This window comes from Pezoporus wallicus, unplaced genomic scaffold (assembly GCF_028554395.1).
Source record: "Pezoporus wallicus isolate ANWC-B61680 ecotype Strahan unplaced genomic scaffold, APGP_CSIRO_Pwel_v1 contig_9101, whole genome shotgun sequence".
Lineage (NCBI taxonomy): Eukaryota > Metazoa > Chordata > Aves > Psittaciformes > Psittacidae > Pezoporus > Pezoporus wallicus.
The window spans coordinates 21,578-82,419 of record NW_026637394.1 but is presented as its reverse complement, the minus strand read 5'-3'; the positions used below and the strand labels follow the sequence as shown (position 1 = coordinate 82,419).

Here is a 60,842-nt window from a genome sequence, read left to right as displayed (position 1 = left end):
GGGAACGGGAGAGCCCTCTTTCTGGAGAGAAAGGGAGGAAAAGGAGGCAAGGCAGGAAGGAAGGGTGGGTTTGACCTCTGCCCAGCCGTGAGCCAAAATGGCAGGCTGCTAAAGTACAGCGTGGGAGGCCTTTGTCCTCACGGATGTCTCCCATCAGCGGCTCTGCCTGGTGTAGTTATGTCGTAAAGCATGTGGTTGTAAGCTACGAGCGATGGGGTTACTCACGGGGCCTTCCTCGCCCCACTCCGTGTGCTCCCCGTCACAGCGGTGTCCCGGAAAGGCAGAGGGGTTCCCTCTGGAATTCCCCCCAACAGAGGGTTGTATCCCTCCTCATTCCCTCGTCCTCCTCCCCAAGAGGGGGGCTGCTCCCGTCATCGCAGTGCCTGCAGCTCCACGTTTCACTGCTGCTCCTTTCCCAAGTCCCGTTGGTACGGACACAAGGATGGGCTTCTCCTCGCTGGGCCTTAAGTCCCCAGTGGGGAGCACTGGGAGCTTGGGGATGGCTTCGTCCCTCATCCTGACGTTAAAACTGCTCCTAGTAGTGACCGGACCACGAAGAGCACATCAGCCAAAGGAGCTAAGTTAATGCCTTAACACAAATCCTCTCTGGGTCAGATCCTTTGGGATTTCCTCCCCATTTTCCTAGGAATAGCATCTGCAGGGATACAGAAACCTTCACTGGACACTGCTGTGTGTTGTCAGCCAAAACAGGGAAGGGGTTGAAACTCTTTTCCCTGCCTGTATCCATTCTACCCTTTGCTGATCCCATTGTTTGCTTTCCAGCCGGCCTTAACTGTACTCAAACACTGGGAGAAGGTGCTCGGAAGGGCACAGTAACACTGGAGAGCATTCCCGGTGTAAATCCCTCCTCCGTTAACCCCCACTGCCATAGAAACCACCAGCTTCCCGCAGGCAGATGCTTTGGGCTGTCTGGAATCGCCTTGACTTGGATTAGTGGAACCTCAGCCTAAGCCCCAAACGCTCTTTAGGAAAGGAGAGGGGAGCTTCCCGCTTCCCAAAGAGCATGAGGAGCGCGAGCCCGCATCCCAAACGGCATGTCCTGGAGCTGTGCATCCACAGCAGCACCTTCTGGACGCACAGAGTGACACGCTCCCTGGCACCGGCTTCCCCTCTCCTGAAGGCCACGTCCCTGTGTCCAAGCTCAAATCATTCCAGCCCCAAGGAGCGCTCAGCAACCCCCCCCATCCATTGGAATTCCAAGGCCGGCATGCATATCGCTGTGGGAGGCTGGGAGCCCTGCCTCTGCTTGGCGTTTCAACACCCTGTTTGGGGTGCAGCTGATGAGCATCCCTCCCTCCCGCTCTGGCTCCAGGGCACTGAATGCCTGCTCCCATTCCAGATGCAAAGTGGCAGCATGGGAGCTATGGAAAAGCTGGGATATGCCCGTGTCCCATTCCCAAGAGGTCTGGAAGCAGAAGGACAGCTTTATCTCTAGGCTAATGCGTTCCTTGGCTTCTAAGCTTGAAGCTGGCGCTGTGCTCAAGGCCAGGTCGGAGCAACCTGGGAGAGCGGAAGGTAGGAGACGAGTCCCTTCCATCCCAACGCAGTCCATGTCTTCCCTCGGGGCTGGAAACCCACATCCAGGCGTGCAGGGCTGGAGAAGAGGGAATGAGCAAGGCAAAGAGGAACGGGAGCTGAAGGGATTCCTTGGAGGAGCTGCAGCCACGGGTGAGTAGGAGGCGAATCAACACGAGGCGGAGGTGGGCGAGAGGTGCACAGAGCCAGGAGATGATCCCGGAGCACGGAACACGCTCCAGAGGCTGTCCCACATTCCCGGCCTCCTGCAAACAGCTCCCTTTGCCAGAGGGAAGCAAAGCCCCTGTTCACAGGGGGGGACAGGGGTGCTTGAAGAAGCACTCACACTGATGGCTGTGAGTCTGAGTGCTGCCACGGGGTCACACTGCACATGGAAGAGCAGGAATGAGCATGGATCATCCCCTTGTCCCTTGTTCCAGGGTCCTGCCACGATCCCACAGGTCTACACACTGAAACCAGCTCTTTAGGAGATAGAATTACCCTTCCCAGACCTGTTTGTGTCCCTGGGAGCAGGGACCTGCACACACCTGAGGACTGGGAACCTGATCTCCAGCTGGAGCAATTCCAGAGGAGGCCACGGAGCTGCTGCGCTGGAGGCAGGCTGAGAGCAGCTCCAGTGCCTAAAGGGGCTCCAAGAGACCTGGAGGGGGGCTTTGGACAAGGGATGTAGGGACAGGACGTTGGGAATGGCTTTAACCTGCCAGAGGGGAGCTGGAGATGGGATATAAGGCAGAAGATCCGGGCCTGCAAAGGCAACCCCCTTTCGATGGGGCTCCAGGAAGCAAAAGGGGCCGTTTCAAACAGCTCCATCACACCCCACTGCTGCACGCACTGATCCCTCTCCTTGCAGCCATTTGGGAATGCTCTGGGACAAGTGAGGACTTTCTTGTTTCATTCCAGGACTGTGCCATTCCGCTTCCAGACCCGGAATGGGAACTGGGGCTCCCTGTGTGAGAGCCTTCTGCTGGCTCAGAAACCAAAGTGATGGATAAACCATCTCCAGCTCCAGCCCTTCCTACTTATCCTGCTGCTGCAGTGTTCCTGCAGGAATTCTTGTTATGGAGGGATAGGAATAAAGCTGAGTCCTCTCACAGGCTCATGAAAGGTGTGGGTGGAAGGGACACTAAAGCTCATGCAGTTCCAAGAGGGACACCTTCCACTGCACCAGGTTGCTCCAAGTCTCGTCCAGCCTGGCCTTGGACACTGCCAGGGATGCAGATGCAGCTTTGATACCTTCCCTTCTCCTGTGGGATCCATTATGGGATGGAATTCCTGCTACAGCTGCCTGGCAGAGTAGTTTCTCCCCCTTTTAGCAGGGTAGCAAATCAGGAGTAGGCTGATACCACCGTACACACGCGGGGCTCATGGTCCTAAGGAACGCAAAGGGCTCGAGTTCTGATCACACGAGTAGCTGCAGGGAAGCACAGCACGGATCCCTTGGGATACAGGAGGTTTTGCTGCTGCTCCAGTCAAGCCAAGGCCAATTCCCTTCTCCCAGGGCGCCTGAAAGCAGCAGCTCAGCCCAAACGTGCCCTTCAGTGCACGCACCCATGCGAGACGAGAGCGAATCCGTCAGAGGCCAACCCTCCCAGCCGGAGATGCCCAGTGGAGCACATGAGGCGTGAGCTGAACCAGAAGGATGCTCCCTTCGGGCAAGAAGCATCCCATCACCAAGGCAGAAAACACGGAATCCCAGAGCGGGTGGCATGGAAGGGACCTTAAAGCTCACCCAGGGGTGCCTTCCCCTAGAGCGGGTTGCTCCAAGCCCCGTCCACGCTGGCCTTGAACAGGGATGAGAAGAGGGCAGGCTTGCAACGCGTTGGAAGGACGGAGTAACCTTGCCTTTAGAGCAGACAGGCTCGGGAAGGAACCCCAGCCACCTCAGAGCCAGCAAGCAAGGCAGTGGGTGCTGCGCGGAGCTGCCGGAGGCCATGCGGTGGTGTGGTTCTCCATCTGTTGGCCGGAGGGAGGAGCAACAGCGGTCCTGAAAGCGGGCGAGCATAGAGGCACGGAGCTCCAGAGCGGGCTGGGTTGGAGGGGACCTTAAACTCCTCCTGTTCCAACAGGGACACCTTCCACTAGAGCAGGTTGCTCCAAGCTGGCCTTGAGCACTGGGGCAGCCCCAGCTTCTCCTTTCAACCCATGCCAGTGTCCCACCACTCTCCCAGGGAAGAACTTCCCAATATCCCATCTCCGTGTCCCCTCTGGCAGGTTAAAGCCATTGCCATCGACGGGCTCCTGATTTGGACCTAACCCTCGTAGTCGTTGCTGTGTAGCAAGAGTTCTGCACAGCACTTCAGCAGTTCTTTAACACGTATTTGTTCCCTTTCCGACCTGAATCATTCAGCAGGAAACAGGGAATCCTGTGGCTCCTCTTCCTGGCCATGTTTTATGCATAACTCTGTGTTTGAATCCCCCTTTCAAGTAGAAGAGCTCTTGGGGGGGGGGGGGGGCTGAGATACCCATCAGGGTATTAACTCCCATCAGGGTATTAAGCCTGCGGTGAAGTTATGCCATCCCAGCGTGTGCTCAGCTTACTTTGGGCTGATGAAACAAAGCCCAACTGTCAGCTTGTGGAATAACAACTATTCCTGTGCCAGACTTGGGGACAGATCCGGTGGCAAGAAATCCAAGGAGAGAAAGATCCAGGAGGAGAACTGGAGGTACCTGAGCACCGTGTGTGCGCAGCGGCAGCTCCTCCATCACACCCTTCACGGAAGAGCTGCATCCCCCTCCAGCATGGACCAGCACTTTGTGTCCAAAGGAATATTTAGGGCGCTTACTATGGCAAATCCTCACTGTTAAAGGCTTCTTTACCCCTAATAATCCTCATCCTGAAAGGTGACAAGTGATGGAGCAAAGCCCTGGCCAGAACTGGGCCTGAAGCGAAGGAAGTTGCTGCTTTGTAAGCCCAAGCGTTTCATTATCCCGCGTGAGGAAGTGAGGCAGGCAGGGAAAGAGGCAGGAGCTGAAAGGCGCCAAGTCCAGCGCTGCATTTAGGTGTAGGGATAGAAAAGGCTGCTGGAGCACGGCTCAAGGAGCACTGCTGCTAGTGCAGGACGCACCGAGGCGTCGCTTCCCTACCCGTGAGGCCCAAACCAAGAGCACTTGGACGCGGAGCAGCAGCCACGAGGGAGCGGGTTCTGGCTCCCCAGTGCTCTCAGCCGGATCAAACACACTTTGATCGGCTCAGCCTGCAGCAAGGGAGCCGGGATCTGACGTGGATTGATTCAAACCCGCACGACGCCACGCAGCTGAGCTGATTTTTAGCCCCTGCTTCCCCTTGCCCCTGCTCAATAATAACGCTTGATTTAGGCCAAACTGAGAGCATCGGGGAAGGCAGAAACTACGTTTCTCGTTTCAGTTGGCATTTTGGGCCAGGAAGAAGCTTTCCCTTCCCATTTGGATTGCTCAATCGGGACAGTTTGAGCTCAGGTGGAGGCTGGTTTCAAGTGATGACAGTGTTGGACAACCCTGCACACCCCAGTCACTGCCTTGCCCCTATTCTGTGTGTATGAAGCGGAGCTGGGCTGCTTCTGGAGGAGAAAGAAACCCTGCAAACAGCAAAAGCAGGACCCCAAAGCCCCCAGACCCCAAAGCCGTGCTCGGGGTGCATTCAGCACCGCACTGTGCGCTGTTCAGCATCCATCCTGCATGGATGGAGGGTGAGGGACCAGCACGATGAGGCTGCTCGTGCTGCACCTGCAGGATGACCCCAGGGCTGCAGACATGGGGTGGGTCCATGTCTGTGTTTGGGTGTCTGCTCACTGGATAAACACTTACAGTTGGAGCTGGTCACATCCGTTCCCATCAGGTCCTTGAGGTCTTCACATGCCTGGAAGAAGAAGAAGAACACAGTGAAAAGGATTGCAAATGGATAGTCATTGGTCTCAATGGCTGAGCATCCCCTTCCCTCAAAGGGCTTGGGAGCCATGAGTCCACTCTGACCCTTTACAAAGGCCAATGGGTTAAAATCCCTCCTAAGGTTAAAGGCTACAAAACCTCACACAGTTTCCTCTGTCACACTGCACAGTAAGCACATTAGGAAGGTGGAATAAAGTAAATAAGATGGGATACAGAAATCCTGTCACTTAAAACACAAGGAGGGTGGTCCTACCTATCCCAAGACATCGATGGTGGTGGCCATTGCCACAACTGCCACTGATGTGGGCTTGGTTTGTGCCACAGCTGGGGTCCCTCAGCACAGGGATGGAGGTGGGGATGGAGCCAGGGACACAGGGATGGAACCGGGAATGGAGCGGGCGATGGAGCCGGGTACACAGGGATGGAGCCGGGGACACAGGGATGGAGCCGAGGACACAGGGATGGAGCTGGGGACACAGGGATGGAACCGGGAATGGAGCCGGTGATGGAGCCGGGTACACAGGGATGGAGCCGGGGACACAGGGATGGAGCCGGGAATGGAGCTGGGGATGGAGCTGGGGACACAGGGATGGAGCCGGGGATGGAGCTGGGGATGGAGCTGGGGACACAGGGATGGAGCCGGGAATGGAGCTGGCGATGGAGCCGGGTACACAGGGATGGAGCTGAGGACACAGGGATGGAGCCGGGGATGGAGCCGGGTACACAGGGATGGAGCCGGGGATGGAGCCGGGGATGGAGCCGGGGATGGAGCCGGGTACACAGGGATGGAGCCGGGGATGGAGCCGGGTACACAGGGATGGAGCCGGGGATGGAGCCGGGGATGGAGCCGGGTACACAGGGATGGAGCCGGGGATGGAGCCGGGGATGGAGCCGGGTACACAGGGATGGAGCCGGGGATGGAGCCGGGATGGAGCCAGGGATGGAGCCGGGGATGGAGCCGGGGATGGAGCCGGGGATGGAGCCGGGGATGGAGCCGGGATGGAGCCGGGGACACAGGGATGGAGCCGGGGATGGAGCGGGCGATGGAGCCGGGTACACAGGGATGGAGCCGGGGATGGAGCCGGGGATGGAGCCGGGGATGGAGCCGGGTACACAGGGATGGAGCCGGGGATGGCGCTGGGGATGGAGCCGGGTACACAGGGATGGAGCCGGGGATGGAGCCGGGGATGGAGCCGGGTACACAGGGATGGAGCCGGGGATGGCGCCGGCCCCGAGGCGCTGCTGAGCCCCGCTCCTCTGGCCCATGGCGGGGCGGTTGCCGAGGCCGGGGCTGTCCCCGCTGCCCCCCCCCCCCCCCGGTAACGGCGGTGCCGAGCCGGGGCAGCCTCCCCTCGGGGGGGGCGGAGGGGGGCGGGGGGGGGTCACCGTGCGTGAGCGGCTCCGCCGCCGCCTCCCCCCGACGGCGCGGCCGTGGCTGTGTCCGGGCCTCTCCCCTGGCCCTGGCGAGCGGGGGAACCCGTTTGTCCGGTCTGACGGCGGCTCCCGCGGGGCGGGCTCGGGGCCGCCGCGGGGATGAGAGGGCCCTGAGCGAGCGGCGGCGGCGGGGCGGGCCCGGAGGGCGCTTCCCCCGCGGGACCTCGGCGGTGCGAGGGCGGCGATGGCGGCGTCCCGGGGGCAGGCGGAGCTCCGGTAGCGGCGGGGAGCGGGCGCGGCGGGCAGGTGAGGCCTTCGCTTGTGCTCTGCTCTGGCGCACGGGGCTCTTGGCGGCGCCGTGCCCAGGAGGCTCCGAGCCCCGGCAGCGATGTGGGGCCCTGCCTCGCCTCTCCCCCCCCACCTCCATGAAGATGGGGCTCAGCTGATCCCCACGCTTAGCCCAGAGCGAGGAGCCGATTCCTCCGAGGCTACCCCAAGGCTGAAACCCTGGGAGAGGGAAGGGGTTCTTGGCTGGGAGGGGGCCGAATGGGGCTGGATGTTGGGCAGTCCTTTGCTTCTGTCGCCTTGGGCTGGTTCTGCTTCTGGCTTCTTCCTCCTCCCCTACCCCCAGATGAGGAAAGCGGCTTGGTGGCTGGGGGCTGCCCGCTCATCAGGCGGTGCTCGTAGAGCGGCGGTAGGGGTCCTGTGGAGGAGCCAGCCGCGTTCTGCACGAGAGGAGGCAGCCGAAAGCTGACTTTGAAACCGGCTCTCCCCCGAGCCGGCCCCCGGTAACTGAGCCGCTTTGCGGACGGAGCCGTAATTGAATGCAGGGAGGGAGCCAGGAGCTCCTGAAAGCTCGGGCAGGCTCCGTGCGTGGCTTAGCCCATGGCCCTGGGCAAAGCACTTAACCTTGGCGTGCTGCTGGGCACCGCGGGGGTGAAGAACATGCTTCGGCTCAGATCCCTGGGGAACGCTGCTCCCTGAGCCGCTCTGCTGCCTGACAGAGCATCCAGCTCAGGGAACTCTTCTGTACGCTGGGTTTTCCCCTTGTGTGCTCTTCTGTACCTCGGAAACCTCTGCTTAATGGCGTTAGAGGTGTTTTATGGACGCTCCCATCAGGGAATCGCTAAGGAAAGCAGCAGAAAGTGACCTTCTGCCTAAGAGCAGGCAGCACGGATGGCTTTGGAGAGCTTCCTACTGCACACACATCATCTCATGAGCCAAAAAAGGGCCCAAACCCCTCTCTCCTATGGCTCACGCGTGCTCCAGGACAGTGATGTTCTCCTATGCCATGAACCTCGCGAGGCAGCGCAGTGCTCGAAGAGGCAGGTAGAAACCCCTCCGAAGTACACCCAAAGCAAAGGTTACCCAGCTTGGTTATCTCCTGCAAGATAACTTCTCTTGCCATGGGCTTCAGCTGCATCTCTGTTAATGGACAATCCCGGGGCAGATAACGGGGGATGTTATCACCCTGCTCCTGCATGCCTCATCCCGGAGTCAGGGAACGGTTCCAGCCCGAACCGCCACCTCCCTTTAAGCAAGCTGGCCTAGAACAGCGTTCGGAGGGGAGCTCCCCCAGAGCCAAGTGTTCCGGGGTCACCCCCTGATGGCGCAGGGCCGTTACGGCACCAAGGTGATTCCTCTGGGGGTAGCCCAAGCTCGGCTGTGTGCGGTGCCACTGAAACCTCCTGGAGCTGGAAGGAACCCAGTTGGGGAAGCTCGTGATCCTCACAGCTCTCAAGGCAGAGCCGAAACCTCTCCCCGAGCGGTCGCGCTCCGAGCATCCCATGAAGCTGTTTCCATTGCAGTTCCCTGAGAGTCTGACCATCACCTTCAGGTCTTCTCCACCTGGCGCGTGGCGGTTCTCCTACCACCAGGTATGAGGTGGATTCTGGTGTCCATGAGTGCTTTACCCATAACCACCTCCCAGTCGCCTGGATCTGAACCTTTCCTGGTGGGAATTCTGAGTCACCTTCACCTGGAGCGTGGGTGGGAGCTTCCTGCAAGGCCGCAGTGCAGTGAGGAAGGAGCGTGGAGCCAGAAGTTCTTCCCTTACTGCTACTGAGCAGTTGTCAAGCCTGGCTTGAGCCTAGACGAGGAACCCCCTGTGCGTCCCCGCTCCGCTGGGGTGCTTTACCCCTGGATCTCCTGCAGCCTGGTTGCTTGGGTGTTTGCCACACGTGGCGTGAGCACTCAGCGCTTGTTTCCACGGAGCACGGAGGACCAGGATGCGCCTCCCAGCTCCTGTTTCACGGCAGCATCACCACTCTCCACCTCCCCCTGAGCTCCTGCCACCGCTTCGAGGCCCCTTCTGCTGCCAAGTAGGTGTCAAGAAACTTAACCCGGAGCCACTTTGTCACCGTGTCACTGGAGGGCTCCTTCTCCTTCCATCGCACCCCATCTCTGCTCTGTCATTGCTCTGGGTGCCTCTCTGTAGCTCCTCCGCTTGGACCAGCATCCCCTCCAGGGCCGGTGGTCCCCAAGGGCAGGGTACGTACAGGGATGCTTCTGGAACAGAGAGTAAATGCCCTGGGGTTCCTCTGGCATTCAGCTGAGCCTCTGCATGATTAATGAGTTCATTAATCATTAACCCGCTCATTAGTAAAGAGTAATAGGCTGAAGGCTGGGTCTGCGTGTGCCTTGGTTTGCTTCTCTTGGAGTGAGGGGCATTCAGAGGTGTGGTGCTGCTTCAAGGACCATGCCTGGGAGGACTTTCAGCTCTTCCCCTCCTGCAGGTCAGGTATTACAGGCTGAATCCTTTTCTGTTTTGTATAGATGATTCCAAGAGGAATTCTGGATCAAGCTGCCGGGGGGGGGGGGGGGGGGGGGGGGGGTGTGGAGATCGAGATGGGATCTTAGTAAGTTCTTCCCTGTGAGGGTGGTGGGACACTGGGATGGGTTGGAAAAGCTGGGGCTGCCCCAGCCCTGGCAGCCCTCAAGGGCTTGGAGCAACCTGCTCTTGCGGAGAGTATCCCTATTGGAACTAGTTTCAATCCTATGGAATACTTATGGACTCATAGGATCACGGAATGGTTTGGCTTGGAAGGGACCTTAAAGCTCACCCAGTTCCACCCCCTTGGAACAGGACCTTGAGCTCCCAGCCAAAGGCCCTGTCATCTGAGCAGCATATTAAGTGCTCATGTAATATTTACATCTCCATTACAAGGGGGATTAAGGACAGTGCAAACCCTGGTGTTGAACCTGCAGGGAGGGCAGAGGGAGCAAGGACTGGCTTGGATGAGCCTGGCATGGAGCATGAGCTGTGTGACCTCAACCCTGCCTGCCAGGCCCCTGCTTCTTGCCCCGCTGCGGCCATGGGGAGCTCCACAGGGAACCACGCAGTGGCCCCTGGGAGTGATGCTCCCTCATTCCTCCATCCCACTGGATGTTCCTCAGCCTCTGGGTGAGCACACAGAGCACTAATGAAGGAGCTGCTGCTGCTGCTGTGGCCAGAGCTGCCCCATGGCTGGAAACCGGTTTCAGACGGGGCTTTTGGTGACCACCACCACCAGACGAGATGCCAGGGACGTGGTTCAGCTCTTGCTGTGTTAACTCCTGCCCTGCCTCCCCTCCCGTGCTCACAGGGTGCTCAGCATGATCTCGGAGAGGGACTCAGAGACCACCTTTGAGGAGTACTCCCAACCCAACGATGAGGTGATGCCCTACAGTGACGATGAAACCGAGGAGGAGCTGGAGCCTCGGCAGCCTGGGCCGAAAACAGGCCAGGCCCAGAGCAACAGAGACACCCGGGAGAGCAGAGACACCCTGAGGAGAGGTAACAGTGGGACTGGGAAGAGGCTGAGCCTCCTGTGGGTCAGGTTGTCAGTAGGGTGGCTTCGCTGGGCCCCTAATGGGTGGCAGAATGAAGCTCGGCCCCATTCCACGCAGAGCTCAGGGCCAGTTGGTTGCATAAAGGGGATGAGCTGCACGGTGACCTTGTCTTTGAGGCAGAGGAGAGCTCAGACGCAGCCCCACATCCTCCCCTTGCCCCTCACCTGGACACCTGAAGCAGCATCCGAGAGAACCTGCTTTGGGTTCTCCCCATGTAAGCACAAGGCTTCGCCGTCCCCACAGCCAATGGCACCCAAGTTAGCACCCAAACCGTGGGCCAATCCCAGCAAACCCCAGGCCCATCCATGAGGGACAATCCCTGTGGCTTGGGGAGAGCGGCCCGTGGCTCAGGAAAGCTGCACTTCCAAACACTGCTCCTCATCCTTCCTGTGGGCTGGCTCCGGAACGGGAACCTCTGATGTGGGCAGGGCTCAGCTGGTGGCTGGCTTAACAGGGCTAGGCTTGAGGGAGCTGGGAGGGACTCCGGACAAGGGGTGTAGGCCCAGGAGGAGGACAAATAGCCTGGAAACCGATGGGAAACCTAACCCTGCTTTAAAAGGTGGCTTTTGAGAGGGAACCTGGCTTGTCCCTTGCCAACCGTGAGGTTCTGACCTTGTCTCTTCAGACTGCAGCTGGCAAGTGAAAGCGAACGACCACCACTTCTACCAGCAGCCCCAGTTCAAGAGAACAATGTTCCTGTGCTTCAAGAGAAGCAAATACAAAGTAAGTCCCCTCTGGCTGAATGAGGGGGAATTACTTCCTTAAGAAGGGCATTCCAGTGCCTAAAGGGGCTGCAAGAAAGCTGGGAGGGAGGGCCAGGGCAAGGGCAATGCCTTGAACCCGACAGAGGAGAGGTGGAGATGGCCTTCACTTCGTTTAGCTGGGCAGAAGCTGTACCCTTTCCACACGGGTGCAGTGCTTTGTGCTCCGTGGTGTAGCTAAAGCTTCAGTCTGAGATTCTTTGGTGGGTTTTAATGGCACGGGAATGGCTCTTTTTGTGCCTGGTTGAGGGGACCCCTACTGGGGAAAGGAACCACTCCGTCAAGGCTGATAGGGAAGCTTGAGAGGAAGTACACATGCGCTGCAAGAAGAAGCTGCTGTGCTCAGTGATGTTTGCTCTCCTTCTGCAGGGCAATGCCATCAAGACCTACAAGTACAACCCAATCACGTTCCTACCCCTGAACCTCCTGGAGCAGTTCAAGAGAGCGGCCAACTTCTACTTCCTTGTTCTCCTCATACTGCAGGTAAGGAAGGCGGAGGGAATGCCAGCCGGGAGGCGAGTGTGAGTTGCTCCTTGCTCACCCGAGTAGTATCTTCCTAACCTTTGTCTGACGTGTTGGCTTCCTTCCTTATAGCCCGATCGCTATGAAATGTCTCTGAACTGACCTGATTTCCTGGGTCTCTTGCAGTCAATTCCCCAGATAAGCACCCTGTCATGGTACACAACACTGGTGCCCTTACTCCTGGTGCTGGGCATAACGGCAGTCAAAGACCTGGTGGATGACATTGTAAGAAACGCTTTATATCGCTTTAAAGGCCAAGGAAATGGCTTATATCTAAAACTGGGATAGAGGGAGAGAACACGGTCTGCTCCTGCTTTCAGGCTCGCCACCGGATGGACAATGAGGTGAATAACAGGAGATGTGAAGTCATCAGGGATGGAAGGTTTGTGCTCATCCTTTCTTGGCTCTAATGTTTGTGGCCTTGGTACTAAGCTCTTAAAGCAGCTCCTTGTTGTCTGTGTGAAAATCTGATTGAAAAAGGAAGGGAACTGCCCCCAGGAGTAACTTCAACTCAGTTCTATGGTGCTAAATCGGGGCTAAAAGCAACTTAAGAAGGACCGCGTGTAGGTGAAGAGGGAAGAGGGAGCTTGGCCTCTGAGCTAGACCCTCAACTAAAAGGCAGTGTTTCCAAAGGGAAAACCACACCTGACCAGGATGCAACGTTACAATATCCATGACAAGAGGTACCGAGTGTTCTAGATTGAAGAATGAGCACTGTTAAACTCTCTTGCTGTTAGGTTCAAGAGCACAAAATGGAAAGATATCAAAGTTGGGGATATCCTTCGCCTGAAGAAGAACACCTTTGTTCCTGTAAGTGCTTTAGACGCTTGGTTTCTGTTCCTCCAGAGCTCCGGGTGAGCCTCCCCGTGGGTTTATGGGGAGAGCGTGGATAACCATCTCCCCCTGGTGCTTATTTCTTCTCCTAGGCTGATATTTTGCTGTTGTCCAGCTCCGAACCGAACAGCCTGTGCTATGTGGAGACAGCCGAGCTAGATGGGTAAGGCTCTGTTTCAGCATTCCTTGCCTTGCTGGGAAAGGGGCTGCAATTCAAACTGGTTAAGCTGGAAAACTGTGCCCAGGTTTTGATTCCCACAATTCAGAGATCATTAGAAACTGGTGGGGGATCAGTCGGTGGGGTCTGTGGGGGAACATCACACATGGGACAAAGGCTTGGATTCGTTCAGCCTGGAGAAGGGTGATTTCATCAGTCTTGTGGCATCGCGGAGTTACAAAGAAGATGCTCCCTCCGCAAAGCAGCTGCAAGCTGGACCTGCTTCCTTTCACCTTTCCTTACGCCCTGCGAGTGGGAAAGCAGCAACGCATCTCTTTATCCCTTCTCCTTAGGGAAACCAACTTGAAGTTCAAGATGGCCCTGGAGGTAACGCACAGACACCTGCAAGAAGAAGGTGCAATGGCAAACTTTGATGGTTGGTGCTGTTCCACCCCTACAACTGGTCCCTTCCACCCCAGACCGTTCCGTGATTCTGTGAACAGTCATTTACTCACAGCCCGACGTAAAACTGGTTCGATCCTGGTACAAATCACTGCTGTAGACTAAAGCTGTTCCCCTCCTCGTTTAGGCCTGGTTGAATGTGAGGAGCCAAACAACAGACTGGATAAGTTTGCAGGCACTTTGTTCTGGAGGAACACCAGTTACTCCCTGGACGCCGATAAGGTCCTGCTGCGCGGATGTAAGATCAGGAATACGGAGTTCTGCCACGGCATGGTCATATTTGCAGGTACTGAGGAACATGTGTAACACTGACTCGCCAAATCATGCCCCGGGGAGTGAAACGGCATCTTCATCTTATAAATCCCCGTTGGGTTTATGTCCCTGGGCTGTAAAACAGCAGGTTTAGCTCTCGGCTGCCCGCTCCATCTTTATTTGTAGGTGCTGACACAAAAATAATGAAGAACAGTGGCAAGACCAGATTTAAGAGGACCAAAATCGACTCCCTGATGAACTACATGGTTTATACTGTAAGTCTGTGTTCCAACTTCCCAGCTTTGGGGTCGTTTCGAAGCGATCAGAGAGGATGGGCACTGAGGAACCCTGGTCCCTCTCTGCACATCACAGATCTTCATTGTCCTCATCCTGCTGTCAGCTGGCCTGGCCATTGGCCACACGTACTGGGAGCAGCAGGTCGGCAACTCCTCCTGGTACCTCTATGATGCTGAAGACTTCAGCCCTCCCTATCGTGGCTTCCTCAACTTCTGGGGCTACATCATCGTCCTCAACACCATGGTCCCCATCTCCCTCTATGTGAGGTAGGTAATGCCCTGGCCTTTAATAGGTGATAGGGTTGAACTAACTTAGGGGCTACTTAATGCTGAACATCCCAGTCTGCTCCTGCAGTCCGTGGAGGAAGCTGCTTGGAAAGCAAACTCAGGTGGAAAACCCCTATTTCCAGACTGTTCCTCAAACACAGCGCCATGAAACAGGAATAGCTTTGACGTCGTAACATACTTGAAGTCCTCCAACCCTCTTCTTGGAGCGGAGTGGGAAGGAGGTTAAAACCCTGGGAATGAGACCGTTCCTTTGGTTTCATTTAGCGTGGAAGTGATCCGTTTTGTCCAAAGCTACTTCATCAACTGGGACCTGCAGATGTACTACCCCGAGAAGGACACTGCTGCCAAGGCCAGAACCACCACCCTCAATGAGCAGCTGGGGCAGATCCACTACATCTTCTCTGACAAGACAGGAACCCTGACCCAGAACATCATGACCTTCAAGAAGTGCTGCATTAATGGCCAGAGATACGGTAAGTCCGTGGTTGTCCAAAGTGGTGCTGGGTCCCGTGCCTCCTAACCACGGTCCTCGCCTTGCAGGAGACTGCCGGGACGGAGCAGGGCAGCCTCAGAGCCACCCCGAGGTAGGTTGGTGTCACCCGGCTGTGTAGAACAGGGCACGTTCCTTCCATCCTGCCGAAGCAGTGGCACCCGAGGTGACCCCAACTCTGTTCTCCAAGCAGCAAGTGGATTTCAGCTGGAACGTGCATGCAGATGGGAAGTTCTCCTTCTACGATCACTACCTGATAGAGCAAATACGAGCTGGAAAGGACCCCGAAATACACAAGTTCTTCTTTCTGCTTGCCATCTGCCACACTGTCATGGTTGACATTTCTGATGGTGAGTACGGTTTGGTTTGCCTGTGGAAGGAGAAACAGTGCCTAATCCACTTGCACAAGGGACGGAGCCAAAAGGAAGATGATCCCCTTAGTACAAACACGGTTTCAGTGCGGAAACCCAAGTGGTTCCATGCTGCTCCTCCTTTACTCACAGCCCTATAGGCTACACAAAGGCATGTGCTGCCAGGACAGACACGCAGCAGCCAAACGAGTAACTAAATGGGATAGAAACGAAATGCAGAGGTGCAGAGCTTTGGAGGGATTCGTGGACGTGAGGAATAAGGTTGGAGGAGTCACATTCATGTACGCATTTCCCTTCTCCCCACAGGTCAGCTCAACTACCAAGCAGCTTCTCCAGACGAAGGAGCCCTGGTGACAGCAGCCAGGAACTTTGGCTACGTGTTCCTGTCCCGCACACAGAACACCATCACTCTGAGCGAGATGGGCGCGGAGAGGACGTACGATGTCCTCGCCATCCTGGACTTCAACAGCGACAGGAAGAGGATGTCTGTCATCGGTAAGCTGCTTGCAAGCAAGCCTGTGTTTCACGGGGGGGGGGGGGGGGAGCACACGTAAGAGAAGTTGGAGTGTGGAGGACTGCGACAGCTCTAAATCCCTGAGAAGGGGAGATGCAGTTGTCCACCCAATGCTTCCCTGAGCATTGTTGGAGGTGACAAAGGAGGAACATCTTGAAGCTGTGGCACTAGACTGAAAGATCTCCCCTGAAACTCTGCCTTTACATAGATGTACTCAAAACCCTTTGCCACTCCTCTCTTGTTTTACTGCACAGTAAGAGAACCAGGTGGAAACATCCGGCTATACTGTAAAGGGGCTGACACAGTCATCTATGAACGCCTGCACCCCAGCAATCCCAAGAGAGAAGCCACAGAGGAAGCACTGGATGTATGTGTGTGGTTTACCTACCCCTTGAAGTTACAGGTGCTTCAGTGCCCACTAGAACCTCACTCCGAAGCTCTTAAATCAGGTGTAACTGTGTATTTGCCACCATCTGTCAGGTATTTGCCAGTGAAACCCTGAGGACCCTCTGCCTGTGCTACAGAGACATCGATCCTGAGGAGTTCGAAGCCTGGAATAAGAAATTCCTGGAGGCCAGTGTGGCCACCACGAGCCGTGAGGAGGCTCTGGACAAAGCCTACGAGGAAATAGAACGGAACCTGATTGTAAGTCAAGTTTGAACCTTTGAACGTGCTTCTAGGGAACCAGACCTCTCCGAGGGGAAGTTATTTGGGGTGAGATCGCCTCAGGCTTTAGAACCACACCAAACGCTTCTGTTTCTGGTGTGCTTCCAGCTGCTTGGAGCAACAGCAATAGAAGACAAGCTCCAGGATGGAGTTCCAGAGACTATTGCCAGGCTTTCCAAAGCAGACATCAAAATCTGGGTGCTCACCGGTGACAAAAAAGGTGGCGTTTCATCCTAAAGGCAGGATAAGTTGGGACAACACAAGAGGGAGCCCAGAGATGCTCTCTGGAGCCAGGCTGAGAGAGCTGGGCTGGTTCAGGCTGAACACTTCCTCCTGACTCAACTCTGGCCTAAATCCTTGCCTCTGACTGCTTTCCATTGCAGAAACTGCTGAAAACATTGGATTTTCCTGTGAGCTCCTAACGGATGAAACCACCATCTGCTACGGAGAAGACACCAGGCAAGTGGGGAGCCCAGGGAAAACCAGTCCCTGGATAACATTATCCCTGCGCTTTGGTCCCCTCGGGACTGCAGGCCTGGGCTGAGCTAAGCAGGTCTCTCCCTAGTGCACAGCTTGAGTAGCAGCCCAGATTTGCTCTCACTGTGTGTCCCTGAATGTCAGTGTTATCCCAGCTATTCCTCCAGCTCATCCCATGTTCCTGCACGCAGCACAGACCTATGCCATAAGCCCAGAAACTCAGCCATACGGAAATGGTTAATCCCAAGGGAAAGCAACGTAGGACTGGGAGAAAGGGAGCTCTGTAACACTGTCACAGCTATTCCTGACTCATTTTCCCAGAGTTTTCCTTATTGGCAAACCTCCTGTAGCACTGCTTAGACCATCACCTAATACATGGCAACAGAAGTCCTTGCAGCATCTGTTTCTTGTAGATTTTGAGGCTGGGACTGATCCAGCTTCAAGTTTATCCCTGTTTTTCCTCTATCCAGTGCTCTTCTTCAAACAAGGCTGGAAAACCAGAGGAACACGGCTGGATCCAGTGCACATTCCTCACTGAGGATGAATGAGCCCTTCTTCCAAGGCAGTGGGGATCGTGCTTTAATAATCACTGGCTCCTGGTTGGTACGTACCAGAGGTGTTCTCCTGCCTGTTTAGGGCAGTGCTGGATGGACCTGAAGCTCTTTTCCAGCCTGGTTGCTCCCACGACTCCCTGATTTCCTTTGCTGTCACAGAACGAAATCCTGCTGGAGAAGAAGAAGAAGAAGAAGAAACTGAAGCTCAAGTTCCCCCGAACAGCAGAAGAGGAGAAGAAGCAAAGGGAGAAGAGGCAAAGGGCCGAGGCCTACAAAGAGCAGCAGCAGCAGAACTTTGTGGAGCTGGCCTGTGAGTGCAAGGCTGTGATCTGCTGCCGGGTGACTCCGAAGCAGAAGGCCATGGTGGTGGAGCTGGTGAAGAAGTACAAGAAAGCCATCACTCTGGCTATTGGGGATGGTGCCAATGACGTCAACATGATCAAAAGTAAGGCAGCTGCAAAGCTTCTCCTGATAGGAGAGAGCTCCTCTGGGCCTTCCTCTGCAGCCTCTTCACTATCGCTCTTTGAGAAGACTCCTCCATCTGTTTCACTTGAGCACTTGGGCTCTGTTTGCTTCCATCTGTGCTTTCCCTCCTTGGGGAAGCCCTTCAGGAAATGGTCAGTGGGGCTTCCCGATGGATTTTGCGGACGTTCCCCGCGGAGGGACTTGAATTCTCTGGGGGTTACAAACAGGGAGCATAAAGAACGAATCCCAGCGGGAAAGCCAATTCCGGGCTCTGGGCTCCGCTGTTGAAGAGCCCAGAACTGGTGGGAGATGTGCTCACGTTGTGGTGTGTGTTTCCTTCACGTAGCTGCTCACATTGGAGTTGGGATCAGTGGCCAGGAAGGGATGCAAGCTGTCATGTCCAGTGACTACTCCTTCGGGCAGTTCCGCTACCTCCAGAGGCTGCTGCTGGTCCACGGGCGCTGGTCCTACATCAGGATGTGCAAGTTCTTGAGATACTTCTTCTACAAGAACTTTGCTTTTACTCTGGTCCACATCTGGTATTCCTTCTTCAATGGCTTCTCTGCCCAGGTGAGGAGGTTTCTTGTGCGGAACAGCAAGAGGGAGCGTGGCACAGCAAAGCTTGAACCTGGGAAGCGATGGCACCCCGAAGCTGCCGTCCATAGCTCCTGCAGGAAAATAGGTGCTTAGTTACACCTTGTGTAGGTGCAGCAGGATTCGGGTTGGAAGGGCCCTCAAAGCTCCTCTGGTTCCAAGAGGAACACCTTCCACCTGCTGGACAGGGTGCTCCCAGGAGGTCCATGTGTGCCGTTCCAGCAGCGTCCCAGGTCAGGTCACACAGCTGGTTTGGAAGGAGTAGGGCACCCTCACACAGAGCCTTGAGCTAAGGTGTCGAGTAAGCACGGGGCAGGTCACGTAAAGCTGGAGGAGAGCCCGCGTGAGCTCTCAGGAGCCACTGAGCTTCCTCCTCTCTCGCAGACAGCCTACGAAGACTGGTTCATCACGCTCTACAACGTCTTGTACTCCAGCCTCCCTGTGCTCCTCGTTGGATTGCTCGAGCAGGTATTGTCCAGGTGCTTGGAGCTGCATGGGCTCCAAGGGCCCTTCCAACCCAACCCAACCCGTCCCTCGAAGCTTACCCCAGGAAGTTGCTACAAGTTCTCTTTCTCTTACTCAGGACGTGAGCGACAAGCTGAGCCTCCGCTTCCCCAGGCTCTACGTGGTGGGCCAGAAGGATTTACTCTTTAACTACAAGAAGTTCTTCCTGAGTTTGCTTCACGGAGCTATCACCTCCTTGATCATCTTCTTCATCCCCTACGGGGCCTACCTGAAAACGATGGGGCAGGATGGAGAAGCGCCATCAGACTATCAGTCCTTTGCTGTCACAGCAGCCTCTTCTCTTATATTTGTGGTCAACTTCCAGGCAAGTCAGCTCAGTTTCCTCAGCTCTGGGCCTGCTTTTGGCTCCTCACGCCATGGCAGCGAGCAAAAAGCTGCTCTTTGAGGCCCTCTCCTCCCTCTCGATGCTCCCTTTGCATCTGGCTGGGAGGTGACTCCGCCGTGCTGAGGAGTTGCTCACGTGGAGCTCTGCTTTGCTTCCAGATTGGCTTGGATACATCCTACTGGACCTTTGTGAACGCCTTCTCCGTGTTTGGGAGTATTGCACTTTACTTTGGCATCACCTTTGACTTCCACAGTGCTGGGATCCACGTTCTCTTCCCTTCTGGCTTTCAGTTCACTGGTGAGTCCTCGTGCTTCGTGGTTCCTGGTCCTGAACTGTGGCCCAAACGATGCTTTATTTGGGAGTACCCAATCAAAATGAGCTGGAATTGGGCATTATCCAGCAGTTGGAGTCCACAAATAGGAACCAAAAGAGCTTGGGCATGAATTTCTTGTAGGAAAAGTGCCTTACAAACTCATTCCTCTTATACTGTCCTCACAGTAGAGTCTGAATCAAAGCCTGATGTTGTGCTACACGACGCAATACCCGTCTGAGGCGTTTCACCCTCAGAAAACAAGCTGTGCCTTTTAGTGCCTTACTCGTGTGTTACACCCAGTCGAACGACCATGTCATACACTCATTTTTGCCTTGTTTATGCCTAGGCACTGCCCCGAACGCTCTGAGACAGCCCTACCTGTGGCTCACCATGGTTTTATCCATCGCTATCTGCTTACTGCCCATAGTGGCCCAGCGTTTCTTAGCCATGACAATCTGGCCTTCGGAAAGCGACAGAGTGAGCAAAGCGGGATCTTGCTTTGGTTAACGGGGCACGGATTCACACACACGAGGGGGAACGGGGGGGTGACATTAATGCAATTAGATTGGTTTGGCTTGAAGGGCCCTTTAAAGCTCACCCAGTTCCACTCGCCCAGGGCGCTCCGACACCGCCAGGCCTGGGGCAGCCCCAGCTTCTCCATTCCCACCATCCACCCCCACAGGGAGGCACCTCCCTCCGTCCCCGTCTCCACCTCCCCCCGCCGCAGCTTAACCCCGTTCCCTCCACCCGCCGCCCCCCCGTGCTGCTCCCACCTGCCTCGCGATCCATCGCGATCCGTGCCTGTGCTCCCCGCAGATCCTGAGGCACCGCCGGCAGCTGGCGGCAGACGAGCAGCTCTGGAAGCGGCGGCCGAGCGCCTTCCGCAGGGGGATATCGGCCCGGCGCTCCGCGTACGCCTTCTCGCACCAGCGCGGCTACGCGGACCTCATCGCCTCCGGGCGCAGCCTCCGGAAGAAGCGGGCTCCTCTGCCTGCCGTGCTGGGCCCCGGCGCCGCCGCGCACTGATCCCCGCCCCGCGGCCGATGCGCTCCGACCGAAGCAGCCGGCGTCGGGCCGGGCCGGCCCACGGGACCTGCTGCTTTCGGCCTCTTACGGAGCCCGTGCGGCCGAGGCCCGGCCCGGCCAGCGGCGCAGCCCCGCGCCGGGGATGGAATCCCAGCCGCCGGTGCCCGGCAGCCGCAGTTCACGTTCGCTCGGGCACAGCGGGCTGCCCTCCCCGCCCATCTCCGCGCCGAGCTCCGGCCGCTCGCCTCCTCGGCCAGGCGGCGGTGCCTATCCCGACTCCCCCGTGCCTCTCCCGAGCGCCGCGCGGCCGGCCGCCGCTACCCCGACATCCGGCATGTACATTTCAGAGAGGTCACCCAATAAAGGTCCGAAAGCTCCCTCAGAGGACGGACGAGGACGAGGAGGAGGACGAGGACGAGGAGGAGGAAGGGCAGGGAACGGCGGGGAACGGCGGCGGCGCCGCTGCCCTCAACCGGCCCCGGGGCGCCCGGGCCGCGGCTCCCTCAGGGCTGCCCGAGGGGCGGGGCTTCCCCTCAGGAGCGCGGGCAGGGGGCGTGGCCTCCCGGGGGGCGTGGCTTCTGTGGTCACGTGACGCTGCTTCCTCTCCCGCCTTGCGCCTGCCGCCGGTGTCCCGCCCCTGCCGGTGGGCGGAAGCGCGGTGACGCACTACCGGCGGGCTCGGGGCCGACATGGCGGGCGAGGTGCTGGGCAGGACGGCGGCGCTGGTGCTCGGTGAGGGCCCGCGGCGGGAGGGAGCCAGCCGGGCTCCCAGGGACCTTCCGGACCGGCTCGGGACCGTTCGGAGCCGCTCGGGTCCTTTCGGAGCCGCTCGGACCGGCTCGGTTCCTTTCGGAGCGCTTCGGGAAGCTTCGGCTCGGCTCGGCTCGGTTGGGCAGCGCGCTCCTCGGCCCGGGGGGAAGATGGCGGCCGGTTGTGGCCCGCGGAGCTCGGTCGGAGCGGGGCTGCGGCCTTAGGGCGGCAGGGACGGAGCGGGGGCAGGCCCGGGGGCGGCTCGGGAACGGGGGGGGGGGGGGGTGGGCAGCGGGGGAGGCCTTAAAGCTGCTTCCCCGAGCCCTGTGGTGGAGTCAGGCCTGCAGGCCGTGGCCAGGCCCCCTCCGCACTGTGCCCAGGCGGCTGCTGTGGGAGGTTATCAGCAAGATAAGCGCGAAGGCTGAACGCCCGTGTGTGTGTGTATATGTGTGTGTATGTATATGTGTGTATATGTGTGTATATGTGTGTATGTATATGTGTGTATATGTGTGTGTGTGTGTGTATATGTGTATATATGTGTGCGTGTGTGTATATGTGTGTGTGTGCCCAGCTCCTCCTCCTGCTAACGGGGCCTGCTCCCCGCCTTTGCCCCTCTTCCAGAGGAGCTCTATGTTTCCGACCGAGAAGGCAACGATTCCAGTGGGGATGGGACCCAGAAGAAGCCCTTCAAGACTGTTCTGAAGGTAACGCCTTCTACGGGAGGCCTTGAGGGCAGGTGGGTTTGTGGGTCTGGTTTGGCCGCTGCAGAAGGGTGGGGAGCAGGATGCGCGCTTGGGGATGCCTTCAGGCCGTTAATGGTGCTGCTCCCCCCTCGCCAGGCCTTGCTGACAGCAGGGAAGGAGCCGTTCCCCACTATCTACGTGGACTCGCAGAAGGAACACGAGGTGCCGTAGAGCTTCCACGAGGAATTCCGTCGGTGGCCCCGGACGGGACGCGGCTCCAATGCCTTGTCTTGGTTTAATGCAGAGATGGGCCATCATATCCAAGTCGCAGATGAAGAACGGCAAGAAGCTGTGGCACAGGGAGCAGATGAAGAACGAAGCAAAGGAGAAGAAGGAGGTGGGTTGCCCCGCTGGGAAGCACAGCCCCTTCTTCCCCAACCCCGTTACGCGCTGGTGCTGGCATTCCCGGCCCCAAACAGCTTCGTCTGGGCCACGTTTTCCACCGTGGTTACTCAGAGCTTGGCTTTGCTTAGGTTAGGACAAGGCAGAGTTGAGGAAGTGCAGGTGAGGAATGAAGCTGTGCTTTCATTCCCAGCATGAGCGTGCATTAGGGCAGCTTCAGCTCTTGGGCACCCGTGTACGTGGTAATCTGCAGTCCAAAGAGTGGCAATGAGCCCAAGCCTATTGAATACATCTCGTTCCCTTGCTCTGCAGGCAGAAGATCTCTTGAGGAGGGAGAAGAACCTGGAGGAGGCCAAGAAGGTTGTGATCAAGAACGACCCGAGGCTTCCGGAGCCAAAATGTGTGAGTAAGAGCCAGTGGGGGCTCGATGCACGGCCTGGTTTGGCTGCTCTGTGGGGCTTCAAGGCCTTCTTACCAGCCCTAAACACGCCTTTGGTTTCTGGCTGTAGTGCACAGGCTTTAGGTCGCACGCAACACGAGCTGCTTTAAAAGCTCTTCCGGTCCTTAGCTTCTCCACACTGAGCAGGAAGGACTCGGTGTGAAGCCTGGGAATGCTGCCCCAGCTTACTGCCTTTCCTGGCTAAACGACTCTTCCCTTGCTCAGCTGTTGAGTGTCGGAGCTGTGCTTCCACCCGGGATGGAATTCAGCTTCAGGGGGAGGAAGGTGCCGCGTAATTGCATGGCGAGCGCTGTCCCGGAGGTGAGTCACCTCTCCCCTCGCCTCCGTTCCCTGTTCCCAGGTGAAGATTGCTGCTCTGGAGGCTTACAGAGGCCAGAGGGTGAAGGTGTTTGGTTGGATTCACCGCCTGAGGAGGCAGGGTAAGCGTGGGCCTTGGGCTGTGAGGGGATGGAGCGCGCTCGGGGTTCAGACCCGGACCGGGGCAGCGCTTACCTTTAAAGCCACCCTGCAAGCTGAGGAGTCAAACAGCACAGCTGGAAGCTTAAAGGTGTGGAAAGAAGCACCACGAAGGCTTTTCTCCTTGTCTGCCGCCTAGGAAAGAACCTGATGTTCGTTGTCTTGAGGGATGGCACTGGTTTCCTGCAGTGTGTCCTGTCGGATGAGCTGGTGAGTTGGGATGCCTTCGTCCCGTCGTTAAGCGAAGCGCTCGTCCCTCTCCTTTTCCCTCTCGTTGGAAGCCCCAAACCCTCTGATTCAAGCTGTGGGGTTGCCCAAGGCCCCTCTAGTGGGAAGGAGTTGCAAGTGCCAACGGGAGAGCTGCTTACAAGTAGGAGGGAGCTCCAATCCGTGTCACCCCAAGCCCAGACCTGACCTTCCCTTTGCCTCCTGTCTCCCCGCAGTGCCAGTGTTACAACGGGCTGGTTCTCTCCACGGAGAGCAGCGTCGCAGCGTACGGAACGCTGAACCTCCTTCCCCAAGGGAAGCAGGTATGGGATCGCTCTCGCAGGAGCCATGGTCTGTGGCAGCGGCTCAAGGCGCTTAGAGAACGCGGAAGTCTTCTCGTAGAGGGGAGGACTCCTCACCCTGGGGTTGTAGTAAGGCTTTTAGTGCCAGCCTCTTGTGTTTTAGCACCAAACTACCTCTCCCAGCCAGGAGTAGCTCCCAGTGGAGGTCACCCAGGGTGGTTTTGGTTGGGAGGAACCTCTGAGGGCCCTCAGGAAGGGTCCCTTCTCTTCCTGAAGATCTGATGTGAGGGCTTGTCCGGCTGTGTTCCTGCCGTCCCCGAGGATGGAGCCTGCAGTGTGGTCCCGGTGTTTTACCATCTCCTCCGTAGCCACCCGTTGAGCAGCTGCAGGGAGTCAGTCCCCTCACGGCGGGCCGCCAGCGGCCCGGTGTTGTACACCGGGGTGACGCTGTGGTTAAGGTGACGTCTCCACCGCGCCGCCAGGGCCGAAAAGGAGGCCTCTGAGGCGTTTCCTCTCGCCCTCGGCAGGCTCCAGGAGGCCACGAGCTCAACTGTGACTACTGGGAGCTCATCGGCCTGGCGCCAGCGGGAGGAGCTGACAACGTGCTCAACGAGGACTCGGAGGTGGACGTGCAGCTCAACAACAGGCACATGATGATCCGAGGCGAGAACATGGCCAAGATCTTCAAGGTGCGCTCCACGGTGGTGCAGGCCTTCAGGGACCACTTCTTTGCCAACGGTTATTACGAGGTGAGTGGCAGGAGCTCGCTGCTTCCGTGTCCTCCCTCCCGCGGCGGTTTCCTTACGGATCCCATCTTGGGCGCCTCGTCCCTGCCCGTCCTCCTTCGGTGTCGTTCTCCACCAGGTCACGCCACCGACCCTGGTCCAGACCCAGGTGGAGGGGGGCTCCACCCTCTTCAAGCTGGATTACTTTGGGGAAGAGGCCTACTTGACGCAGTCCTCGCAGCTCTACCTGGAGACCTGCGTCCCGGCCCTGGGGGACGTGTTCTGCATCGCGCAGTCCTACAGAGCGGAGCAGTCCCGCACCCGCAGGCACCTGGCAGAGTAAGGAGGGAGGAAGGAGCCAGCTTTGCTGGGGGGGGGGTAGTAGGGAGGTTGTAAAGCGGGGCGGGGGAGCAGGGGGTTGATGTACCACAAGCAGACAGCCCAACGTGGGAGGAGTGTTTGAGGTGAGACCTTGTCTTGGTGGGCGTCAGGGGACATTGAGCTAAGTAGAGGTTGCTCCTGGGTGGCTCTCTGACGGTGCCTGTGTGTTTCAGGTACACCCACATCGAAGCCGAATGTCCCTTCATCAGCTTCGGGGAGCTGTTGGACCGGCTGGAGAGCCTGGTGTGTGATGTGGTGGACAGGGTCTTGAAGTCGCCTGCGGCGGGTTTACTCTACGACCTGAACCCGGTACGTAGGGACAGGCAGCAATGGCAAGGCAGATAGGATCTTTAGCTCTTCCTGATGGGAATGTTTGGGAAAGCAGGGAGCTCTAACACTATGAAGTCACATCACAGACTGGGTTGGGTTGGAAGGGAGCTTAAAGCTCCCCGTCTTCCAACGCTCATGGAAAGCACTAACCCACCGACTCCTCCAGGGGCGGGGGAAGAAGTCCCCTGCTAGCAAGCTCCAGGAGCCAGGAAAACACTGGGGTTTAATATGGAATCAAAGCCTCTATCCCAGAGCTTGTACTGGTGATGGGCTGGAGCGGTGACAAGCGGTGATTCACTTCTTCCCCCAGAAGGTGGAGCTCTGAAGTGCTTTCACTGCGCGCAGAGCCTTTGTCCCCTGCTGCCTTTGGGGAGATGTGTTCCTCCTGAGCTTGATGGATGTAGTTACTCGGGAGCAATCTGTGGGCACATGAGCTGCAGAGAGCGGTGTCTGTGCCTCAAGCCTGCCGCGACCGTGCCAGTCACCTGGAGGAGTGGTGTTCTCCCCAGATTCCCACTGGTTTTCCCTGCTCCTCCTCAGGGTTTCCAGCCCCCGAAGCGCCCTTTCCGCCGGATGAACTACAGCGAAGCCATCGAGTGGCTGAAGGAGCACGATGTCAAGAAGGAGGATGGCACGCACTACGAGTTTGGAGAAGTAAGGCTGGCTGAGGCTCTTCACGCGTTCATCCCCACCAAACTCCCGCTGCCCTTTGCCGTTTGCCCTCTTTGCTGTTGCTGGTTTCAAAGATGGTGGAGGGAAAGGTCTTCAAGCTGCACCCCACGGGAGGTTGCAGAGGGAGCACTCAAACTGCTTGAGGTTTGAGGAGGAAGGCAGATTGGGCTCTTCCGCTTTGGGAAGCCGGGGGTCAGGTTGGGTTTTCCTCAGTTTTCTGCCTGCCCCATGGGGAAGGGACGATTGGTTGCTCCTGGATCAGCGTATGGATACGCGTGGCCTCGGTGTCACACCGGTACGCGCTGGGCGCCGGGCGCTCGGCTTCACGTAGCGCTAAGTCCTCCCTTATCGCCAGGACATTCCCGAAGCTCCCGAGAGGCTGATGACGGACGCCATCAACGAGCCCATCTTGCTGTGCCGATTCCCCGCCGAGATCAAGTCCTTCTACATGCAGCGCTGCCAGGACGATCCCCGCCTCACCGAGTCCGTAAGTAGGGCTTCCCGATCCCGCCGGGGGGCAGGCCCCAGAGGGTTGCTCCCAGCCCCTCGGAACGCTTGGATCCGCTCTAGGTGGACGTGTTGATGCCGAACGTGGGGGAGATCGTCGGGGGCTCCATGCGTATCTGGGACAGCGAGGAGCTGCTCGAGGGCTACAAGAGGGAGGGCATCGATCCCACGCCGTACTACTGGTACACGGATCAGGTCCGTAACACCACCTCCGCCTGCTCCTTGGTGGGATCCGGGGCTTTAAAGCGCTCTTGGGGACGGGCAGTGTTGGGACGGGGCTCGGAAGGTGGCGCTGAGGGGTGGAACCGGAGGAGCTTTCAGGCCCCTGCCGGCCTCTCCAGTGGTGCAGCCGAAATCGGAAACCTCTTGGAGGCTGGCCCCGAGGAATTCGGCCAGGGCCAAAACGCAGTGGGGAAGCGGTTCCTGTGCGCTCACACCGTTGCTGGAGCCGCCCACGGGGACGCCTTCCTCTCGCGGTGTCTCCTGCGATGGGGTGGGTTAGGTAAGGAGAGGTTGACAGGGAAGCACTCGGCCTTTCCCTTCCCTTTCCTCATAGTCCCCACGGCGAGGGAAGTCAGGGCAAGCAGCCACAGGCATCCCGCCTGCAGGGAGCAGAATCCATCTCCCTCCTCGCCCCAAAACTCCCGGAATGGTTTAGGGCCCTTTTCCTGCTCTTGTTAGTGCTGGGCCAGCATAAACGGGATGCCCGGGATTCCCATCTCCTCTTTGCTTTGCATGGCCCAGAGGAAGTACGGGACCTGCCCTCACGGCGGCTACGGCTTGGGCTTGGAGCGCTTCCTCACCTGGATCCTCAACAGGCACCACATCAGGGATGTCTGCCTGTACCCCCGCTTCGTCCAGCGCTGCAAACCCTAGGGCTGCAGCTCCTAGGAAAAGGAGGATCCCTTGGGAGAACGGGACTTGTGCTCCTCCAAGGAAAGGGAAGGGAAGGGAAGGAAAATCAACCCCTCTTTGCATGGAAAACACTCCTCCTGGACTGGAAGAGAAGCGTGGATGTGTCTTGGGCCGAGCTCCAGCCCTGTCCCTCCTTGGGAATATGCTCCTCCGTTGGATTTGTGGGGCTCGGAGGGATTGGGGCTGGGTGCTCTTGGTGCTTTTGATTCCATTTGAGTGGGGCAGCTTGCTTTGAATTCCCACATGGCAAGGGGAGGAAGGAGGCAGTGAAGTAGGAATACTGGAGCTGAGCAGCGTTCCTTGTTTGCATGGAAGCTCCGCTCGAGTGGGATCCAGCACGGAATTCCATTGCAAGAGGTGTGGGTTGGATTTTCCTTGTGTTTCCCTGATTATTTATTGGTGAGGAGGGATGAGGCGGGGGGGGGGGGGGGGTGTTGCTGCTTATCCCTTTTCCCTGGGGCTGAAGGACCCGTATGCGTGTCGGAGCGTGGATCCTGGTGGATACAGGAGCAGCGTGCTGCCCTCCAATCCCAAAGGAGCTGGGCCCTTAGCAGTCCAATTGGATGTGGGCTCCTGCCTCTCCTCGCCCCGTGAAGCCTGGCTTCACTGTGGAGCAATTCCCCCTTTCCCAGCTGCACCGCACTGGTTTCCCGGGCTGGAGCCCCGTTCTGGGATAGGATTGAGTGCGTGTTCAGCGTGCGGGGCCGCTTTCCTCCCTCCTGCATGTCCCCTGTGAGCCCCCAATAAAGGATGCTCCCTGCAGCAGCACCGCGGGCCCTGCCTCTCCTTGCCGAGCTCGGGATGCCCTCGCCGTGTCCGCCATGGGCACGGACCCCTCCATCCGTGGCGGAGGGCGCCTGGGAGCTCAGGGCCGCCCCCGCTGCCCTTCCACGTCCCGCCCGCCCGGGGACGGCTCCTTCCCTCGGCCGGCTCAAACCCGTTCCCGTTCTCCCGTCCCTTATCCCAACCTCCCCCCCCCCCCCCTCCCCGGAGCCCCTTTAGGACCCTGGGGTCGATGTCTCCCCTCCGCCCCCTCAGCGCTACCGGTGCCCCCCGGGCCCGGCCCCGCCTGGCCCCGGCCCCGTCCCCGCCCCGCGGCCGGGCAGGGAGGGAGGCGCGGGGCCGGGCCCGGAGCGTCTGAGGGAATGCGGGCGGCCAACATGGCGGCGGCCGCGGGCCGGGCCGCGCGTCCCGGTGAGCGCGGGGGGCCTGGAGCGGGGCCTGGGGGCGGCGGCGGACGGGGAGCGGCCTCCGGGCTCCGGGGGGGGGGGGGCGGTGGCGGCGGCGGGTCCCGGTTACACAACGGAGCGGGGCCTTTCGTAACGGAGGGGGGGGGGGAGCGGCGCTGGGGCCTCCGGCTGCCCTCGGTGCCGCTCCCGCTGTGCGCGGTGCGGAGCGCCCCGGGGCCCCGTTCCCGGCCCGCGGGTGCGCTCTGTGCACGGGCCCGGGGCAGAGCCCTTCCCGTCGGGCGCTCCGAGCCGCTGCCGTCGGTGCTGCGCGGGACGGACGCATCCCGGCGTGCCCGGGCGCTGATGTCCCGTTGGAACGGAAGGAAACGGCGCATCCCGGCGTGTCCGGGCGCTGATGTCCCGTTGGAACGGAAGGAAACGGCGCATCCCGGCGTGTCCGGGCGCTGATGTCCCGTTGGAACGGAGGGAAACGGCGCATCCCGGCGTGTCCGGGCGCTGATGTCCCGTTGGAACGGAGGGAAACGGCGCATCCCGGCGTGCCCGGGCGCTGATGTCCCGTTGGAACGGAAGGAAACGGCGCATCCCGGCGTGCCCGGGCGCTGATGTCCCGTTGGAACGGAAGGAAACGGCGCATCCCGGCGTGCCCGGGCGCTGATGTCCCGTTGGAACGGAAGGAAACGGCGCATCCCGGCGTGCCCGGGCGCTGATGTCCCGTTGGAACGGAAGGAAACGGCGCTGAAACCGCGGCGGCGTCCGGGCAGAACCCGCGCTGAGCGCAGGCAAAGGCTTCACGGAGTTCAAACGCCCAAGGATCGCTTAGAGCTTCTGTTCGGGGTCGAGGTGTTGGCGTGGGGTAGCCTGGAGAAGGCTCCTCAACCCCAGCCGTGCTCATCCCGCTATAGGGGTGCTGTAGGGGTGCTGTAGGAATGCTATAGGGGTGCTGTAGGGATGCTGTATGGATGTTGTAGGGGTGCTATAATGATGCTATAGGGATGCTGTATGGATGTTGTAGGGATGCTATAATGATGCTATAGGCTTGCTATAGTGATGGTATAGGGATGCTGTAGGAATGCTGTACGGATGCTGTAGGGATGCTATAATGATGCTGTAGGGATGCTATAAGGATGCTGTAAGGGATGCTATAGGGATGCTATAAGGATGCTATAGGGGTGCTATAAGGATGCTATACGGGTGCTATAGGGATGCTGTAGGGATGCTATACAGGTGCTGTAGGGATGCTGTACGGGTGCTATAGGGATGCTGTAGGGATGCTATACGGGTGCTATAGGGATGCTGTAGGGATGCTATAAGGGTGCTATAGGGATGCTATACGGGTGCTGTAGGGATGCTATAAGGGTGCTATAGGGATGCTGTAGGTATGGTATAATGATGCTGTAGGGATGCTATAAGGGTGCTGTAAGGGATGCTATAAGGATGCTATATGGGTGCTATAGGGATGCTGTAGGTATGGTATAATGATGCTGTAGGGATGCTATAAGGGTGCTGTAAGGATGCTATATGGGTGCTATATGGGTGCTGTAGGGATGCTTTGCCTGCCTGCGGCCCCCCAGGTGTCCTCCGAGGAGTTCCCTTCCTTGCCGCGGTGTGGGAGCCCTCCCTGGTGCCCTTGGCCTCGGCACCTTAAGCCGGAAGGTCGGGCTGGGTTTGGGTGCGCAGAGGGAGGCCGGAGGTTCCCGTTCCTTCCCTCCCGTGGATTCCAGGCCCCGGAGCTCCAGGCGGGGCGCGGGGTGCTCACGGGGCTCTCCCCTCTCTCGCAGTGCTGCAGGGCAGCAGCCAGCTGAGGCTCCCGCTGCGATGGAGGGCTCAGGCCGCCGCCGCCGCCGTGACAGCCAGCACCCAGCCCCGCACGCAGCCGCAGTGAGTGGGGCCTGGGGGGGGTGCCCTGGGGGGCTGTGAGCCGAAGGAAGGCCTGGGGCAGGGCAATAGGACGAACACTGGGCTCTTAGTGCAGGCTGCTTTGGCTTGGGAAGGACCCTAAAGCGCATCCCGTCCCGATAGGGATGGGCAGGGGTTCTTAGACCCTGTTTTAGAGCCTCCCGTACCGCCTTGTTCGCGCTCTCAGCCTGTTCCCGGTCCGACTCCGTCCCAAAGCGGTTCCTTTCCATAGTAAATGCTCGTCCTGGGCCTGCTTGTGCTTGCAGCTCCTCTTTTCCCATGAGCGGGATGAGCTTGCGAGCAGGAAGCTGCTTGGGCGAAGGGCCTGGCGCGGAAGGCTCAGCTGATCTGGGAAGGACGGCGCTCCTCAAGCAGCAGCTCAGTGGCACTGGGACTGCCTCTTGCTCCCGTAGGAAGCCCAAGACGGGAATCCTGATGCTGAACATGGGCGGTCCGGAGCGCCTGGATGATGTCCATGACTTCCTGCTTCGCCTCTTCCTGGACACAGACCTCATGACGCTGCCGGCCCAGAGGTGAGGCTCTCCTTGGGCTTGCTGTCCTGTCTGGCGGCTCTGTGGGGAGCAAGGTGGCTCAGCAGCGCGAGGCCCGGTGCTCCGTGCCCAGGGATCGCCCTCTCCTCCTGCAAGCCCCGGTCTCCCCCCGCCGAGGAAGCTGGGGAAGGCGGAAGCTAACGCGGGTGGAACCCCGTGGCTCGGGGAGGTGGGGGCCGAGGTGATGCTTTGGTGCTGATGGGGCTCCGTGTCCCTTCGCCCGCTGCAGCAAGCTGGCGCCCTTCATCGCCAAGCGCCGCACGCCCAAGGTGCAGGAGCAGTACAGCAGGATCGGAGGCGGGTCCCCCATCAAGAAGTGGACGGCCCTGCAAGGGGAAGGCATGGTGAAGCTGCTGGACAGCATGTCTCCTCGCACCGGTACCGCGCCTTCTTGTCCTGGGTGCATCCCGGCCTTCCGGAGCTGCGGATAAGGGCTGGAAGAGCGCACGGGGATGGGGCCTGGGAGCAGGGGGAAGAGGGGCAGGCTTGGCAGAAGAGACAAGGGCCGTAGGTGAACGTGGCGGGGCTTGGCTGGCTGATAGGAGGCAGCTGCACCCAGGGCAGGAGCAGGAGATAAGGCCTCCGCGTGGGTTGCTGCCCTCCCGGCCGAGGGCTGTAGGGACGGGACAAGGGGGATGGCTCTCAGGTGCCAGAGGTGGGATATAGGGAAGGAGCTCTCCCCCACGGGAGCGGGGTCACCCTGCAGCGGGGGCTGCCCCATCCCTGGCGCGGGGAGCAAGCTGCTCTGCTGGGAGCTGTCCCTCTTGGAGCTGGGTGAGCTTTAAGCTCCCTTCAACCCGGAGCATCCTCGGAGCCTGTGGCAGTGCCCTCCCGTGCCCCCTCCCCTGGGACAGGCAGGAGAAGCCCCTGGATGCCCACGGAGGGCAGGGGCCACGGTGCCATCACCCCCCCCCACACCCCACCATGCGTGGTGCCCCCGGGAGCAGCGGGCATGCGGGGGAGCGCCCGCGGTGCCGCGTGCCCTGCACCCAGCGCCCGCTGCGACGGGAGCGTGGTACCGGGAGCTGAGGGACCCCTTCCTTGGCGCCCTGTGAGGGGGTCAGCAGCGCCCTTCCCTGCGGCGGTGTGGCTGCGGCCTCAGCCTTGCCCCGGAGGAGAGGAGCACCGAAGGCCCTAGGGGCTGCCGGGGGCTCCGCAGATAAAGCTTGGCCCCTCTTTATCTGCTCTTGCGCTCGGGGCCCTTCCGCCCAGCCCTGGGCAGCTCCTGCTCCTGATAAGGCCTCCGGGGGCCTCCTCTTGGCCGGGTGGTGGGGATAAGCCTCGGAGCGTGTGGCGCAGGGGAGAGGTTGTGCATGCCGGCTGGCTTTCCGGGAGCACTGGAGTGCTTTGGCTTGGAAAGGACCTCAAAGCCCCCCCCCCAAGTTCCAGCCCCACGCCGCCGGCCCGTGCCCCTTGCAGCCCCTTTCGGCCCCAGGAGGTGCTCGAAAGGCTCCCCCCGTCCAAGCCCAGCACCCGCAGGCCTTCTCCTCAGGGCCTCGGCGTGGTGGGCTGGGCTCCGCGCTTGCTGCCGAGGCGCTCTGACGCTCTCTGCTCCCCTTCCCCTTCCCGTGCTCTCGCTGCAGCGCCTCACAAGTACTACATCGGCTTCCGCTACGTGCACCCGCTGACGGAAGAGGCCATTGAAGCCATGGAGCGGGACGGCATCGAGAGGGCTGTCGCTTTCACCCAGTACCCCCAGTACAGCTGCTCCACCACAGGTTGGTTTTCCCTGCCGAGCCGAGCACCGGCCGACGTTCCCCTCCCCGCTGCCCCGGCGGCCGGGGCCGGGAGCTGCCTGAGCCTTAAGGTCCCGGCCGACGCACACGGTTCCGCGTGCGGTTCCGCGCCGCCGCTGCGGCGCTCGCGCCTTCCCCCCGAGGTGCGTGGAGCTCAGTGCTCGCCGGTGAGCTTCGCCCTGTGCCCTGCAGGCAGCAGCTTAAACGCCATCTACCGCTACTACAGCCAGAAAGGGGCGAAGCCGAAGATGAAGTGGAGCATCATTGACCGGTGGCCCACACATCCCCTCCTTATCCAGGTACGGCGCCAGCCGCGATGCTCCAGGGCTGTCCTGCAGTCACAGTAATGAGCTCTTTCGCTGCCTGCGGGGTCTGAACTGCAGGAGAAGACGGGTCGCTTCGTGCCAGATGCCTGGGCCAACCCGGCCTTGACCGCAGCCAGGGATGGGGCAGCCCCAGCTCCTCCTTTCAGCCCACCCCGGGGGCCCAGCACCCTCACGGGGAAGAGCTGCTTCCCACCATCCCATCCCAGTGTCCCCTGGGGCAGGTTAAAGCCATTCCCCTCTCCGTGCCCCTCCTCCCTGTGCCCCGCTCCCACCCCAGTGTTTCTGATCCGGGTCTCTCCGTTCCGAGCAGTGCTTCACCGACCACATCCAGAAGGAGCTCGACCTCTTCCCGCCCGACAAGAGGAAAGACGTCGTCATCCTCTTCTCTGCTCACTCCCTCCCCATGTCTGTGAGTAGCAAACGGGGGTGCTCCCGTCCCGCCCTGGGGCTGCACAATGGGTGCTCTGCGTGGGTGACACCGGGGTGCCGTGCGTGTGTCGCAGGTGGTGAACCGCGGGGACCCGTACCCGCAGGAGGTGGGAGCCACGGTGCAGAGGGTCATGGAGAAGCTCAACTACTCCAACCCCTACAGGCTGGTGTGGCAGTCCAAGGTAAGGGGCCAGAGCACCCCCTTCTCACAGCCTCAGCGCCTTATTCCCCCATTCCCGGTGTTCCTGCTGGAGCAGAATGACTCAAACCGCTCTTCCCGTTGGATCAACGTCGTCCTAACGTGAGCTCAGTCCAAACCGGCTTTGTTACTTGGTGCTTCTCCGTTCAAACCCATGCCAGCGCCCCACCGCCCTCACAGGGCAGCGCTTCCTAAGGTCCCTGAGGCTGTCCCACGCAAGAATTGAGTCCCTAAAGCCCACGTACGCCTTCATTTCCCTCCCCTTTGCCTGCAGGTTGGACCAATGCCTTGGCTTGGCCCCCAGACGGACGAGACCATCAAAGGCCTGTGCCAACGAGGGCAGAAGAACATGCTGTTGGTCCCTATAGCCTTCACCAGCGACCACATCGAGACGCTCTACGAGCTGGACATCGAGTACGCCCAAGTCCTGGCCAACGAGGTGAGCGCTCTGGGGGCCTCGCTTCCCTTTGGAGCTGCTTCTTCCAATGGCATGTGGGGGCAAAATGCCTTTTCCTATGGATCGGAAGCGGTTTAAGGCGAGGGAGGCTTTGAATCCTCACTGGGGAGGCCTTTGTCAGGCTTAGCTTGGGTCCCCCCCCTTGTTTTTATGCAGTGTGGAGTCGAAAACATCCGAAGAGCGGAGTCCCTGAATGGAAACCCTCTGTTCTCCAAGGTAACGGCCTTGACCCCCCCGAGGGCGGTTGGGGGGGGGCCCCTCTCGGCTTCAGATGAGCTTTAAGGCCCCTTGCAAGGCCGTGATTTGCTCTCCCGCAGGCGCTGGCCGAGCTCGTGTGCTCCCACCTGGCGTCCGAGGAGGTGTGCTCCAGGCAGCTGCCCCTCTGCTGCCCTCTCTGCGTGAACCCCGTGTGCAGGCAGGCCAAAGCCTTCTTCACCGGCCAGGCGCCCTGAGGGGTGATGCTGGGCCCTCCAGCACCCAAAACCTCTTGCACCCATTGGGGGGGGGGGCTCGGTACCGGGAGGAGCGCTGTGGGGCTCGCTGCTTTTGCTTGCCTTTGGGAAGAGCTTGTAGACAGTAGGGGAGCGGGGATGGGAACGGCGTGGGCGGCTTGGGAGCACTGAGCAGCTTCCCCAGCAGGGAGCTGCGACTTTCCTAGGCGGGGATGGATGTGAAGGGGGGTAACCCCCCATGGGTCCCTTCCCATGGCTTTGAGGATCAAGTGACTTCCGGTGCTTCGAGCAGGGCCGGGGCGGGGGGGGTTAGAGCACAAAGGGCTTGGCTTGCTTTGGCTTTCCTCCTGCCTCCACGGGGACAGCCCAAAGCCCAGAACCCCTATGCAGCAAGGCCTTGGAGGGCAGGAATGGGGTGGGGGGGGGGGTAACTCTGAGGCAGAATGGCTTCAAACAGCAGCATTAAAAAGGGCTCTCTGGGGTGAAGGAGCTTTTGCTTTGCCCTCCCGAAGCTCCGAGGTGGGGTTTGTGCCCGTGGAGCTCCATAGGCTCAGCTGATGCTTAGGACGAAGGGGGAGCTCAGGTGCAGCATCCGTGGCCCAGCCAAACCCCCTGCTTGCTTTTAAGCCCGCTCCTTAAGGCTTGTGGGGGATAAAACGCCATGGGACCAGGGTTGGGATGAGGGGGAGCTTTAAGGTCTCTTTGAGCCCAAAGGTTCCCTAAGGACCGAGCCAGACGCGGGTTTGGGCACTGCAAGGGGGTCTGGACATCAGGTCCCGTCCCTCTGTCCTTTAGGGCATCAGAAGCTTCCAGGGGGGAAGCCTCTGCTTAATGCCGGCAACAGACCCCAAGGGAACAGGGGGGTATCCCGCCCTAATCCCGGCTCTTCCCGGCGCATTGGGATCGTTCCCCTCCCCCCCAGCTCCCCTTCCCTTGGCCCCCCTTAGCCCCCATCGGATGCGCATCCACTTGGATTCCTGTTGTTCCCCCTTCCGCTCCCTGTGCTGTTTGCAGTCGGAAGGGCTGGGAGCAGCTCCCATCCCTCCGCATCCCGGGATCGCCTTGGGAAGAGCCCGTTGGCAGGGAATGCAGCGGGAATGGAGGGAGCTCGGAGCGGGGGGTAAAGGGAAGGCTTGGCTCAGGGTTAGGCTCTTTTCCCTTTGGGAATCTCGAAGCATTCCCTGGATGTGCTTTGGAGAAGGGGCTGCAGCGGCGCGTGGCTACGGCCTGGGCTTGGAGGGGAGGCTGAGCCCGGCAGCAGCAGGGGTTTCCCGGGAACATCCCTCGCAAGGAGCCGGAATTCTGCCCGATGGGAGAGGGGGCTGAGTTCCTTTGGCTTCCTGACGCCTCACTTCGATCCCAACGCAGGGGTTTCACACCCAACCAGGGCTTCCATGCGATGTGACCCCCCCCGCGGGTTGCATCCCCATCTCTCTTCTTTGCCAGCCAGGCGGAATCGCAATTAAACTCTCGGAAGAAACCCCTGGAATGCGCGCGCTCCCTCCGGATCACGGGCGCGTGAGCGCCGTTCCCATTGTCCCGGCCCCCCAGTTCCCTTGTCCCCATGCCCTCTCGCTCCTGCTTTGTCCCCTTCTCCAACGGGAGCCGGTTAAGGGAATGCCGGGAATGCCAGCCCTGCCCCTGCGCCAGCGCAGAGCATCGTTCCCGACGGATGCGCTGCTATCCCAGCAGCCAGTTCCAGCTGGAACGCCCAGTTTGGGCTCAAACTGGTGCATGGGGGGGGCCACAACAGAGCTCGATGAACTGAGGGGGCTGGAGCAGAGCCCCCGGTGGGCACCGTGCAGCGCTCGGAACGGAACGATCCCATTCCCAAGGGAATGATTCCTCCTTTATTGAGCTTTGGCAAAGAAGGGTTGGGGTGGGGGGGGGGGGGGTTACATCGGGAGCTCGGAAAGCGAGGTTGGGAGCCATGGAATTCGGCTGCTCAGCGAGGAAAGCCGTTTCCTCTTTGGCTGCTCCAGCTCCGTGGCTGTCACAGACCTGGGATTCCAGCGGTCCGGAACGTCGGCAGGTGCCGGCTGCTGGGGAAGGCCACGTGGAAGGGGTTCGTTGCACATCCCCACCACAGCCTTAAGGGCAGGCAATAGGGTTAGGGTTAGGGTTAGGGAAGGGAAGGGAAGGGCCTTTGGTATCCATGGGCCTGTTCCGAGGCCCGCTTGGAGCTGAGGTATCCATGGGAAGAGTCACGAGGAGGAGGAGGAGGAGGAGGGCCCCGAGAGGCCCCGAGGCCGCTGCTTTGGCTCGCGCAAGGCACTGGTGCCCCGGGGACGACGGAGCGAAGGCAACGCGGACAGAGGGCTCCATGGGCACCCCGAGGGATGCTCCATAGGGAAAGGCTCACGGCCCAGCAGCGATGCTCCGCAGCCAAGGAAGGGGCCTTCGCTGTCCTCCCAGCAAGGGGTCCCTCCCTTGGGTACCCACCCCAGCTGTGGAGCTGGTGGGGATATCAAGCAGCATCCCGGAGGGAATCCCCTTCATGGGATGCTTCGGGTAGGGGGGAAGAGGATGGAAGGGTCAAGAGACCTTGGGTATCTTTGGTATCAGCAACACGGTGAGGTAGGCTCTTTGGTTCTCACTAGCAATACAAGGGGAGGGAAGGGGGGGATTTTTCCTGGTTTTCTCCTTTTTTTCCTGGTTTTTCTCCCTTTTTCCCTGTTTTTTCTCCCTGTTTTTTCTCTTTGGTCATCCTTTCGCGCGCGCCAAAGCTCCTCCTTGGAAGCAGCTTTGCCGAAGGGGGCTCTCCTGTTGCTTCAGCGTGAAGAAGCCCCAAGGTCCAGGCAAAGCACCCCAAGGTCTTTCCCATCCCATCCCATCCCATCCCAGGCCGAATCCATTCTGGATGCAGGGTTGGAGGTGGAAAAGCCTTTGCTTGTCCTCGGACTCCCGCTTGAAGGCAGGCGGTGGTGCTTAAAGGTACCTGTGAGCAAAGGGTGCAGAATGGGATCCATCAGCAAAGTCCATCCCAAATCCAGCCCCAAAGGCTGGGGTGCAAGCGTGGCCTCATCCTGCGCTCTGCGTCCAGGCGGAATCCCTATGGGATCTTCCCGCTCCATGGCGTCTGCACTGGAGCAAGCCCGCGCTTGCCTTCCATAGAGACGGTTTGGGGTTCAATCCCAAAGCCTCAGGAACCGAACGGATCCCATTGGAAGCTTGGCCCTTTGCAAAGCCTCCCACGGGTGAAGGTGCCCTCCCCAGAAAGGGAAACGGGGCTGCCCCACGCCTTAAAACCGCTTTGGCGTTGGGACGAGCACCGGTGGACCGGTGGCGGTGCCGCGGCATTCCCGTCTCCTGCGTCCCATTCCCAGGTTGGAGCGGCGGTTGCTGGTTTAATCCTCCTCAGGTCTTTGGGAAGAGGGATGAGGACCAAAGCCCTTCAACGGCGGCGATATCCAAGGGCTCTTGGAAGGCGGATTCACCTGGGACGCGCGCGCCGTAGTCGCTACTCCAAGGGCACGGCGTGGATGGTGCTGGGATAGCAGGAGCAGGAGGGATGAGAGGAGCGAGCCCCATGACGTGGGCAGGGGGTTGGAGGAAAGCAGTGCTTTGCCTGCGTTGGCTTTGGTATGGCTCTGGGGATGCATCCTGGACGGCTTTGGGGCTGGGATGGACTTGGAGTTCCAACCCCCAGGGCTACCTCGCACCGGGACAGGGTGCTCCAAGGCCCATGCAACGCACTCGGAAGAGTGAAGAAGCCCAAGTTGAAAGGCAAGAGATGGAGCGGGGCCGTAGCACTTGACCAACCACCGGCACCCATCCGGGTGTACCTTGATCCCCAGCTACAGGCAGTCTTATCCCTGGGGAAGGAGGAAGAAGAGGAGGAGGAGGAGGATGCTCAATGGGCTCCACACGCCAAAGGAAGGCTCTTCGAAGCTCTACGCGTAGAGGGCGACAACAACTGCACCCAACGGAACCCATCAGGCCCAACCACCAGAGTGTGGGGCAGAAAGAGGGGCGAGCCAAAGGGAACCCCCCCCCAAGGGAACCCATGGGGAGCTCAACGCCACAGGTGCGAAGCCTCCTTGTCTTTGGTTGTGTAGCTGCCGAGCTCTCGCTCGCTCGGCTCCTGTGGGGAGGAAACTGCATAGGCACGAGTGAAAGACCACCTGCAATGGGGCGGGGTGGGGTGGGGGGGGGGCCCCGCCTCCTGCTTCTCCAAGCCTCGCGATTGGCTGCTGGAGCTGGCCACGGTTGGCTTCCTTGGCTTCCCTTGGTTTGGCGTGGCTCCCGTCGCCGCCGCGGCGCGGGACCGGTTTCTTTGGTTTCCATTCGCTTGCTGCTGCCTCTTTGGTGTGTGGGGCTCCCGGTGGCGCGGTTGGGGGGGGGGGGTGAAGGCATCGGGAGGGCTTGGGTTTGGTTTGGTCCTGCTCGCAACGCCCCTAAAATTCCCCCTTGGAACGCCCCATGCGCTCTGGAGGGGATCCCGCGTTCCCGGCCAGCTAAAGGGAGGTAGGAACGGCTTGAGCCCACGCGGTTGCCCCCCCCGAGCCAGCCCGTGGGGCTGTGCTTTGGGTCGGGGCTGCCCCTGTGGCTTTGTGCTTGTCGCGTCGAGGTCGGGACCACCGCCGGATGGATGGACGGGTGGATGGACGGATGGATGGGTGGATGGATGGGTGGATGGATGGATGGGTGGATGGATGGATGGGTGGATGGATGGATGGGTGGATGGATGGGTGGATGGATGGATGGATGGGTGGATGGATGGATGGATGGGTGGATGGATGGATGGATGGGTGGATGGATGGATGGGTGGATGGATGGATGGGTGGATGGATGGATGGATGGATGGATGGATGGATGGGTGGATGGATGGATGGATGGGTGGATGGATGGATGGATGGATGGATGGATGGGTGGGTGGATGGATGGATGGATGGATGGATGGGTGGATGGACGGAACGCACCCCAACCCAAACCCAACCCTTGGACCTGAGCTCTTTGCTTCGGCGTGTCCAAAGAGATGGGGCCATCGGCGGGGCGGTGTCGCGGGTGCCGTCAGGCCCTGCCGCAGGGCGCGGGGGCCGCGGCGGCGCGCTCGTCGTGCCGCTGCTCGCGGCTGCGGCGCCGGGCGTTCATGAAGAAGTTGCTGACGGTGGGGAGCCCCAGGCCCAGCTGGCGGGAGATGGAGGCCTGCAGCTCCTTGGACGGGCGCCGGTTCTGCCGGAAGACGGCGCCCAGCGTGCGCCGCTGCAGCTCCGTGAAGACCAAGCGCGAGCGCTTGGGCACGGCGCCGCCCGCCCGCGCCGCCCCGGCCTCCTGCTCCTTGCGCCTGCAGGCTGGGAAAGGGAGACAAAGGAAAGGTCAGGGTGGAAGCGGGCTCCATCGCCGTGGGTACCAGCCCCAGCCGGCACAGGCGAGGTGGGGATGCTCCATCCCAACGGCAGCACTCCGCTCCCCATGGAAGGCGACAAAGCAGCCGGCAGGAGCTTGGGATTGCGGCCCATGAGCCCGGTGATGGCGACGGGTCCTAGCCCCAGTCTTAACGGATCTTAAAGCGGCCTTAACGGCTGCTAGGGGGAGAACACGGAGTGCTGAGAGTGGAGCAGGTCCGGGCTTCAAACCAGCCTGGAAAGGATGGGAAGAGAGAGAATTCCATCGGGATGGGCCGAGCGTGGAATTGTCCCTCCTCAGCCCCAAATCAGGATCGAACCCACTCAGCTAAGGAATTAAGCTGTGTGCTTGGGATAGCGTTCCATGGGGCCCCTGGCCCGGGAGGAACGTTGGGATGGGAGCACCCAAAACATCCCAGTTGGGGCGAAAGGTGGGAAGAGCCAAGGCCCAGATACAGGCGCTATGGGGGAGCAGCCGGGTGCTTTGCAACGGGACGGGTTTGCTCCCGAGCACGACATTCCCCACCGGAAGGGTTTTCCAAAGGCTTGGAATGCCGCGCACGGAATCCTTACGGATGCCCGCGCCATCCCAAAGGATTCCCGCTGATGTCATCCGCCTGGGAAGAGGGATGGGGTAGGGATGGCTTAGGGCACTCCAAGGAGAGGAGCGGGGCTCGGAGAGCACGGAATCATGGAATGGCTTGGAAGGGACCTGCAATGGGCAGGGGCAGCTTGCATGCAGGGCCCTTCCCTCCTCAGGCACGGCACACGGATGCTTCCCCTTCTCGGCAGCTATTCCCTTTGGAATCCCAAGCCAGGAGCAAGGAATTACATCCCCCAGAGCTGGAAGCGGCCCCTTTCCCCATCCCACGTTGTAGGCGGCGGCCCCGAGGGACGCGCCAGCCCAGGCCCGGGTACCACAGCATCCTCCCCATGGAGACAGGGATGCTGCAGGCAGCTTTGGCAGGCATTTCCCAGTCTCGGAATGGGAAGGACTTGGCATGGAAAGAAAAGAAAAGACCGGGAATGGAAAGGCAAGCAAGCACGGAGTCGGGATCACGCCTTAGAGTGGGCTCGATGGGATAACTGGGATGGGATGGGTTGGCTTGGAAGGGACCCCTTCCGAAGAGCCCCCACATCCCTCCCATTCCCATGGCTTCCCGCTCAGACCATGAGGTCCAATGGAGGCAGGGCCCTATGGGACCTTACGGGGTCATAAGGGCGGGATGAAGGCCTAATTCCCGACCGGAAGGCAGGGCACAAGGCTCCCATGGAACACAGGGATGGGGCAGGAGGTTGCTGGTGCATCCCCACCCCCCCACCCCCCAGCATCCCGATTTGCCCCATGGATCGCTCCAGCACGAGCCCTCCTCTACGAGGATAAAGGAATGGCTTCTATCTGTAGGTAGCACAAGGGATACGGAGCTTCCCATCCCATAATACTTAGCTGCAGACCGCACCGGCTACAGCGCACACCCCCCCCCCCCCCCCCAAAGCCTTCCCTATGGGCACCCCCAGCCCACTCTCCTCTTCCTTCTCCCACATCCCAACCAATCCCAGCATTCCCCTTCAGCCCGCATCCCTCTCTCACTTCCCAACGCTCCCTCCCTCCCCCAGCCTCCCCCCCCCCCGCTTCCCCACATCCCCCTGCTCCCCCATTCCCAATCATCCTCCGATCCCTTCCGCCCCCCCCATTCCCGACATCCCTCCCGCTTCCTCCCCGCTCCCGCCGCTGTCCGCGGTGCTGAAGCCGGCACTAACCGGAGCGGGATGGGAGAACGGGAACGGAAGGGATGGGAGGGAAGGGAAAACGGGAGCAGGAAGGGGGAAAAAGGGGGAAAAGGAGGGAAAAAGAGGGATAAAATGGAAGAGCGAGTGTCGAATATAAAGGACCTTAAAGCTCGTCTCGATCCAAGGGGGACTCCTTCCCTAGGGGCTTGCTCCAAGCCCTGCCCGGCGTTCCAGGGATGGGGCAGCCCCAGCATTCCCGGTTTTCTGCCCTAGAAACACGGCTCCATAGGGAAACCCCTGCCTGGGCAAGGCAAGCAGGGCTGGAAACGGGGCAGCTCAATGCAAGCCGTAGGGCATTGAGGCTCTTTCCATCCGTCCCCGTCGCCCGCATTGATCCCAAAGCCCTTCCTATTCCAAAGGCACCCGGCACTCCGGACAGCCGGGATGGGAATGCCGTCCCGCATCCCATCGGCACCCCCGTGTCCATCCCATGGGCTCCACGCAGGGAAGCGGGCGCTGCGGGAAGCACAATGCGGGATGGGGTCGGAACCCAAAGGACTGCGTGGGACTGGGTTTGGGACCTGGGATCCAGCATCCCTCATCCTGCATCCCTCATCCTGCATTCCGCATCCTGCATCCCGCATCCTGCATCCCTCATCCCTCAGCCTTCATCCCACATCCCTCATCCTTCATCCCTCATCTAGCACCCTGCATCCTTCATCCTGTATCCTGCATCCCTCATCCCTATCCCTCATTCTCATCCTTCATCCCTCATCCAGCATCTTGCACTCTGCATCCTGCATCCCTCATCTCTCATCCTTCATCCCTCATCCCTCATCCAGCATCCTGCATCCCTCATCCTTCATCCCTCATCCTGCATCCCTCATCCTGTATCGCTTATCCTGCATCCCTCAGCCTTCATCCCACATTCAGCATCTTGCATCCCTCATCCAGCATCCCTCATCCCTCATCCCTGCATCCTTCATCCCTGCATCCCTCATCCCTGCATCCTTCATCCCTCATCCCTCATCCCTGCATCCTTCATCCCTGCATCCCTCATCCCTGCATCCTTCATCCCTAATTCAGCATCCCTCATCCCTCATCCCTGCATCCCTCATCCCTGCATCCCTCATCCAGCATCCTTCATCCCTGCATCCTTCATCCCTAATTCAGCATCCCTCATCCAGCATCCTTCATCCCTGCATCCCTCATCCAGCATCCTGCATCCCTCATCCAGCATCCTTCATCCCTGCATCCCTCATCCAGCATCCTGCATCCCTCATCCAGCATCCTTCATCCCTGCATCCCTCATCCAGCATCCTTCATCCCTGCATCCCTCATTCAGCATCCTTCATCCCTGCATCCCTCATTCAGCATCCTTCATCCCTGCATCCCTCATCCCTCATCCCTCATCCCTGCATCCTTCATCCCTGCATCCCTCATCCCCGCATCCCCCATCCCTCCCCCCTCACTGCAGGAGGGGGGGCTCCCGTTACCTGGAGGGAGGGGGGGGGGGGGTCGGGATTTGTGTCCCCGTTAGAACAATGGGGGCCGCTGCTCCGGTCGCCCACACCGGGAGGCGCCCGCTGCCCCCGTTCCCCCCCGCCCGCCCCGGCTCTCCCGGTACCTGCGAGCCTCAGCGCCGCCACCCGCCGTCCCTCGGGCTCCTGCAGCCACTTCCACATCCTGCGGAAGGTTTCGCGGCCGGCTTTGAGCTTGCCCCAGGGCTTGGGGTTCCGCAGCAGGTCGGAGAGGGTGCCCTGCGAGCGGCGGAGCACCCGCTGCGCGAACACGGCCTGCGGGATGCTGCAGCGCTTCAGCTCGGCCGCCACCCGCCCGGCCACCTCCCGCGTGTTCAGCTCCTCCTCCGCCGCCGCCCCCGGCGCGCTCGGCAACGGCGGCTCGAAGGCGAGGTCCCCCCGGGCCCCGGGCAGCGGCCCCGGCCCCAGCGCCGCCTCCCTGCGGGGCGCGTAGAGGCCGAAGGCGGCGGCGGGGAGGCTGGGGCCGGGCGGCGGGGGCTGGAGCTCGGCCGGCGGCGGCGGCAGCGCCGCGTAGGAGGCCCCCGGGGGGAGGCCGAGGCCCGGCTCGCAGGCCCCGCTCGGCGCCGGTGCCAGCTCCGACCGGAGCTCGGAGCCGCTCGGCAGCGAGCACGGCCCCGCCGGGAGCGCCCGCGGCGGAACGGAACCGGACCCGGACCCGGACCCGGACCAGGACCCGCAGCCGCAGCCCAGGATGGGGCCGTCGGGGCCCAGCGGCTCCAGCGGCAGCTCCGCGTTCATGGAGCAGGGAACGGGAACGGGACCGGGACCGGGGCCCGGAGCTGTCCAGGAGCGCAACGGGAGGGGGCGGGGCCTGAGAGAGCGCAGCGGCCAATGGGAGAGCGGGAGAGGGGACGGGCGGGGTTAAAGGGACCGCGGGGAGACCGGGGAGCTGGGAGAGGGGGAAAAGGGAAAAGAAGGGGGGAAAGGGAAATGAATGGGAAAAAATGGGGAAAAAACAGGAAAAAAGGGGGGAAAGTTGGGAAAAAATAGGAAAATGTGGGGAAAAAAGGGGGGAAAATGGGAAAAAAGGAGAAAAATTTGGGAAAAAAAGGAAAAAGGGGGAAAAATGGGAAAAAATGGAAAAATGGGGAAAAATTAGGAAAAAGGGAAAAATGGGTAAAAAGGGAAAAATGGGAAAAAATAGGAAAAATTGGGAAAAAAGGAAAAAAACGGTAAAGATTGGGAGAAAAGGGAAAAAATGGGGAAAAATCAGAAAAAAGGTGGAGAAATGAGAAAAATTGGGAAAAAAGGGGAAAAATTTGGGAAAAGAGGAAAAAAGTGGGGGAAAAAGCAAAAAAAAGGAAAATGGGAAAAAGGGGGGAAAGGGAAAAAAGGGGGAAAATTGGGAAAAAGGGGGGAAATGGGAAAAAAGAAAAAAGGAAAAGAGGGCAAATGAGACGATAGAAGGGGAAAGAAGGGGGAAAAGGGAGGAAAAAAGGGGAGAAAAGGGGAAAGAAGGGAGAAGAAAGGGGGAAAACAAAGGAATAGGCATCGGAATAGGAAAAAGAATAGGAAAAGGGATAGGAAAAGGAATGGGAAAAGGGATAGGAAAAGGGATGGGAAAAGGAGGCCAGCACTTCCATTGCTCCTGGCTCCCATTGGCATCACCCCCCTTCCCCTTCCCTTGCTCCACGGCTCCCGGTTCCCAATCCTGCTGCCCCCACCCCTTTTCCCACCTCCCTGGGACCCCTCCATCAACCGGGATGCGGCTTCCAAAGCACAAGAAACCCGTTTATTGAAAACCAGAGCATTCCAGGTCGGGATTTGGCACACGATGCTGCAGGCACGCTCACACCACAGAAACCACAGGGGCCCGGCTGCTTCCCCAAGGAATTCCATGGCATTCCCAGCCCGGGCCCGGGCCCTTGCTGAGCTTTAGGCAGTGCGAATCGGATGCTGCTCGGATACGGCGGAGGACGAAGGAGCTTTTAGCGCGACCACGGCGCCCTTTGCTTCCCAGCCCCATCGTGGGTATCCAATGGGAATAGCGAGCCATTCCCGCCTGGAAAAGCCGCTTCCCTTCTCCACGCTCCCAGTCGCCGGCGGATCCAGCTCATCCCGAAGGCTCCGCGTCTCATCCATGGAGGATGCAGGCAGTGAAGGTCCAAGGCCAAGCCAAGGGAAGGACTTGAAGGCAATCCCACCGCTTCCATTCCCGCGTCCATCCCTTCTCCATGGCTCCTGCTGCTGGCCCCGTCAGCCCAACGCCAGCACCCAACGGCACCCGGCACCCATCCCGCTGGGAAAGGATGCTGCCCAAAGGGTGGCACCCAAAGGATGGTACCCAAAGGATGCTGCCCAAAGGGTGGTACCCAAAGGATGCTGCCCAAAGGGTGGCACCCAAAGGATGGTACCCAATGGGTGGTACCCAAAGGATGCTGCCCAAAGGGTGGTACCCAAAGGATGCTGCCCAAAGGGTGGTACCCAAAGGATGCTACCCAAAGGATGCTATCCAAAGGATGGTACCCAAAGGGTGGTACCCAAAGGATGCTGCCCAAAGGGTGGCACCCAAAGGATGGTACCCAATGGGTGGTACCCAAAGGATGCTGCCCAAAGGGTGGTACCCAAAGGATGCTGCCCAAAGGGTGGTACCCAAAGGATGCTGCCCAAAAGATGCTGCCCAAAGGATGCTGCCCAAAGGGTGGTGCCCAAAGGGTGGTACCCAAAGGATGCTGCCCAAAGGGTGGTACCCAAAGGATGCTGCCCAAAGGGTGGTACCCAAAGGATGCTGCCCAAAGGATGGTACCCAAAGGATGCTGCCCAAAGGATGGTACCCAAAGGATGCTGCCCAAAGGATGCTACCCAAAGGATGCTATCCAAAGGATGGTACCCAAAGGGTGGTACCCAAAGGATGCTGCCCAAAGGGTGGCACCCAAAGGATGCTGCCCAAAGGATGGTACCCAAAGGATGGTACCCAAAGGATGGTACCCAAAGGGGTCTGCATCCCACCAGCGCCTTCCATGGGAGCTGATCCAGACTTAGAAGCATCGATAGGTCGACATTCCTTGAGCTTGTCTGGACATTCAGTTGGGACGGGAATGGATCCATCGGGAATTGGGCTGGGGAGAGCGGCAGGGCCAAAGAGAGGGGAAGGAAGAGAGGAACCAGCGGCGCCGCTTGTCCTGAGCCACAGGGAGCCGTGTTGCCTTGCGGGCTCTAGGCCGCCGGTGTTCCCGGTGTTCTCCAGGCTGGAAGCGAGCGGGATATCACCAGCTTCCTGGGAACAGCCGTGGGCAACGGGAATGTAGGGGCAGGGCAACCGGGCATGGCTTGAAACTGCCCGAAGGGGGCCGGGGAGGAGGCTTTGGGATGCTCTTCCCTGTGAGGCGAAGACGGGATGATGCCTGCCTCATCCCATGGCGGCTTCCCAGCATCCCACCCGGCCTCCACCTTCGGCCTTCACCGTGGGCCTCAGCCCACCTTAGAGGTGGAGAAGTCCGCGGGACGGCATTCCAGGCGCAGGATTCCCGCTGCCAGCCCTTCCCTCCTCGCCCAGGTCTCCATTCCCGGTTGGAACAAACCCAAGCGGTGCGAGGCGGCTTCCTCCAGGATTCCATTGGGATCGGGGGGGGGCTCGCCGGTTTCAACCCCTTGGCCACGCTCCGAGCATCCCAAGGGGCCTGCAGGGCTTTGGGATGCTGGCTCCTTCATCCCAAAGCGTTGGGAAGCCCGCGGTCCGGCCACCCCGAAGAGGTGGGAAGAGCAACAAGGACGCGGACGGCAGCGGCACCGGCACGGCACGACCAGGCGGGGAGACGAGAGGCGCGAGGGACAGCGAGCGGGGAGAGCGGGAATGCTTGGAATAGCGAGGAGGGAATCCCCCATGGAAGCCTCCGGGCGGCTTCCAGGCTCTAAAGCGAGGCTGGCGACGGGTCTTCATCAGGGACATGGAGGGATGGGGGCAAGGGAATGGGATCAGCTTGGAGCAGGGGGTGGTCTCCGGCAGGAATTCCTTACAAAGAGGGGGCAGAGGCACTGGAAGGGGCTGCCCGAGGAAGCTGGGAATGTCCCATCCCCGGCAGCGTCCAAGGATGGGGCTTGGAGCACCGTGGTCGATGATCCCTTCCAACCCATTCCATGGCTCCCGTGCGTGGGAAGGAACAAGGGCCAGCCTCGCTTGGGCTCTTCCAAGAGGGATAAGGAACACCTCCCCGCGGCGGGAGCTCTTCCGACCCGGCGCCTTCGGGAACGGGGATGAAGGACGAGGGGCCAAAGGGAGCATTCCCGGCTCTGACGGAGGCAAGGGGCAGACGACTATGGAATGCTGAGAGAGGAGAAGGGCCTTCAGCCCTCCAACTCAACGGAAGCGCCACCGGCTTCATCCTGGAGCGGCCGGAATGGCACGGGCGCGCGGCTTCCCAACCCCTCGGGAAAAGCAGGGATAACGGGAAGGCAGGAGGGAGGAAAAGCATGGGGAAAAGGCCTTGAGGCCGGGATCCAACGGGGAAGGAAGGCATCGCCGCGGCGGCGGCAGCGCCTCAGGCGCAGGGGGCCAAGGTGAGGCGGGCCAGTCCGTCCCCGTGCATGCGGACGAGGAGCTGGAATTCCGCCGGGAGCTGGTGGGATTCCTGCCACTTGGTGGTGAACTTGGTGCCCTTCTTGTCGTAGTAGTGGTAGGGCAGCTCCTGGCGGCTGCTGGGGTCCAGGGCGAAGGGCCAGAAGCCGTAGAGGTGGATGCGGTCGCAGAGGGCCGAGGCCAGCGTGTAGACGAGGATGCCCGTGCTGAGCCGCTTGGGGGAGAGGTGCTTGTTCCGCCAGTACCTGCGGCCCAAGGGAAGAGCGCCGTCAGGAATGGGGGTGGGAAACGGCGGGGGGGAAGGTTGGGATAAAGGTTGGGAAGGTTGGGAAAGGATGGAACAGGTTGGAACAGGTTGGGAAGGGTTGGGAAAGGTTGGGATAAAGGTTGGAATGGGATAGGAAAGGTTAGGAAAGGTTGGGATAAAGGTTGGAATGGGTTGGGAAAGGTTGGGAAAGGTTGGGAAGGTTGGGAAAGGTTGGGATAAAGGTTGGGATAAAGGTTGGGAAGGTTGGGAAGGGTTGGGAAAGGATGGAACAGGTTGGAACAGGTTGGGAAGGGTTGGGAAAGGTTGGGATAAAGGTTGGAATGGGTTGGGAAAGGTTGGAAAAGGTTAGGAAAGGTTGGGAAAGGTTGGGATAAAGGTTGGGATAAAGGTTGGGAAGGTTGGGAAGGGTTGGGAAAGGATGGAACAGGTTGGAACAGGTTGGGAAGGGTTGGGAAAGGTTGGGATAAAGGTTGGAATGGGATAGGAAAGGTTAGGAAAGGTTGGGATAAAGGTTGGAATGGGTTGGGAAAGGTTGGGAAAGGTTGGGAAGGTTGGGAAAGGTTGGGATAAAGGTTGGGATAAAGGTTGGGAAGGTTGGGAAAGGATGGAACAGGTTGGAACAGGTTGGGAAGGGTTGGGAAAGGTTGGGATAAAGGTTGGAATGGGTTGGGAAAGGTTGGAAAAGGTTGGGAAGGTTGGGAAAGGTTGGGATAAAGGTTGGGATAAAGGTTGGGAAGGTTGGGAAGGGTTGGGAAAGGATGGAACAGGTTGGAACAGGTTGGGAAGGGTTGGGAAAGGTTGGGATAAAGGTTGGGATAAAGGTTGGAATGGGTTGGGAAAGGTTGGGAAAGGTTGGGATAAAGGTTGGAATGGGTTGGGAAAGGTTGGGAAAGGTTGGGAAAGGTTGGGAAGGTTGGGAAAGGTTGGGAAAGGTTGAAACAGGTTGGGAAAGGATGGAAAAGGTTGGGAAAGGTTGGAAAAGGATGAAAAAGGGTTTGAAAAGGTTGGAACAGGTTGGGAAAGGTTGGAACAGGCTGGGAAAGGTTGGGAAAGGTTGGAAAAGGTTGGGAAAGGTTGGGAAAGGTTGGGAAAGGTTGGGGAAGGTTGGAAAAGGATGGAAAAGGGTTTGAAAAGGTTGGAACAGGTTGGGAAAGGTGGGAAAGGTTGGAACAGGTTGGGAAAGGTTAGAAAAGGTTGGGAAAGGTTGAAAAGGATGAAAAAGGGTTTGAAAAGGTTGGAACAGGTTGGGAAACGTTGGAACAGGTTGGGAAAGGTTGGAAAGGGTTGGGAAAGGTTGGAAAAGGATGGAAAAGGGTTTGAAAAGGTTGGAACAGGTTGGGAAAGGTTGGAACAGGCTGGGAAAGGTTGGGAAAGGTTGGAAAAGGTTGGGAAAGGTTGGGAAAGGTTGGAAAAGGTTGGAAAAGGATGGAAAAGGGTTTGAAAAGGTTGGAACAGGTTGGGAAAGGTGGGAAAGGTTGGAACAGGTTGGGAAAGGTTAGAAAAGGTTGGGAAAGGTTGGAAAAGGATGAAAAAGGGTTTGAAAAGGTTGGAACAGGTTGGGAAAGGTTGGAACAGGTTGGGAAAGGTTGGAAAGGGTTGGGAAAGGTTGGAAAAGTTTGGGAAACATTGGGAAAGGTTGGGAAAGCCCAAATCCAACCATTCCCTCCTCATCCCCCCACTAACCCACAGCAACGGCGACGGGAAGGCCTTCCGGAAGCAATTCCCCATGGAAGCAAATGGGTTCAAGCCAACCCAACCCAAGCCAAGCCAACCCAACCCCTCCACCCCGTACCTGTTGACGTGCTGCATGATGTTGCCCGGCCACGCCAGCTGCACCTTGAGCTGCCCGCGGTGCTCCACAAAGAAGTCCACCAAGGTGCGGGTGACGGTGGCCGAGGTGTGGAAGAAGAAAGCCGGGATCCACAGGATGGCCCCGTCGAGCTTCTGGAGGCTCAGGAAGAAGTTGTTGCGGTCCTGGATGGTGAGCAGGTTGTTGTAGTACTTCTCCAGGATGCTGGGGTTGAAGGTGGTCAGGTTGGTCTTCCGGCCCACGTCCCGCTGGAAGGCCTCGGTGGGCGCGAAGTTGCAGCGGAAGACGAAGTCGGCGGCGTCGATGGCGCGGCCGCAGCGGCTCCCGGTGAGGATCCCGCCGTTGCCCACCACGGCGCAGGTGTTGTAGTGCTTGTCCAGCACGGGGGAGGCGTCGGGAAGCAGCGAGCGGAAGTTGGCGCTCACCGAGAAGACGTACTTGTGGCTCGAGTAGTCGTAGTGCAGGAGCTGCCCGATGCGCACGCGGCTCTTGGTCAGCGAGAAGTTCTGGATGACGTCCACGTGCTGGAGGATCTCCTGCCTGCAGCGAGAGGCAAATGGGGAGCTCATTCCCCTCTTCCCACCCCTTTGCCACCCGAACTTCCCTTTCTCCGTCATCGATCCAGGGGGAAACGCGGCCCAAGCTCAACGACCAAGATCCCATTGGCTAGCCTTCCTTCTGACCCACCAGCATGGTCCAAGTTGACCAACCAGGATCCCATTGGCTAGCCTTCCCTCTGGCCCACCAGCATGGTCCAAGCTCAACGACCAAGATCCCATTGGCTAGCCTTCCTTCTGACCCACCAGCATGGTCCAAGCTGACCAACCAAGATCCCATTGGCTAGCCTTCCTTCTGACCCACCAGCATGGTCCAAGCTCAACGACCAAGATCCCATTGGATCCCTGACCCACCAGCATGGTCCAAGCTGACCAACCAAGATCCCATTGGCTAGCTTCCCTCTGGCCCACCAGCATGGTCCAAGCTCAACGACCAAGATCCCATTGGCTAGCCTTCATTCTGGCCCACCAGCATGGTCCAAGCTGACCAACCAAGATCCCATTGGCTAGCCTTCCTTCTGACCCACCAGCATGGTCCAAGCTCAATGACCAAGATCCCATTGGCTAGCCTTCCCTCTGGCCCACCAGCATGGTCCAAGTTGACCGACCAAGATCCCATTGGCTACCCTTCCTTCTGGCCCACCAGCATGGTCCAAGCTCAACGACCAAGATCCCATTGGCTAGCCTTCCTTCTGACCCACCAGCATGGTCCAAGCTGACCAACCAAGATCCCATTGGCTACCCTTCCTTCTGACCCACCAGCATGGTCCAAGTTGACCAACCAGGATCCCATTGGCTAGCCTTCCCTCTGGCCCACCAGCATGGTCCAAGCTCAACGACCAAGATCCCATTGGCTAGCCTTCCTTCTGACCCACCAGCATGGTCCAAGTTGACCAACCAAGATCCCATTGGCTAGCCTTCCTTCTGACCCACCAGCATGGTCCAAGCTCAACGACCAAGATCCCATTGGCTAGCCTTCCTTCTGACCCACCAGCATGGTCCAAGCTGACCAACCAAGATCCCATTGGCTAGCCTTCCCTCTGGCCCACCAGCATGGTCCAAAGATCTTGGCAACCAGCACCAAGATCCCATTGGCTAGCCTTCCTTCCCACCAGCATGGTCCCACCAGCATGGTCCAAGCTGACTCAACCCAAGATCCCATTGGCTAGCCTTCCTTCTGACCCACCAGTGTGGTCCAAGCTCAACGACCAAGATCCCATTGGCTAGCCTTCCTTCTGACCCACCAGCATGGTCCAAGCTGACCAACCAAGATCCCATTGGCTAGCCTTCCATCTGACCCACCAGCATGGTCCAAGCTCAACGACCAAGATCCCATTGGCTAGCCTTCCTTCTGACCCACCAGCATGGTCATGGTCCAAGCTGACTGGCCCACCAGCATGATCCCATTGGCTACCCTTCCTTCTGGCCCACCAGCATGGTCCAAGTTGACCAACCAAGATCCCATTGGCTAGCCTTCCTTCTGACCCACCAGTGTGGTCCAAGCTCAATGACCAAGATCCCATTGGCTAGCCTTCCTTCTGACCCACCAGCATGGTCCAAGCTGACCGACCAAGATCCCATTGGCTAGCCTTCCTTCTGACCCACCAGCATGGTCCAAGCTGACCAACCAAGATCCCATTGGCTAGCCTTCCTTCTGACCCACCAGCATGGTCCAAGCTCAATGACCAAGATCCCATTGGCTACCCTTCCTTCTGACCCACCAGCCACATCCTCTGCTCATTCCCATGGGCACGGAGGGGCCGAGGCGTTTGGGAGGACACAATTCCAGCCTCCATTTTTGGGGGGGGGGTGGCTCGATGGGTAACGGATCCCATGGGATCCCATTGGATGCCAACGGATCCCATGGACGGATGGAATCAGCGGCTCCGGTTGAGGCTCCAGGCATCATCCAGCGCGGAAAAGCCTTTTCGGATGGGCGAAGCCAAGCAGAGGACGGAAAGGGATCCCGAGGGAAGGGGCCGATGCAGGGCTCACCTCTGCTGGGCGAAGGCCGTCCGGTTGAAGACCCACTTGGAGGGCTTCTCCTGCAGCTCCTGGCTCAGGGAATGGGTGATGGGGACAAAGGAGGGATCCAGGAACTTGAGCGCGAACTGGGACCTGGGGAAGCGGGCGCAGGGATGCGGTAGCGGCCCTTCAGCACCACGGACAGCGCCCGCGCCGGGATAGGCTGGGATAGGTGGGGCGGGATGCACTGGGATGCGTCGGGATGCGTCGGGATGCGCCGGGATAGATGGGGTTGGGATGCATCGGGATGCATTGGGATGCATTGGGATGCACTGGGATGCATTGGGATGCATTGGGATGCACTGGGATGCACTGGGATAGATGGGGGTGGGATGCACCAGGATAGATGGGGTTGGGATGCATTGGGATGCACTGGGATAGATGGGGTGGGATGCACCGGGATGCATTGGGATGCACTGGGATAGATGGGATCAGGATGCACTGGGATAGACAGGGTTGGGATGCACTGGGATGCATTGGGATGCACTGGGATAGATGGGGTTGGGATGCACCGGGATGCATTGGGATGCACTGGGATAGATGGGGTTGGGATGCACTGGGATGCATTGGGATGCACTGGGATAGATGGGGTTGGGATGCACTGGGATGCATTGGGATGCACTGGGATAGATGGGGTTGGGATGCACTGGGATGCATTGGGATGCACTGGGATAGATGGGGTTGGGATGCACTGGGATGCATTGGGATGCACTGGGATGCATTGGGATGCACCGGGATAGACAGGGTTGGGATGCACCGGGATGCATTGGGATGCACTGGGATAGATGGGGTTGGGATGCACTGGGATGCATTGGGATGCACTGGGATAGACAGGGTTGGGTTGCACCGGGATGCATTGGGATGCACTAGGATAGATGGGGGTGGGATGCACTGGGATGCATTGGGATGCACCGGGATGCATTGGGATACACTGGGATAGACAGGGTTGGGATGCACCGGGATGCATTGGGATGCACTAGGATAGATGGGGGTGGGATGCACTGGGATGCATTGGGATGCACTGGAATGCATTGGGATGCACCAGGATAGATGGGGTTGGGATGCACTGGGATTCATTGGGATGCACTGGGATAGATGGGGTTGGGATGCACTGGGATGCATTGGGATGCACTGGGATGCATTGGGATGCACCGGGATAGACAGGGTTGGGATGCACCGGGATGCATTGGGATGCACTGGGATAGACAGGGTTGGGATGCACCGGGATTCATTGGGATGCACTGGGATAGACAGGGTCAGGATGCACTGGGATAGATGGGGTTGGGATGCACTGGGATGCACTGGGATAGATGGGGTTGGGATGCACTGGGATTCATTGGTATGCACCGGGATAGATGGAGTCGGGATGCACCGGGATGCATTGGGATGCACTGGGATAGACAGGGTTGGGATGCACCGGGATGCATTGGGATGCACTAGGATAGATGGGGGTGGGATGCACTGGGATGCATTGGGATGCACCGGGATGCATTGGGATACACTGGGATAGACAGGGTTGGGATGCACCGGGATGCATTGGGATGCACTAGGATAGATGGGGGTGGGATGCACTGGGATGCATTGGGATGCACTGGAATGCATTGGGATGCACCGGGATAGATGGGGTTGGGATGCACTGGGATGCATTGGGATGCACTGGGATAGACAGGGTTGGGATGCACCGGGATGCATTGGGATGCACTAGGATAGATGGGGTTGGGATGCACTGGGATGCATTGGGATGCACTGGAATGCATTGGGATGCACCGGGATAGATGGGGTTGGGATGCACTGGGATGCATTGGGATGCACTGGGATAGACAGGGTTGGGATGCACCGGGATGCATTGGGATGCACTAGGATAGATGGGGTTGGGATGCACCGGGATGCATTGGGATGCACTAGGATAGATGGGGTTGGGATGCACCGGGATGCATTGGGATGCACTGGGATAGATGGGGGTGGGATGCACTGGGATGCATTGGGATGCACCGGGATAGATGGGGTTGGAATGCACTGGGATGCATTGGGATGCACCGGGATAGATGGGGTTGGGATGCACCGGGATGCATTGGAATGCACCGGGATAGATGGAGTCGGGATGCACTGGGATAGATGGGGTTGGGATGCACTGGGATGCATTGGGATGCACTGGGATGCATTGGGATGCACTGGGATAGATGGGGTTGGGATGCACTGGGATTCATTGGGATGCACTGGGATAGACAGGGTTGGGATGCACTGGGATGCATTGGGATGCACCGGGATAGATGGAGTCGGGATGCACCGGGATGCCCCAAGCCAGGCCGGCTGGTACCGATTGCCCCCCCCTCGGCCCTCCATCCCCCGCGGTGCCAACGCCGCACACGGTGATGCTGCTGCTGCTGCTGCTGATGAAGGGGGGGGGGGGGGGGGGGGGGGGGGTATCCGAGGGTCTCCTCCTCACCTGAATCCCGCCTGGAACATGTACATGCGGGGCCCGGCGGCGCGGGGGGGCCCGAAGGCGCTGTCCTTGCGCAGGGCCGCGTAGCTGAGCAGCGAGAGGATGAGGAGGGCGATGCTGAGCATGAGGAGCCCCAGCACGCTGGCCAGGCGCAGCATCCTGCAGCTCCGCATCCTGCGGCCCGGGGAGGGGGGGGACACGGGACGCGGTTACATGGGAGCCGCTTCCAACGGGAGCCGAGCAGAAAATGGACGGGAGGAGGAGGAGGAGGAGGAGGAGGAGGAAGGAGGGGGAAGGAGGGAGGGGAAATGGCAGCCGGGAAGGAACGGGAACGGAGCGGGGACGGCGCCGGCAACGGCCCCGAGGATGCGACCCCCCCCGGGGCCAGCCCCAGTTAAACCCAATGCGCTCCCCATCAAAGCCAGTGCCCCCCATTAACCCCAGTGCACCCCCATTAACCCCAGTGCCCTCCCATTAGACCCACTGAGCCCCTCCATTAAGCCCAATGCCCTCCCCATTAGCCCTAATCCCCCCCCATTAACCCCAGTGCCTCCCCATTAGCCCCACTGAGCCCCTCCATTAAGCCCAATGCCCCCCATTAGCCCCAATGCCCTCCCCATTAGCCCCAATGCCCCCCATTAACCCCAATGCCCCCCCATTAGCCCCAAAGCCTCCCATTAACCCCAATGCCCTCCCATTGGCCCCAATGCCCCCCATTAACCCCAATGCCCCCCCCTTTAACCTCAATGCCCCCATTAGCCCCAATGCCCCCCATTAGCCCCAATGCCCTCCCCATTAGCCCTAATCCCCCCCCATTAGCCCCAAAGCCTCCCTTTAACCCCAATGCCCCCCATTAGCCCCAAAGCCTCCCATTAACCCCAATGCCCTCCCCATTAGCCCCACTGAGCCCCCCCATTAGCCCCAATGCCCTCCCATTAACCCCAATGCCCCCCATTAGCCCCAATGCCCCCCCATTAGCCCCAGTGTGCTCCTCCATTAAGCTCAGTGCCCCCCCATTAGCCCCAATGCCCTCCCCATTAGCCCCAGTGCCCCCCCATTAGCCCCAGTGTGCTCCTCCATTAAGCTCAGTGCCCCCCCATTAGCCCCACTGAGCCCCCCATTAGCCCCAATGCCCTCCCATTAACCCCAATGCCCCCCATTAACCCCAATGCCCCCCCATTAGCCCCAATGCCCCCCCATTAGCCCCAATGCCCCCCCACTAGCCCCAGTGCCCCCCCATTAGCCCCAGTGTGCTCCTCCATTAAGCTCAGTGCCCCCCCATTAGCCCCAATGCCCCCCCATTAGCCCCAGTGCCCCCCATTAGCCCCAATGCCCTCCCCATTAACCCCAGTGTACCCCCATTAACCCCAATGCCCCTCCATGAGCCCCAATGACTCCCCATTAAGCCCAATGCCCCCCATTAGCCCCAATGCCCCCCATTAGCCCCAATGCCCCCCCATTAGCCCCAGTGTGCTCCTCCATTAAGCCCAGTGCTCCCCCATTAGCCCCAATGCCCCCCATTAACCCCAGTGCACCCTTCATTAAGCCCAATGCCCCCCATTAACCCCAATGCCCCCCCATTAAGCCCAGTGCTCCCCCATTAGCCCCAATGCCCCCCATTAACCCCAATGCCGTCCCCATTAGCCCCAATGCCCCCCATTAACCCCAATGCCGTCCCCATTAGCCCCACTGAGCCCCCCCATTAACCCCAATGCCCCCCATTAACCCCAATGCCCCCCCCATTAGCCCCACTGAGCCCCCCCATTAACCCCAATGCCCCCCATTAACCCCAATGCCCCCCATTAACCCCAATGCCCCCCATTAGCCCCAAAGCCCCCCATTAACCCCAAAGCCCCCCATTAACCCCAATGCCCCCCATTAACCCCAATGGATGCACGTGGGGCTGAGCTTCCCCCCTGGAGCTGGCGATCCATAGGGATCACCCTTGGTGGGCGATGGGGCCCACGGCAAGGGGCTTGGGACAACGGGATGGGAGCTTGGGAATGAGCCCAATGGGATCTTCCCCCCTAACCCCATTCCCGCTGCTCCGGAGCCTTCATCCCCACAGCCAAAGCCCCTCTTCCCGGCTCCCCCCTTTTTGGCCCTATGGGCTCCGGAGCAGCAGTTCCAAGCCCCTCGCTTGCCTCCATGGGAAGAGCCCGGATCCGGGATGGGGAAACACCTCCATATCCCGGCCATTGGAAAAGTGGGAAGAGAGGAGGCGGCAGGCCCCTTTTCCAGCGGGAATAACACGAAGGCAACGTTTGCCCCACACATGCAGCTTTTATTTCCCCCCCCCGAGATCCAGACACAGGCAGGAAGAGCGGATGGGGCCGGAGGAGCATTCCCACATCTTGGAACCTCCCTCCCTCCGTGCCCTCGGAAGCGAGCGCTTTACTACAGGGTTACACCGGGATGGGCCTGGAAGCACTGGGAACACCATAGGGAACAGCACAGGGAAGCAGCTCCAGCCCGGATGCCACCGGGATGGGCCTGGAAGCACTGGGAACACCATAGGGAACAGCACGGGGAAGCAGCTCCAGCCCGGATGCCACCGGGATGGGCACCGGGTACCTACCGTGAGGCATGCTTCCCTACAGGGAATTCCAGCTTTTTTGCATGGATGCAGGGGCGGGGGGGGAGCTCAGAGGGGATAACACGGATCTGGCCCCACACCATAGACATGAATAGGGGGATGTGGGGAAGAGTCTCCTATAGGGATGCTCCATGGATATCCCTGCCGGAGGAAGGATCCAACTTGCTGGCAGGCAGTGCTAAAGCATTCCCAACGGGCTTCCTTCCTTCCCTATGGAACTCGGGAGGCGCTTCCCGACGCCGACGAGGGAGGGAGCAACGGGAGAAGCTCCGGAATGCCAAACCAACGGAAGCTCATGGAGTTGGGGTCTTCCAAGGAGCTTTTTTGCCTTGCTCATGGAGACAACGCCGGAATTCCAGGAGTTTTCCCAGCCTTAAGGAAGGGTCTTCCATAGTCCTAAACCTGGAGCGATCCACGGGAAGCTGGGAGCGACGGGAGGAGAAGACCCCAGCCCCGCCTCAACGGAACCGGGATCATCCCGATGGAAGCGAAGCGCTTCCCTGGAGCCATTCCAACCACTTCCCTGCTGCTTCCAGGCTCAGCCCTTGGCTCTGTGCTCCAACCACTACCTGGGAAAGCACCCGGAGACACAAATATTCCTTCTTTTTCCCCCCCCACCTTTGAGGGATTTCGGAAGGAATATCGCCAAAGAGTCCCCGGAGAGGGAATATCCCCCTTTGGATGGGCGCATCCAAGGCAAGCTCTTCCCATCCCATCATTCCCGAGCGCCCGGAAAGGGGAAGAGGCTCCCGAGGAAACGCGGCTGGGAAACACGTTGGGATGAGCTTCGCCATCCCAAGGAGCGCGGCGCCCAGGCGTCCGCCTGCAACGGGAACACCGGGAGGCGTTTGGGAGCGTCGGGAAGGCTGGAGATCCATCGGGAATGGCGGTGGGGGGGGGTTACCTCAGACCATGAAGCGATGCTCCTTGCCGTCGTGCGCCATGAGGATGACGTTCCTATTGGAAGTCCAGATGAGGCGGGCCAGCTTGAGGGCGGTGTGGGAGCCCGGCGAGGCCGGCTGCACCGGGGGGACCTGGTAGGTTTTGATGCAGCGGAGCTGGGGGGCCGAGTTCAGCATTCCAATGCTTCCCAACAGGGATGTGTTCATCTGCAAGGAGAGCCATGGCGGCCGGATGTCCTCAGCTCCAACAGGGAGCTGCTCCCGTCGCCAACATGGAGCTGCTCCCGTCTCCAACATGGAGCTGCTCCCGTCTCCAACATGGAGCTGCTCCCATCTCCAACATGGAGCTGCTCCCATCTCCAACATGGAGCTGCTCCCATCTCCAACATGGAGCAAGTCCCATCTCCAACATGGAGCTGCTCCCGTCTCCAACATGGAGCTGCTCCCGTCTCCAACATGGAGCTGCTCCCATCTCCAACATGGAGCTGCTCCCGTCTCCAACATGGAGCTGCTCCCGTCTCCAACATGGAGCTGCTCCCGTCTCCAACATGGAGCTGCTCCCGTCTCCAACATGGAGCTGCTCCCATCTCCAACATGGAGCTGCTCCCGTCTCCAACATGGAGCTGCTCCCGTCTCCAACATGGAGCTGCTCCCGTCTCCAACATGGAGCTGCTCCCATCTCCAACATGGAGCTGCTCCCATCTCCAACATGGAGCAAGTCCCTTCTCCAACATGGAGCTGCTCCCATCTCCAACATGGAGCTGCTCCCGTCTCCAACATGGAGCTGCTCCCGTCTCCAACATGGAGCTGCTCCCGTCTCCAACCTGGACCTGCTCCCATCTCCAACATGGAGCTGCTCCCATCTCCAACATGGAGCTGCTCCCATCTCCAACATGGAGCTGCTCCCGTCTCCAACATGGAGCTGCTCCCGTCTCCAACATGGAGCTGCTCCCGTCTCCAACATGGAGCTGCTCCCATCTCCAACATGGAGCTGCTCCCATCTCCAACATGGAGCTGCTCCCATCTCCAACATGGAGCTGCTCCCACATCTCCAACATGGAGCTGCTCCCGTCTCCAACATGGAGCTGCTCCCGTCTCCAACATGGAGCTGCTCCCGTCTCCAACATGGAGCTGCTCCCGTCTCCAACATGGAGCTGCTCCCGTCTCCAACATGGAGCTGCTCCCGTCTCCAACATGGAGCTGCTCCCGTCTCCAACATGGAGCTGGAGCTGCTCCCGTCTCCAACATGGAGCTGCTCCCGTCTCCAACATGGAGCTGCTCCCGTCTCCAACATGGAGCTGCTCCCGTCTCCAACATGGAGCTGCTCCCGTCTCCAACATGGAGCTGCTCCCATCTCCAACATGGAGCTGCTCCCATCTCCAACATGGAGCAAGTCCCATCTCCAACATGGAGCTGCTCCCGTCTCCAAAATGGAGCTGCTCCCGTCTCCAACATGGAGCTGCTCCCATCTCCAACATGGAGCTGCTCCCATCTCCAACATGGAGCTGCTCCCATCTCCAACATGGAGCAAGTCCCATCTCCAACATGGAGCTGCTCCCATCTCCAACATGGAGCTGCTCCCGTCTCCAACATGGAGCTGCTCCAATCTCCAACATGGAGCTGCTCCCATCTCCAACATGGAGCTGCTCCCATCTCCAACATGGAGCTGCTCCCGTCTCCAACATGGAGCTGCTCCCGTCTCCAACATGGAGCTGCTCCCATCTCCAACATGGAGCTGCTGCTCCAACATGGAGCTGCTCCAACTCCAACATGGAGCTGCTCCCATCTCCAACATGGAGCTGCTCCCATCTCCAACATGGAGCTGCTCCCGTCTCCAACATGGAGCTGCTCCCGTCTCCAACACGGAGCTGCTCCCGTCTCCAACACGGAGCTGCTCCCGTCTCCAACATGGAGCTGCTCCCGTCTCCAACATGGAGCTGCTCCCGTCTCCAACATGGAGCTGCTCCCGTCTCCAACATGGAGCTGCTCCCGTCTCCAACATGGAGCTGCTCCCGTCTCCAACATGGAGCTGCTCCCGTCTCCAACATGGAGCTGCTCCCATCTCCAACATGGAGCTGCTCCCGTCTCCAACATGGAGCTGCTCCCGTCTCCAACATGGAGCTGCTCCCATCTCCAACATGGAGCAAACATGGAGCAAGTCCCATCTCCAACATGGAGCTGCTCCCATCCCCAACATGGAGCAAGTCCCATCTCCAACATGGAGCTGCTCCCATCTCCAACATGGAGCTGCTCCCGTCTCCAACATGGAGCTGCTCCCATCTCCAACATGGAGCAAGTCCCATCTCCAACATGGAGCTGCTCCCGTCTCCAACATGGAGCAAGTCCCATCTCCAACATGGAGCTGCTCCCATCTCCAACATGGAGCTGCTCCCATCTCCAACATGGAGCTGCTCCCGTCTCCAACATGGAGCTGCTCCCATCTCCAACATGGAGCTGCTCCCATCTCCAACACGGAGCTGCTCCCGTCTCCAACATGGAGCTGCTCCCATCTCCAACATGGAGCTGCTCCCATCTCCAACATGGAGCTGCTCCCGTCTCCA

At 59.6% G+C, this 60,842-nt stretch overlaps 7 protein-coding genes across 7 annotated transcripts in view; 3 read left to right on the top strand and 4 right to left on the bottom strand.

Moving 5' to 3' along the window:
- The first annotated feature begins 10,366 nt into the window (after nt 1–10,366).
- Nucleotides 10,367–20,518, top strand: ATP8B1 (ATPase phospholipid transporting 8B1). Its single transcript, XM_057405308.1, has 27 exons — nt 10,367–10,570; nt 11,252–11,349; nt 11,757–11,870; nt 12,036–12,134; nt 12,230–12,291; nt 12,647–12,719; nt 12,836–12,906; nt 13,254–13,336; nt 13,490–13,648; nt 13,801–13,889; nt 13,987–14,177; nt 14,463–14,671; nt 14,739–14,782; nt 14,882–15,038; nt 15,366–15,554; nt 15,828–15,940; nt 16,054–16,218; nt 16,348–16,459; nt 16,623–16,698; nt 17,187–17,319; nt 17,430–17,715; nt 18,082–18,305; nt 18,714–18,797; nt 18,913–19,158; nt 19,338–19,476; nt 19,839–19,969; nt 20,309–20,518. Exons 1-27 carry the CDS (start codon nt 10,390–10,392, stop codon nt 20,516–20,518), a joined length of 3,738 nt encoding a protein of 1,245 aa, XP_057261291.1. The 5' UTR covers nt 10,367–10,389.
- A 684-nt stretch (nt 20,519–21,202) lies between these two features.
- Nucleotides 21,203–27,269, top strand: NARS1 (asparaginyl-tRNA synthetase 1). The gene is made up of 15 exons (XM_057405344.1): nt 21,203–21,250; nt 21,890–21,972; nt 22,108–22,173; nt 22,256–22,348; nt 22,666–22,755; nt 23,154–23,232; nt 23,409–23,479; nt 23,713–23,799; nt 24,306–24,527; nt 24,643–24,842; nt 25,058–25,193; nt 25,755–25,868; nt 26,242–26,373; nt 26,457–26,588; nt 27,138–27,269. Exons 1-15 carry the CDS (start codon nt 21,208–21,210, stop codon nt 27,267–27,269), a joined length of 1,680 nt encoding a protein of 559 aa, XP_057261327.1. The 5' UTR covers nt 21,203–21,207.
- A 642-nt stretch (nt 27,270–27,911) lies between these two features.
- Nucleotides 27,912–30,675, bottom strand: LOC130597086 (basic proline-rich protein-like). The gene is made up of 4 exons (XM_057405307.1): nt 30,562–30,675; nt 30,139–30,428; nt 28,353–29,284; nt 27,912–27,976 (listed from the first exon to the last, which is right to left on the bottom strand). Exons 1-4 carry the CDS (start codon nt 30,673–30,675, stop codon nt 27,912–27,914), a joined length of 1,401 nt encoding a protein of 466 aa, XP_057261290.1.
- A 119-nt stretch (nt 30,676–30,794) lies between these two features.
- Nucleotides 30,795–34,544, top strand: FECH (ferrochelatase). Its single transcript, XM_057405306.1, has 9 exons — nt 30,795–30,927; nt 31,175–31,323; nt 32,529–32,663; nt 32,874–32,980; nt 33,318–33,416; nt 33,511–33,618; nt 33,910–34,074; nt 34,249–34,308; nt 34,410–34,544. The coding sequence occupies exons 1-9, from the start codon at nt 30,830–30,832 to the stop codon at nt 34,542–34,544; spliced, it is 1,056 nt and encodes a 351-aa protein (XP_057261289.1). The 5' UTR covers nt 30,795–30,829.
- A 5,013-nt stretch (nt 34,545–39,557) lies between these two features.
- ONECUT2 (one cut homeobox 2) lies at nt 39,558–43,902 on the bottom strand. The gene is made up of 2 exons (XM_057405305.1): nt 43,251–43,902; nt 39,558–39,838 (listed from the first exon to the last, which is right to left on the bottom strand). The coding sequence occupies exons 1-2, from the start codon at nt 43,900–43,902 to the stop codon at nt 39,558–39,560; spliced, it is 933 nt and encodes a 310-aa protein (XP_057261288.1).
- Nucleotides 43,903–47,642: 3,740 nt separating this feature from the next.
- On the bottom strand, nt 47,643–54,956 carry ST8SIA3 (ST8 alpha-N-acetyl-neuraminide alpha-2,8-sialyltransferase 3). The gene is made up of 4 exons (XM_057405343.1): nt 54,787–54,956; nt 52,311–52,433; nt 49,741–50,298; nt 47,643–47,925 (listed from the first exon to the last, which is right to left on the bottom strand). The coding sequence occupies exons 1-4, from the start codon at nt 54,954–54,956 to the stop codon at nt 47,643–47,645; spliced, it is 1,134 nt and encodes a 377-aa protein (XP_057261326.1).
- A 3,328-nt stretch (nt 54,957–58,284) lies between these two features.
- Nucleotides 58,285–60,842, bottom strand: part of WDR7 (WD repeat domain 7) — a gene marked incomplete at its 5' end in the record, with an annotated part of 23,979 nt that continues 21,421 nt past the window's right edge. The window contains one exon of the mRNA XM_057405342.1: nt 58,285–58,488. Within this exon, the coding sequence (XP_057261325.1) occupies nt 58,285–58,488 (204 nt within the window). The remainder of the gene's footprint in view (nt 58,489–60,842) is intronic.

Excerpts from the sequence above, each read along its gene's own strand:
- ATP8B1 (XM_057405308.1), top strand. The coding sequence starts at position 10,390 with ATGATCTCGGAGAGGGACTCAGAGACCACCTTTGAGGAGTACTCCCAA. Across the intron at positions 12,720-12,835 it reads AGAAGAACACCTTTGTTCCT|GCTGATATTTTGCTGTTGTC; the intron begins GTAAGTGCTTTA and ends TTCTTCTCCTAG. Across the intron at positions 19,159-19,337 it reads TATTTGTGGTCAACTTCCAG|ATTGGCTTGGATACATCCTA; the intron begins GCAAGTCAGCTC and ends CTTTGCTTCCAG.
- NARS1 (XM_057405344.1), top strand. The coding sequence starts at position 21,208 with ATGGCGGGCGAGGTGCTGGGCAGGACGGCGGCGCTGGTGCTCG. Across the intron at positions 22,756-23,153 it reads GGCTTCCGGAGCCAAAATGT|GTGAAGATTGCTGCTCTGGA; the intron begins GTGAGTAAGAGC and ends CCCTGTTCCCAG. Across the intron at positions 23,233-23,408 it reads TCACCGCCTGAGGAGGCAGG|GAAAGAACCTGATGTTCGTT; the intron begins GTAAGCGTGGGC and ends TCTGCCGCCTAG.
- LOC130597086 (XM_057405307.1), bottom strand. The coding sequence starts at position 30,675 with ATGGGAAAAGAGGAGCTGCAAGCACAAGCAGGCCCAGGACGAGCATTT. Across the intron at positions 30,429-30,561 it reads CTGAGAGCGCGAACAAGGCG|GCCTTCCTTCGGCTCACAGC; the intron begins GTACGGGAGGCT and ends GCCCTGCCCCAG. Across the intron at positions 29,285-30,138 it reads GCCCGACCTTCCGGCTTAAG|CCTTTGCCTGCGCTCAGCGC; the intron begins GTGCCGAGGCCA and ends AACTCCGTGAAG.
- FECH (XM_057405306.1), top strand. The coding sequence starts at position 30,830 with ATGCTGAACATGGGCGGTCCGGAGCGCCTGGATGATGTCCATGACTTC. Across the intron at positions 32,981-33,317 it reads CACATCCCCTCCTTATCCAG|TGCTTCACCGACCACATCCA; the intron begins GTACGGCGCCAG and ends CGTTCCGAGCAG. Across the intron at positions 33,619-33,909 it reads GGCTGGTGTGGCAGTCCAAG|GTTGGACCAATGCCTTGGCT; the intron begins GTAAGGGGCCAG and ends CTTTGCCTGCAG.
- ONECUT2 (XM_057405305.1), bottom strand. The coding sequence starts at position 43,902 with ATGAACGCGGAGCTGCCGCTGGAGCCGCTGGGCCCCGACGGCCCCATC. Across the intron at positions 39,839-43,250 it reads GGCGGCGCTGAGGCTCGCAG|CCTGCAGGCGCAAGGAGCAG; the intron begins GTACCGGGAGAG and ends TCCCTTTCCCAG.
- ST8SIA3 (XM_057405343.1), bottom strand. The coding sequence starts at position 54,956 with ATGCGGAGCTGCAGGATGCTGCGCCTGGCCAGCGTGCTGGGGCTCCTC. Across the intron at positions 50,299-52,310 it reads ACGGCCTTCGCCCAGCAGAG|GCAGGAGATCCTCCAGCACG; the intron begins GTGAGCCCTGCA and ends CTCTCGCTGCAG. Across the intron at positions 47,926-49,740 it reads ATCATGCAGCACGTCAACAG|GTACTGGCGGAACAAGCACC; the intron begins GTACGGGGTGGA and ends CTTGGGCCGCAG.